This window comes from Lissotriton helveticus, chromosome 4_1, assembly GCF_964261635.1.
Source record: "Lissotriton helveticus chromosome 4_1, aLisHel1.1, whole genome shotgun sequence".
Classification (NCBI taxonomy): domain Eukaryota; kingdom Metazoa; phylum Chordata; class Amphibia; order Caudata; family Salamandridae; genus Lissotriton; species Lissotriton helveticus.
The window spans coordinates 1,206,419,157-1,206,491,245 of record NC_136063.1 but is presented as its reverse complement, the minus strand read 5'-3'; the positions used below and the strand labels follow the sequence as shown (position 1 = coordinate 1,206,491,245).

Here is a 72,089-nt window from a genome sequence, read left to right as displayed (position 1 = left end):
TGATACTGTAGTACAGTTTAAAGGAGATGTAAATAATCAACCTAAACCAAGGAAGGTAAGACTGTTTTTAATGTATAATAACCATGGGTTTTTAGGGCATGTTCCAGCATGAGATAGTCTTTTGTTAGTCTCTGTGTAAGGTTTACTGAAGTTCTTCTCGAGATGGAGTGCCACAACAATATGGGCGCCAGCCTAATTGTGACATTTATGTAAGGTATATCTAACTCGACATGACATAGAAAATTAGAACAGCTAACTGGGAGGCCAATAAGTATCTTCCAGAAGGAATTTTCAATGGTCTGGACGGAATGGGTGTTAGTATATCCGTAGGTTGCCACTGATATTGACTCGGCAAAGTAAACCTTTTTGGTTTCTTTGTAAAGGAATTGAGTGCTATTATACTTTTGTCTAGTACTAGTCCCCTGGTTTTGATCATATTGGACCAGGAATGTTGTCTCTCAAATGTTATCCTGAGACACTAGGAAGAATCTGTGTGGGCTAGTTCACGACTTTCTATGTAAAAATGTGGGACCCTCTTCTCTCTGCGTCCGGTTATTAAGACAAGAGACTTTGTCTCATTTGTTTTTAAGCCTAGACTATTCATATAGTTTATATATGTACCCAATAGTTGTTGTAGGGCTCAGCCAGTACGGGCAATCAGGACAGCATCGTCTTCGTATGGCAGAATTTGGGTGCGCATGTTCTTAATCCATGGGGCGACTGGGGTGGAGCTCAACAGGGGTGTTTCTACCCCATTCGTATATATGGAAAAAAGGAATGGGGCAAGAACACACACCTAGCGCACTCTCCTCAAGATTGGGAATGACCTGGAGCACTCACCCTGATTTCCATAGCGCACAGATGCTGATGCAGAAGAATAAAGCTTTCTAATAAAGGTGGTTATCGCATTGTCAATACCCATTTCTGCCATTATTCCCCAGAGGTGGTGGTGGACTACGCAGTTGAATGCTGCTGAAAGGTCCATGAAAGCCATGTGCAATTTCTCCTGCTTTACCTTGGTATACTTGACCATTAGTAGGGTCAGGTTGAGGCCTTGATCTTGGGTGCCACTCCCCTTTTCGAACCTGCATTGTACTGGGCTCATTATGTTATTGTCAGTGGCCCATTCCTCAAGTCTGTTGAGTAAAACACGATCCATCAATTTGGCAGTGCTATCTAGCAGGAATATTGGCCAATGATTTTTTGGCTGGGGTTTGTCTTCTTTCTTAGAAACTGGCACCATAATAGATGTCTTCCATAATTCAGGTGGACCCACTATGTCAATTGCATTAAAAACATTAGTGAGCACCGGCCCCCACAAGTCTGGGTGCTCCTGGAAAAAATCTACTGCAGTGTCATCTGGAAAAGGGGCTCTGTTGGTAGAGGACTGTGAGAGGACCAATCTAATTTCCTGAAGGTTAAAAGACAAAGGCAAATTTATAGAGTGCTTATTTGGCAATATTTGGCTGGCCGACCCTCCTGTATGAAAATTAAAAATAGAGGTAAAATGTGCGATCCAAGAATTTTCATCCACATGGCACGCAATACCCGGATCTTTGGGAGGTTTAAGAAATGGGGAGTTAATGACTCTCCAAAAATCCCTAGGGTTTTTTGAGAGAGCCGCTTGATGGAGTTTCTCACAAGCATCTTCCTTGAATGTATCACTTCTTTGCTTCCTGGCCTCAGAGTAACAGTGCCATAAGATCTTGATCAGTGCTGTATCCCTTGGGGTAGATCTAAGAACTTGATGTAAATTTGAAAGGGCCTTCGTGCAGGACTGGTCAACCATTTAGGACCTGAAATATTAGGGGTTCTTCTTTCCCTAGTTAGTAGCTTTTTTGCATCTGATACTATCCTCTCAGAGGCTGTAATTGCAAATATTGGGTCAGGGGTAACTGCTAGACAGATAATGATGTCATCAAGACTATTACCGACCGCCTCTCTAATGAGTTTCCCTTTATCTATTATTTCCCATTTTAGGACTATCCTGTTTTTCCTTGCTATCTCTGGGTTAATGTGTCTTAAATGCTCCGGAGAACTTCCTCCCATATTAGATTAGCAATTATAGCATGGTGGTCACTGAATCCATATGGCATGGCTGCAGTGTTAAAGGTAGATTTGTTCCGAAGTTAAGAAATTAATAGTCTAGAGTTGAGCCTTGTCTTGGTGATCCAAAGGTGTGCTGGGACAACCAGAACTAGGGTCAATGGGGTTCATGATTTCCAAATCATTAGTAAAGCGTAATCTATTCAAAGAGTCACCTTAGGCATTGTGTACAAAATGGGGAGTTGAATCACCTAGATCATTTAACATACCGCATGCTGTTTTATATAGTGAGGTACAGTAATGTGCATTAAAGTCACCTATCCACATAATTTTGGGGGGCTTCTTCAGGCTCTTATAGAAAATATTAATGTTTCTTTCCAATATAGCTACAATCTCTTTCATATTCCCATTAAAGTGATTACCCCCTCATTTAAAAGCAAAAGACATGGGGGGAGGGGGCTTAGATTTGTGGTCTAGGCTCCGGAATTTTTGAATTCACACCTTATGGAAGTGAGGTTGGCAACCCCTTATGAGCAGTTTAGGAAATTGCTAAAGTCTTTTCTATTTTCTCAGTCATATCAGTAAGCCTTTCATGTTGTAAATGCCGCTTTCTCCTTGATCTCAGAGCCATGAAACTGCCTGGTGTACGTGCGCTTTACAAGCATTTTTAATGTAACATAACATAACATTACAATAATTAATTAGGAGAGCAGTATCACCACTAAGTTCTTTTAAATAAAGGAAACGGTAATAGGGAGAGACATTCGAATAGGATAGACTGCTAATTTTAATGTGTTTTTAACAAGGTTAAAATACCTCCCTTGGCACATCCAGAAGCAGAAGGGCAGGCTGGAGTATAGAAAGAGCAATAGCCGACTAGATAGATTGGACCTATTTCTAATGTTTCCTGGAGACAAATCAGATCGTATTTATTAATAATTGCTAACCAATCTGAATTAGACATTTTGGATCTTAGTCCGGCAATATTCCAGGAAATTAGTTTGACATATTTGCTTGAAGTGGCCATGTTGTTAGAAGTTGCCACAGAAGATTTAGGGAAATTGGGCCCCAGGTCCCTGGGACGTTGAAGTAGATTATTATTGTTCCCACCCCACTGTCAATCACACTTATCCAGATCTATTAGGGGGCTAAAGCGGGCATTAATGGGGAGGGTAGTAAGTGGTCAGCCTGGGGAAAAATGAGGGGTATAATGATAGTTTTTCCTGTGTAAGAATGGATATGGTTTGGCCGTGTTAGAGAGTCTTTCAGGTCTATAGAAGAAACCAAGTGGTAATGTAAGCATCTGGGTTTGTTGAATAGCTGTATCGGGTAAACACCCAACAGTTGGTAAACCAGATGGTGTGAGTTAAAATTTACAACCACCCAGTCCCTCTGGAAGGTTTTCTTAGCAATTCCTACTCATGCCACCCGCCTTGCCATTAGAACATTGGGTAATAGCTCCCCTCTACCCCTGTGTTTACTGATCCAGTGACATGCTTTGGTAATAAGCTAGTCCATGGTTTCTACCTGAGTGACCGCTAGCTTAGGAACGTCCACAAGGACTATAACATAGGGGCAGGCTACAGGGGTAAGATCCAATCTAGAGTCACAAGTTATGTTTGTTCCATTTACGACTTCAATATCACAGTCCCTGGGGAGTGTCACTGTCTTATAAGTAGATGGTAAAAGTGAGCTAGGTGCCCCTGTGAATGCAGAGGTTGGTGTAGGGAGGTGGGTAACTTCTAGATTTAAAGGTTGAAGATGATTCATAACTTTGCTGGCCCTCATGTCCCGTAATTGAGGACCTCTTATGCTAACAGCCTCACTATCAGGTCTCACACTGTCTCGTATGGTTGAAGAATACTGAGTTATTTTACTAGCGCCAAGGGGGCATTCCATGGGTGGTGCATGGGTGTTGCTATGCAACCACCCAAGGATTTTGATGTCAAACCGTATTTATTTAAAAAAGTAGACAGGGGATTAAGGCAAAAAACGGTGCCCATTCCAGTTAGTGCTATAAAATTTAATGTGTGCTGCACTGTATAGCACACATACAAAGTGGGAAAAGGCTTAAAGTTAGTCTAAGCAAGGTATTTAGTACTGGAAGGGTATCCTCATGGAGACACCCTTGCACTATGGTGCCAAGGTGTGTCCGTGTCGCACAGCATTAGGGAGAGGGGAGGAGAGTGCCATATTTCCATAAATATGGTGCTCTCATGCTCTCTGACACAGAGCAGCACAGTATTTGTGGCCGCTGCACTGTGCTGCGTGACAAACTGGTAAATCTGGCCCCAGAGGTCATAATTACAATATCATCCCCATAAGCCAATGATTTGGTTGAAAAGCGCGTATTGCGTACTGGCTTGATCGCAGCAGAGTTCAAGTGCTTTCATAGAAAGTGTACTAAAACAGTGTGAATCAAAGTGGGTAACAGAGACATCGCTTTCTAGTACCACTTGATATTAATATGTTAATATAATCTTACTGTTTCTCCATGAAAGGATTGTTGCCCTGGACATTTACAAAGAAGCTGCAGTGATTTGACAAAGCCAGATCCAAACCCCATCTTTCTCACAACCTACCAAATATGCTTCCATATTAACCTGTGTAAAGGCTCTTTGAGCACTGCTGGGTGATGGGGTGAGGTCTCTCTGAATACTATCAACAACAACAATTGTAATAACTTTATTAATATGGTCTAAAATTCCTCTTATCGAAAAAAACATTCTGCTACGGTGATAATTCCTCAGCAATGATAATGCTCAGCTACATAGCGTTAATTTTCTAGTACATTTTAAAATCACTAAACAGGAATTCCCAATCCTAGCTCAATGAGCATCTTATTGTTCTTAAGAAAAATATAATGGATGTTAAGGCACTAGATTCCAGAATGAAGCAGTCCTTTTGTAGCCCTAAAACCTGATAATAAAATTTTTATATTTAAGAGAAGTTATTTTGTTTTATAAAACTACATTGTTGTTTCATCTTGCCTAATTGCTTTTTTCACAGGCTGCAATAGCATTTTCTATATCTTCGGATACAATAGGGTAAATCTATAACCTTAGACTAATCTATTGATGTTGACTCAAGATGTATCTATATAGGAGTGACTCATTCTTTCTTGCAGGTCAGATTCTTTTGGGTAGAATTTCTGATAATACTCATTAAAAACCTGCAGAATTGAACTAGGTCCATTGCTTATTTTGGATCACCTTCATTTGGCTCTTTGCCATCCTAGATCTTGTTTTTATTGCAAGGGTTTTACCTTTTGACCTACTATATTTATAGATGCTATATTTATTTGCAGTACATCAATGCATATATTACCATTTTGCAGAAAGGCCAGAATCGGTGTACTTTCTGACTTGCCCTTTCTTTCCCTACTTCTCTGTATCCAAGAGATGAAGGACTTTGTGGGAAAGGAGACAGAAAAGAGACAGCGTATGCATGACACAAGTCCTGTTAAGTATTTTCTGAGACTATTTGATGCCTTCTGCCTCTGGAATACATGTCTGGGGTGGGTGGCTGCTGGCTTCCTACATTCCCTCAAGACATCCAAACACAAAGGAAGGGTAGGTGTGACTGAGTGGCCATCGGCATGTTGAGGTATCATCCTGGGTCATCCTGAGCACGATGGGAAGGAGGAGCTGACACACCTGAAAGGGCTGTGTCCTGTTCCCATACAAAGGGTTGTATACCCCCCTGTAGTGAGTCTAGAGCCAGGGCAAGAAAGGAAGGGACTATGTGCACTTCAAAGCATCTCTTTAAAGTCCACCCCATTTCAAAGACCCATCTGGGTTTAAGTACTAGGCTTCTGACACCACAAAATCAGAACACTTCTGAAACTGAGGACATTGTACCAGGAAGAAGGACTGCTGTGCTGCTGAAGAGACTGCCACTTTGCTGAACTGCTTCGCTGTGCTGGGCTGCTACCTGCTGCATCTTGCCTGGGAGTGTGAAGGACTGAACCTACATCTCTGCATCCCAGAACCAAAGTATCTCCATGGGGATGTTGGCTTGCCTCCTGTTTCTAAAGTCTCAGGGATATGAGACTTCTCTCTTCCACCTGCAAATATAACCTGGACTCTGCTGTGAATCCTGCTCTGTCAAGTGGTGCCAATCCAGACCTGGGTCCTAAGGAGCGAGAATAAAGTGCTACATCTGCCAGAATCTGATGTATCTCTTGCTACAAGGTTGGGATTGATGCATTACTGCTGTTGCAGAGAATAGACCGGTGAATCACACTCAGAACTGCAGCATCGGCTCTGGAACCACTGCTTCAGAAGCAATACATTGACGTCACTGCGCAGAGAAGATCAATGCACCGCCTCTCTAGTGTGGATCAACCTGGTGCATTGCACTCTGAACCACCACACTTCAGAATTGGTGCTTTGCTCATGAAACCGACGCATTACTGCAGTTGCGTGGAGAAATCCAGAACAATGTCCCAACAGCATGGGGATCACCGATGTATTGCTCGGCTGCACCTCACATCTTATTCTTGCAACAAGAATTAAGGTACTTTTGCTGAGTGAAATATTGACTTTGTCCAGGTCCTGCGCAACCATTTAACTCTTTGAGGGCTGTTAGAAATGGGATCTCTGGTTTTCTAAGGCTTGCGCCAAAGCCAAGCAGAGACCACCACTCTAGTCAGGGCAAGGGAGTTACACCTTGCTCACCCCCTTGGTAGCTTGGCACGAGCAGTCAAGCTTATCCCGGTGGCAATATGTAAAGCATTGCGCAACACACACAGCAACAACATACTAGGCACACCCCAACAGGAACATCACATGAGGTTATATATAAAAATAGCCTTTGTATTATCATAAAACACATTAGATGGTAATCACACAATATACACTGTGCCAACTGGCACTGGGCAATATTTCCAGGGGATTATTCACACATGACAGGGCCACTTGGGCAACTGTCAGAATCATAACTTGGTAAAATTAGTATAAGTAAAAACAAATCATAAACGTAGAACACAACCAGTAATTACTGGCAAACACTACACTCAGCATCATCCTGTAACATAAATCATATCATGTACAGTATCATATCAGGCGAGAAATGTATTCTGCGCCAACCTCATAAGCCTAAACATAGTCGATCATAACCTCCTAAACATATTTTGCATTAGGAAATAAACTTACTAACATAAACCGCAGTAGGGAATAACTCATACCTATACCACAGTAGCGGATAAAATAAAACTTAACACAGTAGGTAAAACCTCATAATCATAAAATCACATCTAGAGGCATAAATCAGGGTGCATAAAACATACTATATAAAGTACATTGCCTAGCACCTATATAAATCACATTAGGGTCTGGGGCCCTGCAAACCTAATAGTCCCCCTGGCCAACTGGCCATCTCTAAGGGGCTCAAATGCCCTAGGTCCAAAAGTCAGGGCACGCTGCCAATGCAGCAGGAGTCAGCGGTGCGCACTTTGCGCAGGCCTAAACGTAGCAGCTGTCACTAAGTGCTGCACAGCTGGGAATGGACGGGGGAAAGGAGTGCATCTCACTTCGAATTCAAACATGTCCCCTAAAACAAAGAAAGACCTAAACGGGGCAGCTTCTCACTACTTGCTGGGCAGCTGTGAGGACCAAATGTGGAGCACTGGCACCAACTGTGCACTGCAAACAAATATGCCCCACAACGTTGCAGCTGCCTGCGCTCTTGCAGGACAGTTGGGATCAGCCATCAAACCATGGGCACTATACGTGCTGTAGGAGAGCCCACTGGGGACTCTAAAAATGCCCAATCGGTGCAGCTGTCCGCTATCAGGTGGGGCAGCTGTGTAGGGGAAAACCAATGTGTGCTGGTCAGTTGTGGCTCTCTCAGCCACCAAAAAGAACTTGCCCCCAAAGAACTTTGACCCCCTCTGGGGCTCTTGTAAGACAAATCTCCCCCCTTTGTTGGAGCGGCCCACTGCTAGACGGGGCCACTCAGGCACATCTCGCTCCCACCATCCCTACTCACCGGGCTATGCGGGGAGGCTCTTCACTTTGGATGCGGCACGGGCAGGCATCGGCAATGTGCCTTGCGCCCCTTCTGCGGAAAACATGCTGCGGCACTTGCGGGGCTCTCTCCACTCATGGAAGCCCCACTTCACCATGCAGCAAGCTTCACCCGGTCCCCATTCTCGGGACAGGAACTTTCAATATGGAGACCACGAGGCTCCAGGCTGCTTCCTCTTCCAGCGCTAGGTGGCAGGACCCACCCCTAGTCAAGCGGGTGACTTCCTGGTCACATTACGCAGCGACCCGGCAGCACCTCTCTTCGCTCGGGCCGCGGCGGTGATTTCCATGGCCAGTAGAACGCAGGGTGAGCTCCCGCATATAAAATAAAATAAAAATGCCGCAATCGCGGGGTGGGCACCTGCTCACTAATAAAAATAAATTCGCGACATTAACAGTGGAGTGGGCTCCCGTTCGGTCTTGTATCACGGGGCAATCCCTACCATGGGGATTCCCTCCAACAGGAGCTGCAGCCCGGCGCTGTACAACCCAAACTCTTCCCTTTTGGAGGAGGATAAAAATAAATAGATCCCTGCGCTCACTTCTTGGGGAAAGTAAAAATAGCGCTCCCAGGCGCTAGAGGTAAACACCCAGTCCTTAGGGATACAGAAACTAAAGGGAAAAAAAGGTCCCAAAAGTTCTTGAGGCATAGGGAAATGGAGCAAAAAGCTTCCAGCAAAGAGGTCTCCAGAGATGTAGGGACAGGGCTGGGCACAGGGAGGCAAACCCTCATGGCAGCCCCCCTGGGCCCCAGCAGCAGCATGCCCTGGCAGGATTCTAGATCACAACTGAACTACTTAATGGGGTCACAGACCCTTCTTTTATGCACACATTTCCTTTGTGCAAAGGTGCAGGGTTTGGGGAACCAGATACAGGAGCACTTTGAGTACATGACTCCTTCCTTCTTTTCACAGGACAGGCCAGGGACATCAGACGCACCACAGGAGGTGGATCCAGCGTTGTGTTGGGAGACACAGCCCTATTCAGGTCCCAGGTGCAACTCCTCCCTCCCATCTACATGCAGATCTCCCTATTCACCACTGGGCAGACTCATCCTGGCTCCAGGAATCCCCAGCCCTCTCAGCTTCTGTCAATCACAAGCCAGACATGCAATTCACATCAGGCAGGCAGACACACAGCACATAGAAATGCCAACTTCTAAAAGTGGCACTTCTCCACCAGTCACTATAAATCTGCGCACCCCATTGCACAGCATTTATTCCCACAAGTTCACCCATACTAATCTCGACCCTGCACTCCCCTCATACCAGGAATTACCATGGATACACATATCGCCCATGCATTCCTATGAGAGGGCAGGCCAATCTCACCACACTCTCTCAGAGCGCCCACGCACTTTACACTGGGCCACAGTGCTAAAGTGCGCAGAGGCCTAAAATCACTACCACCATGTCAGAGCTTAAGGCAAAAAGTTCAGGGGTGAACCTGCCAAAAAGGGCCAAGTCCAACAAGGGATATTTGCTTCTGAACACTATTTTTTTATTTTATCTTTGAAAATTCGTATTTCAACTTCTACTTATTGGATTTTTTTTCATTGATCTTGTTTCTATTTATTCAATTATTCTCTATTTTTCTAAACTGGTGTGACGTCTTTTCATGGTGTTTTCACTGTGTCACTGTTTGAAGTGTTGTGCAAATACTTAGTTGAGCCTGACTTATCCGTGCCAAGCTACCAGAGAGCAAGCACAGGTTAATTTAAAGTGTGTTTCTGATTTACCCTGACTAGGATTGTGGTTCCTGTTTGGACAGGGTGCATACTACTGCCAACCAGAAACACAATGTCTAACAGTCGATCATTTAACTATGTTCAGACTTTTATAATTTTGGCAGATAAGATTGTGAAGGGAAAGAAAAAAGAGTGGTTATGATTATATTTTTAATTATTGAATTAAAAAATATAAGAGCATACTAATACTGTGGAGAAATTATCAAGGGACAACATTTCGAAATATAAGTACACATTGGGAAATATAGATGTACTATTCTCAACTCCATATTGTCAAAATGCATAGATTTGAAGTTAGGTATAAAAATCCATCCATACATATCTTTCTATATTCTTCGCTTCAATATTTTGTCCACAATATTACTGTCCCACTATATCGAAAGCACTGGGTTTGCAATCACTTGACATTCTTTTTTAACACATTTGCAAAGTTCTTGATACATCAGACTCTAGGTTCCAATGTCTGCATAAAAAAGCATGCAATTATGTAACATAGGCCCCATTCACTAAAGCAAATCGCACATATGGACTCATATAAGTATAATTCCTTACAAATGTAGTTTTACATGTTTTCCCTATTTGCAAAACTTAGCAATATTATGCCTAGAAAGCTGCAACAGGCACCGGAACTTAAAAGTCTCCTGTTCGAATAGCACTTTGGTTGTGTCTAATATCAATATATACTCCTCTATTATCCATGTTACTATTGCTTTATCACAAATTGCCCTCCTTTGATTCATCTCCAATTTGCTGCCCCAACCCTGACAGTTTTCTTATTATCTTCCAGCCCTTTTAGGACCCTTTCTTGTTCCTCTCTGGTGACTATAGATGGCTCCCTACAATTTCTGTCCTTCCCTTCGGTAACCCCTATTTGATCTACTGTTATCCCTATTTTGTGGAAACCTAGGGGGACATGTACAATAGAAGTGGCGGAGCGTGTCGTTAACCTTCCTGCACATAAACAATTCTAATATTATAATAATAAATGCAACACACATGAAAGTTACAAAATGGAATTTTCTAAAAAAAGGTTTGTGTATGTACTGCATTTTTATATAGTGCACACTTGTGCACTGTGGGCAACCTCTTGTGCAAATGTATTTTGCTATTTTAAAAAAAAAAATGTACTTTCTTCACAGGGAAAACAATTTCCCCTGAAGAGAAAACCCCTCTCCCTCACCAAGTCTGTGGATGAGTCTTTCCTCTTCCCCCTTCCCGTCCCCCACTTCGCTTTAATAGTTTGTGAATGCCCACAAACTCACAAACCATGCCTTGTGCACCACTCCCACTTTGGCACAGGTTTGGTTACTACTGTGTACAGCCACGGCCGGCAGTGGGAGTACCTGCAGGGCGGTGACGTGGGGAGGGGGAGGGACAGGGTGGGGGGGTAGTAATGTATGGATTACTGAGTTTTACAGGTAACTAAACATTTAAATAACTAAAATGAATTTCATTGCGCGCACTGCATCGCATTTGGGGATGCAGTGCAACTCAACAAAATTTGTTTTATTTATTTAAATGTTTACTTACCTGGGAAGCTCCGTAATCCATACATTACTACCCCCCACCCTGCCCCTCCCCACGTTACCGCCCTGCAGGTACTCCCACTGCCGGCCCCGGCTGACTGTGTATTGTACTCACTAGTGACAGAGAATTACACTGTAGTAACACCATTGACATCACTACTGGCAGGTTTCCTTTTGTGCATAGCTGTGATGATACATTAAACCATTTACCGCTAAAGTGCAGATTTACCACCCTAAATAGTGTTGTGAATCGAGTCCAACTTATTCATAACAACTATTCAATGAAAGGGAAAAACAAGCTGTTTATAAAATAATCTGAATAAGAATGCACAATGCATCTCTATTTTCACCCTCTGGACAGAAAACACAGATTCTGCTAGAGAAAAGGCCAACACTAGACGCATGTATCGTGTTTTTATTACATCACTTTTGCGCAACCTTTAATGACGACTGAATTTAATTAAAAATAAAAATTAAGACATAAAAAGGTCCTTTCAGAACCAAAAATGATATTCCTTGTAATACAAAGCAATTGCCTAGCCAAGGAAAAAAAACATTAATAAATGGAAGGCATCGATATAGTTTAATTGTTTATATGCCTGGGAAGAACAGCTATAATTTCCGTAATATTCCGCCTTAGAGTTGCACGCTGCGCCGGAAATTTCATGAACACTTTCGCAGTAAACATCTCAGGATCTGTGCTGCAAAGTCTGACTAAATACACTGACATCTGAAATGCATGTTGCCTAACCAGCAAAACACATATTCTTCAAGTTGTGTTTTTTATTTACATTGCATTTTACTTTCCTTAAAAACTCTATTGAACATATATATTGTCAGCTTGCTGAATATAGTAATTCCTATCAATAGAGTAAATGGTGACTGTTTTTTTTTGGGGGGTGTGGCACATTTTGCAGAACTGTGCTTAGATTTTGTCCTGAATATCTGTCACTCGAAAGGTAGTTTTTAATCGCTACGAGCTCTTCAAGGCAATTTGTATATCGATTTTGCTTGTAAGTTGTCTAGCACTCCATGGTTTAGCCACCTGGCCTATCTGCTGCATAAATTAGGATGTCTTAGGGGAGCTTCTGTAGCTGATTGGTCCATCTTGTTACCGAGGCAACCATTTTCTTTCTGCTGTATGATTTAGACAGTAGTTTATAACTCATCAGAGATTCACCCGGCAAGAACACAAGTTTTTTCCGTCAGCGAACCCGGGGAAATCAGTATACACTATTTGTTTTAGAAGGCTTATTTATTTAAAAGCAGATGCACCTTCTAAAAGTGTGATCATTGCTTTTGAATTCCACCGTATTAAATATCAGTTATAGGTTTACGCGTAAACTGGCCATAAGTGAACACATCACATTTAACACTGAGTATTAAGGACGTTCTTACACTTCCAACCCTAGAATGTGCGAGACATGTTTGGTAAATCTGAATTACTACCCAATCAGTGTTCAGGTCTGGACAGTACATACATATTTGACGCCTAATTCCGTTAATCGCTTCAAAAATAAACACGATTCGTTAAAATGCTGCCTCGCTCTTTCATTTTGTTTTTTGCTACGTATCTTCATTTAGTGCATCCTCTTGAAAACATTTTTAAAACAAATAGATGTGGGAAATGACACTGAGTGTTTCGTGCTCGAATTTCAGATGACACTAGAAGAGTCTAAAGGTGAGAAGTTTCTTTTTTCTGATGTTCAGAGTGGACCTCCGAAGATGAGCTCCATTAAAACTAGTTGTGTGTAATGTGTCTATCTATCTATCTATCTATCTATCTATCTATCTATCTATCTATCTATCTATCTATCTATCTATCTATCTATCTATCTATCTATCTATCTATCTATCTATCTATCTATCTATCTATCTATCTATCTATCTATCTATCTATCTATCTATCTATCTATCGATCTATCTATCTATCTATCTATCTATCTATCTATCTATCTATCTATCTATCTATCTATCTATCTATCTATCTGTTTGTGCCGATGAATATTCAATATGAGCTTAAGCAAAATCATAAGTGTGCAGGGTGTGCATAAGGGACGAAATTCCAGAAAGCAACGGGTAAGCGGCAAGTCACGATGGGCCTGATGCACGAAATTTCCATTCAGAAAAAGTAGTTGCAAATTGAACACCTATTTTTGCAAATGGAAAGGACACTTCACAAAATTCTAAGTCGCAATGGTTTGCAATTGATCCAGCGGGCTATAGAAAATATATCATAAACTACGCTACCCAACTTCATAACCTATAAACAAAATTCTAAACTAAATATGGACCCATTTATAAACCTGATATATTTTGGGCCTACTGAATCAGGTGGTCAGAATAAATCTATATACACATTATCTACAAACTATATACATATTTATACATTTGCAGAAAGAATATTGTCATTAGAATAAAACCTAACCATTTAAATGACCACCATAGGCGACGTGATCTAGCTAATAGTAACCTACACTTCTGAATAACCAAGACCAGCTTGTTTGTCAAAAGTAAGATTTTATTTACTAAATTATGGTATATAAGTTGAAAGTTTTATAAATGAATTTTATTAGCATTAAAGCAAGCATGATTGTAATGAAATATGAAAAAAATACAATTTAAGCAAGTGAATCAAATTTAAAGAAAATATATAAAGTTTAGCATTTCTAAAACCTAATTCCCTAACTAAGCTAAATAGATAGAAATTAAAGTAAAGTTCTTTGAGGATTCTTACGTGCTCCACGCAAAGTCCAGCAGCACATCACCCTCATCGGAAAGTCAGAAAGCAGCAGCCAGCCCAACCCTAAGGGCATGACTTTTTATACCTTTCTACGCTAACTAAACTAGCAAAGGAAAGTTTTCAGAAATCCTCGACGTCCCATTGGCTGAGAGTGACAAGTGACATGTCACCCAGTTATCAAAAAGTTCCACTAAATCATATTTCATAGAGACCATTGTTCCTTCCACGTGAAGCCAGAAGCTTCCTGCGTTTGCAACTATGTATTAAGTCATCCTCGCAGCTTCCATAGACTTTCATTACACTTCCGCGGATGCCAAGTTAAGGACTGACAAAATGTTCACTTTCGACCTTGGCCATGTCCGACAGAATGATGTCAGCTCATCAGTTTTTGCTTTGTGAATGCAGCTTCAATAAACGTTTTAATTCAGAATGGGCGTCTCGTGACTTTCTGCAGAATTATATGTCAGCTCTTTTTCTGCGGTTCAAATGACTAGGCCCAAAAGCAGGCAACTTATGATTTCTAATATAAAACAAACACAAGAAAAGTATTAATGTAAGAAATATAGTAGATTCTGTATCCACCCCATGGTTTACTAATTAATTAACCCACCCGATTAATCAAAATGTTACCTAGCCATTGCAAACAAATAAAGCAGCGTTTATATTTACCAGTCTCCGTTTTTCCATGAGACCCATATGCACCTAGAATAGTAGAAATGACATCACACAGACAAGGAAAAGCAAAACAAGCACATGCTTCTTTTAAGTTTGCAGCAATTAGTAATGACAAAAAACGAAAACAATAAATTATTTTATTATTTTGTACGAACAAAAAGATGCAACATTTATGCACGTTTATGAGCACACATTTTAGTCCCCCCACGTGTAAAGTTTAATCTAAGTTGTATTAGCACGACATATCACAAATCATTAATAATTTTATTCATGTTATGGAAATGTGACTTTGCGAGTTCAAACAAAATTTTGTTTTCTATCTCGCTCCATCACAATTCAACCTAATTTTTGCTAATCATTAGTATTCTCAAGGTAGTTTGCAAATTGTGACTCACTGCGATTTGATGCCATCACAGGTATGCTGACCTTCTAGGATCACTAGACCACCATGACTGTGATCACATTTTAAATAAAGATAAAAAATATTCGAATGCAGACTGTTTCACTTAAAACTCCTTGATAAATATTTTTCAACATTCACAATGGGGAATAGGTCCCAAGAGGAACCCTTCCCATTTACAAATCTGTACCACTTCTTAAGAGCGATCAGTAAAATGTCAATGTTTTGATCCCGGATTTTAGTCGCAAAACATTTATACACATTGAATCGCTTTTTGGAAAGGAATCCTAAACACTGCTCTTCCAAATATCGATTTGTTGTTCCTTAAACCCATTTTGCAATTTGATAACCTGTTAACTAACCACAAAATCGGATTACTACATAACAATAAGCCATTTTGTGGTCGCAAACACGATGATTTTGCCAATAGAATGTTTTGCAACTACAAAATGGCTTTGTACATTAGGCCCTAGGAATCGTTTTTTTGGTACAATGGTGGGATTGGCAGGATGCAAAAATAGTTTTCTTTAGCAACTTTATTTTCAAGTTTTGCAAGTTGCCATGTATATTACACTGTTTACATTACGTCCTCATAGCTGCCATGCTGATAGTGCGTTGTTGCCCACCAGCTTGTGAAGTGGATTTTATTTGTTTCAGCATAGTCTCTTTGCATTGTGATTGTGGCAGGTGTCACAGCACCGTACGACCATGATAGTCAGTGTCATTTCCTCTTCTGATAATGTGTGAGCTCAGCCTTTGAGATTATTGGCTTTCTCTGTTGGAAAATCAGGCAAGTGTTAAAACACCTCTTGACCTTCCGCCCCTAAACAGTGCATTAATAAAGACATTTTCTCTCCTCACTCATAGATGTGCTCCTAACTCTGGCATAATTCCTGAAAACCCTTGTCCACTGTTGTTAAAATAATATAGGCTCACCAGGGGAAGGAAGAGAAAATGGAGGAGAAGTAACATTCTGCATTGCAACATCCAATCAAAATACACTATCTCTAGAGAAAAAAGATTAAAATGACAAGCATTAACTCAATTTAACCAGGATAATAAATGTACCTTTTGGGGTATACACTGCTGCTGCTTTTGTTGCAGGGAGCGCGATACTGCAACACTGCTGCAAACCCAGCTTCCAATAACCAAAACGGCTCCCACCAGTCCAAAACCAGCCCTCGGTCCACCGGGAAAACACCCGGTGTCCGCTAACCGCTATGGCCAGTCTGGCCCTGCCCCTCCACCAGAGGTCCATCATGTTCCAGTCCAGCTAACCGCTCTCTCAAGTTTGAGCCTCAACATTCTCAGGTGGAGTGGTAATACACAGTTATCATTCCATATTGAAAGTTCTACATAACGTGCACATGCCACAGCTTACATACAAGACTTGCAGGCTCTCTTTCTTATGTACTGCCTCAGGGTGAAAATGGACACTCAAATCATTGTTAACACTCTACAACCTATGTATACAAAGACTTTGTGTCACTCTATGTACTTTAAATTGTTCCTGTTTGTTGATATGCGCATTTGCTTTAGGGATTGAAATGAAATGCACTTTAGAATAAATCACTTATTAATCATGTAAGATTACAATAGGTATGTGTTTTTTCCTATTTGGCGGTGTTATATTGCACCCAAACATTATAAAGGTGTGACCACGAATCAATTGAGTACTACTTTGCACATATTTATGTTTTAATTGTCAATAAAGCACTCTTTATTGTAGCCTTAAAACACGTTTTGGTTTACTCTATGCCTTAGGTAACTCACTCTTCTATATATCTGTGTATGACCAGTCAACTCTGATTTGCTGGTCTATGGAGCACCTGGCAGTAGAAACGCGAAAGTGGATACTAGGCTAACAGGGCCAGCTGAATGTGGATATCTGTTTAACAGGACCAGCTGACATATAGAAGTGGCAGTTTGTGTGAGGCGAACTGGCACATAACGTGTGGCCAGTCTGTATTGTCATGACCTCTTATTGTTATTCAACTTCAAAATCCTTAAAATCTGATACTGCATCCTCTGCAATACTATGCCTTCATCTTTTCTCAATATCTCTTCGCTTCTCATTCTGTTTTTTTTGCTACCTTCTATCCAATGACCAAGGAGACTGTCCATTCTAGCACAAAAAGCCAAAATGTGGAACTTACAAGAAGATACATTTGCAAACAACTCATGATTTTCCTCAAGGGAAACAAGAAGTTGTTTACATACATTTCAAGATCTCAGGAGACTATAATAGTTCGGACGCACATCATGCTAGAAAAACCTCAGGCATAAAATGGGATTTACAAGCCCGTTCTGAATAGGATTAGATCCTTCCTCTTCAAGGGCAGACTTCCTGTGGAATACCACAAGGTCCATAACTATTCTGACTGTTTTTCAACATGAATGTCCCAGTTCCAAATTTTGGAGCAGATAACCTTCAGAAGAACCTCAGAGTTTAAACCAATAATACTTCTGTTGTAAATAATGCCAGGTAGTCCATGTACTTTCTTGATGCTCCTTTATTCAGGTAAGATGGTAGGTAAGATATATATAAGGGGAAACCCCGCCAGGAGTGGCCTCCTGCTACTCAGCCCACATTCAACTGCCAGACATCCACACAGAACATTCTAACATGCTCTTGCATCACACATTCTAAGCTGGGCAGCAGGGACAAGTATAACACATCTCCCTTTTTTGATTTGATGAACAAGAGATGAATAGAAATTGCGGAGAGTAAATGAGATAGCAAGTCACATCACGCAATTTTCACATAAATGTAAAACAAGATAAGATTAGCAATTTTAACATCTTCACAAACCAATCACGCAAACTAATAAATAACATTCACACCACCTTCTCTCTTCCTTAAACAAACATTACTGACACAACGAAATAACCAACACACTATCACGCCCACGCATCACATACTCAACCTAGAAACCAAACAAACCGACTGGCCAGGTCAGTAAGAGGCAAAAAGGTCCCAACTCACGGCGCAACAGTACAACACTTAGATAAGAGACAACCTTCACATCACTAATGTCAAATATACAGTCTAGTAAGCAACCAAAAATGGAGCTCCAAGCTCCCACATAGAGGTGAAAACAACCAGAAGTGGAACTCCAAGCTCCCTCAAACTCAATTAATTAGCTCCGGTGAGCGATGTCTCACCCGAGGTCCTCACCCTACAGAGTGCTTTTATCGAGTTCACCGCCGAAGATTTCATTGCTGAGGCATCACCACTGGAGGCATATGTGAGGCTAATCATGCAGTCCGATGAAAAACTTCTTCACCAGGATTACTTCACAAAAGGCACGGTGCACTTGATGATGACGTCCACAAAACTTTCAAGGAAGTGAAAAAACATGGCGCCACGCAGCATACGCAGCACCGGATGGCTCTCGTTACATTAGAGCTCACAACGACCTTAGGCAGGAATGAGAAGATGCCACGTCACAGACGGCTCTCCAGCTGAACCGCGTGAGTAGCGCGTGTACAGTTTTAATTTTGAAAGTCTGCGCAGCCGTTTTCCACAACAGATTTAAAACACGCTTTTCGCGTTTAATTCAAAGGTGACTCAGCCCAATAAAGACAAAAATTCTTCCGGAAATATTCCTGCCCCCAAAGCAGAGGTTTCACCATCAGTCAAAGTCGTGCCAGTTTCCCTCACACAAGTCTTCTCCACAAGTACGAGCGGCTGCAGTGTCAAACTGTGGCTCACACACGCCATCGCCAGCTCACACCGAGTGTTGCTCTGTCTCTCTGCAGCGCAGAACAAAACATTAAATCAGTGTCTGCCTGTCTTGCCGGTACACGCAGCTGCTTTCAATTCAATTCAGGAATTACCACAAGTCATGCCACTTCCCCAGCACGATTCAGCACTGTCCACTACTGTCAGCAGAACGAGTCACAACAGGGCAATGGGAAAACAAGGACCTTCTTTGCTTCCAAAATAGATAAACACGAAATGAATCGCCAGTGCTGTGCTCAAATCTCTCTTTCCACGGGGTCATAAGCAGTAGATCACGACTTGGATAACGTGTGCAACTACTGAAAGAAATGTCATGTTTCAAAGGGTGTCCAAATCAGAGTACTCAATTTATTGGTGTAGATTAAATAAATAAACGTAGTAACTCTTCTCTTCTTGTGAATAGTGTCAAAAACGCTCGATTTTTATATCTTAAAAACGGTAGTTCAAGGGCCAACTCTCATGCCATATAACGCAGTACACAGTCTTTAGATGTTAGGCTTAAACTTGCACTATTAAATCTTTGGGCGACCGATTTTGTGGTCACTGGTGGGGTTTCCTAGTGCCAGTAAGCTTAAACACGCATACATAGAGAGTTTTTTTTTTTTTTTTTACCTTTTTTGTTAAATCTTCCTTTTCAGTTCTTTTCTCTTGAATTTTCTTAAATGTTCGTTTCTCTGTTCTGTTCTCTTAGATTTTCTTTTCTTTTATAAATTCAACACTCTTGTCTCCTTGTAGGTTCTTCAGTTTTTAAATTGTAGATTTCTGCACGCTGTTGTTTCTTCTTTCTGTCCCCAAAAATGTTGTAAATAATGCCAGGTAGTCCATGTACTTTCTTGATGCTCATTTATTCAGGTAAGATGGTAGGTAAGATATATATAAGGGGAAACCCCACCAGGAGTGGCCTCCTGCTACTCAGCCCACATTCAACTGCCAGACATCCACACAGAACATTCTAACATGCTCTTGCATCACACATTCTAAGCTGGGCAGCAGGGACAAGTATAACAACTTCAATCAATTGCCCTCTGAAAAATCGGCGAACAAACCAATTCTGCATCTGCTTCTGCCAGGACCACACACTTTATTGGATAATTGTGAACTTCATTGATCTACAACAGCACATTTGGAGTTCAGAATAAGTAACATTTTAGGAACTGAAGACATACAAATAACATGATTGATGTAAGGGATGTAGGGCAAGTAGATGGGGGTGCCATGTACAAAAAGAGAAGCTCAGTAACTTCCTGAACCAAACTTGTGGTTACTTATCCTGTCTGTAAATAAATATCCATATGCATATTATACGTGAAAGCTACGGGGCTGATAACCTTTGTGATGATATAAAAAGTAATGTAAAGATAGTATTCACCTGGGACGAGAAACAACTTAGGTTGGCAACTTAGCCAAAATATCACTCAGGATATAGGCACACAGGGAATAATAGCACAGGTGTGGAACTTTACACACAGCAATGGTAGACAAGAAGCTAGAGAAGAATAGGGCCCGATTCACAAAGGTAAAGTGAGACGATAGTCTAACTTTACAACTTTTGGTATTCATAAAGGACATTTACAACTCATAAATGCCCTTTGTGAATACCAAAAGTTGAACTTTACGACTTACGTTATTCACAAAGGGCATTTACGAGTAGTAAAAGCTCTTTGTGAATACCGAAAGTCATAAAGTTAGACTTTCGTCTCACTTTACCTTTGTAAATTGGGCCCATAGTATTTAACAGGAAAGATGAGGAAACACAGTAACATTTGGCAGAAAGCAAGCAAGCATATCACTCTATGAAACTGGGAATTAAGGTGGCCGGCAAAGGAAGGCAAGGTCGGTGATAGGATAATAACTCAAAGCAGCATAAGTTTGACATCTAACTTTTCACTGTACATGTGGTAGCTCAGAAAACAGGAAAAGATTGCCGAACAGTGCAAGCACTGGAGATACAGATGGATTACAAAGCACTGCATGTTCATGAACCAAAGATGCATACAAGACAGTGCTAGCGGAAGAACCAACGGTACCTACCTAAAGAGCACCATCTTATGAAACAGGGATGCACTGAAATAGAATGCAAATCAAGAAATGAGGATACACTGCTACAGTGCAAATACAGTACACAAGGACCTGCTACAGTACAGGAATGAAGACTCTAAGGAAATAGAGGGTCAGTCCAACAGAAACAGTGCATCAATGATCACTGCTGGGCTGAATTAAACAAGGGCTTGAAGGAGCTCACTAGTTAGCCACCTAGGCCTCAGATGTGATACAGCTAGCACCTAGTTCCTACAGGTGTGTTGATTCCTCTGTTCAGCATTGGCCTGCAAGTGTAAAAACAGAGCAGTGAGCAAGGGAATCAGGGAAAGACAGTCTTTGGCATAGAAAAACATAAAGGCTGCCATACACCTCTGCTCGTAACTAGAATGCAAGTCCAGAATGTTTAAAAAAAAATGGAAATCAATATTAACATAAACCATAAGGTCAGAGCTCCTGGAGAATGTAACCTGTGAAAGGAAAATCATCTCAGCTGTATCAAAGTTGATCAAGGATCGAAAAAACAAGGAGAGCTGTGAATATTATCCAGTAGGCTGGAGGTCAGTTAAAGGATGAAGCACAACAACAGGAAGTTCAATTTAACATTGGAAAGTCCCAGAGGTTTGGCATTAAATAGAGGTAAAAAGATAGATGGGAGCTCACCCGAACATAACCTGCAACTCTCCCTGTTTCAAATAGTCTACCCAGATCATCATGTGCTGTTGTTGAACAAATTCCAGATGATAACCAGACAAGGACACGGCTCAAAATAGAGACATGATGGCCCTGGCAGAACCTGAAGAAGAGTAGTCCTGCAGTGTAGGCCTTTGAAGTTATACATTTGCTTTCAATAAAAGGAGGAAACCAAACAAATTCTAAAAAGACTAACATACTGTCTCATTCCTAACACAATCCTGTAATCTGCACCTCAATATATAGTTATCCAAAGAGCATTTCAACTACTCAAACATGAAGGAAGGGTCTTGGGAATTCAGAAGCCTAAACTGTGAAATGCAGTGAATTCAAGGTTGGAAGAGTCATTGGCTTGCATTTCAGGAAGGGTAAGAAAACTGAGCTCTTTTTATCACTAGATCTCCTTCCTTTGGGGACCATCGTGAAGAATACTGACTGCACCGCCTATTACCAAATAGACTCGAGCGGACCTAAGTTCAAATGTGTCCCACTTAGCTGTTCCCTGATGTAAGTGAAAGGTGCCACACAGTGCACTACTAAATATATCAACAAATAAATTCATTACATAAAAGCCAATCAATGGCCTGTGTATCTTAATGTAGGAACTTTTCAGTCCTGTGTTCATCAGTCTGGATCCATGATGATGGCAGGCATAATGTCCAATGGTTTTTGGATCAGTCACATGCACTCCCCAGCTAGTCAGTGACTGTTGCTGGATTCAGCCTCATTCCCAGTGGTGAACAAGAGATGAAGGTGTCTGCAATGGTCATGCCCTGGGCCTTGACTCCTCATTCAGGTGGAGTTGGTTTGGGCATATTAGTTACAAGGAAGATCACATGCATATCTTCCTCCTCCTTTGAGGTGGATGTGATTTCAGAAACAGACACACACACCTAGCCTTCATTAACTTGCTAGGAGGAGGAAAATATGAGAATGCAGTGCAGAGGAGAATGCAGTAAAAACGAAACCCTCTGAACTTCCGCTGTCTATATGATGCACCCTAGACCTTTAGGCCATGTACATACAAATGGACCCCAATACTGGTGTACTTCCTCTTGGACCCAAGTACTTCTTTCTGCCGGAGTGAGCAGCCCAGTCACCACACCCTACATGTATTTTACTAGGGAGAGCCAGTAGGCAATCTAAGAGTAATTGTATTTGTTTCAGGTAAAAAGCCATAAAAAGATAAAAATACTTTCTTATACAAAACAGTCACTTTAAATACATAGTTAATTAAAACTAATTTCATAATACAATTAAATGTATACAATAGTCTTCTTGTGTGAATTTCCATGCTGATAGGATGTAGGATGCATCCAGAGGAAATAAACATAGTTAAGTTGCTCGTCTTACAGAAATGCAGAGTCTCCTTAGATCAGAAAGTAACTGGTCCATATCAAGCTCAAAGGCGCTGGGGGATTTGACTTCCAAATACGCGGACAGCAGTAGGCAATCTTCCACACGTAGGGTGCAGGTAAAAAGGCCATAAGCAGTTTTAATGATTACTACCACCAACCCTTAGTGGTGGTTTGGCCTTTACTTTCTGTTGATTATCCCCTATCTTCAAAAGTTTTCCACCTTGGTTGGCTCGCTGAAGTCCAGTAAAGTCTAGAAATCTAGCAGGTACCAAGAACAACAAGCATTTGCAATGTATGTCACCAGATCTCATTTGTCTTTACTAAACTTTTTTAAGTTTTGAAAAGAATTTTATTAATCAGAAATACAGGGTGTCAATATATAATACATGAGTAATACAAATGTAGTTGGAGGGAATGGAAAAATAGAGTAACAACAGTCAAGTAAAATAGTGCAAGAAAATCAAAACAAAAGCTAATCATGGGCTTTGAGGTTAAACAGAAGAAATACATTGGTTACATAATATAATTAGGCAAAAGCGTAAACATGGCAAAAAATTAATAAAGGAAAAGAAAAGAAATGTGAAGGGTAATCAAGGGGGATTGGTAACTTCTTGTTGGGTAGGCTGTAAACAAAATGAACGATTAGCACAATTATCAAGATACAGCATAATAGGAAGCCATAAGTCTGCACGTTTCGGCATTAAATGAATAGGGAAAACAAAAGTGGTGTCTAGTCTATGATTGTGACACACATTGTACCACCATGCTTTGAAGGAGATGTTAGATGAAGTTTTCCAATTGATGGTAATCTGTTGGAAAGCAACAGCCAACAGTAAGTCAACAATGCAAACATTAAGATCAGTACCTTCCCAACATTGAGAAACATTGAGAAAGGCTTCCCAGGAAGATGTGAATGTAAGAAAAAGGGATACAAGTGTGGAAAATTACATTAATTTGAGCCCATACCTGGATCCAGAAACCATGAACAGGTTTACAGAGGAACAACATGTGAAACAAGGAGGTATTCGGAGAAGAACAAGACCAGCATATATCAGGAGTAACGGAAAACTGCTTACTAAGGGTAGAGGGCGTGAGAAGGAGTCTATTATATATGAAGAACAAGGATTGCGTTAGAGTTGCTGCTCTAGACGATTTGCAAAATCGTGCTCCCATTGCTCTTCTCCTTATACTTAGGTCTGATAGATTCTTTGGTGTGAAGGTACTTGTAAATAGTGGAAGCTTTGGAGGTGGTACGTAAGAGGGAGTGGGGCCGTGAAGCAGAGGTGGGAGGGATAGGAGGAGTCTGTGTTTGTGACAGTCGGGTGAAAGTTGCCATCACCGTTTCTTTGAGTAGAAGGTACTTGTGAGCAAAAGATGTAGGTAAATTGAAGGAGGAACATAAGGTTGAGAAGGGCAAGAAGGTAGAGTGTGAAAATAGGTGTGATACCCAAATTAATCCTCTTTGCCTCCAGGACTTCCAGTAAAAGGGTTTGTTGCGAATTAAGAGATGTGTATCATGCCAAATAGGGGAGGCGAGGAAATCATCGATAGTAGAGGGAGGAGGGGGATTAGAGGATAAAAGGAGGTTGGTGGTGAATTTGTGAATGGGAGTGAGAATTGAAGAGGGTTTGCGCGAGAAGGAAAGGCATTCAGCAGAAGAGAAGGGAGAGAGGAAAAGGCGCTCAACCTTGGTCCATAGAGGACAAGGAGAGGTGGGTTCTTGCAACCAAAAAGAGGCCTGGCTCAGCAGAAAGGCTTTTTGATAGGCCAAGAAGTCTGGGAAATTGACCCCGCCTTCTGAAGCAGGACTGATTAATCTGGCAAGGGACATCCTGGGCTTCTTATTACTCCACAAAAAGGAAGATAGAACCAAATTAATTTTCTTTAAAAATTTACATGGGATGTTGGAAATTGTGTAGAGGACTATGGGGGACAACATCATCTTGATGGTATCTAGGCGACCCCACCAGGATAAATAGAGAGGGTGCCATCTAGCCGTTAAGTCTGATATTTTTTGATTGCATTTGTTAAGGCAGAGGGAAATGGTGTCTGAGATAGAGGGGGTAATATGTAGACCCAGACACTTGATGTGTGAGGGGCTCCAAGTAAAATTAGAGGAGCTGAAATCAGGTTTGTAGGGGAACTTCGTTAAGGGCAGGATCTCACACTTGTCATTGTTGAGTTTGTAGCCAGATATGAGGGAATAATTCCGCACTTCCTTCAAGAAAGCGGGAAATGAGTCAGTGGGATTGGAGATGAAGAGTAGAATATCATCCGCATAGACAGCAAGCTTGATATGGGAGTTCACAGCTTGAAAACCATGAATGTTGGGGTTCTGGCGGAGTTTAGATAGAAAAGGTTCCAAAGCAAAGTTGAAAAGGAAAGGGGATTAGGGGCAGCCTTGACGAACACCTCTGCCGAGATCGAAGAAGGAGGAGACGAGGCCATTAGCGCAAACTGCTGCACGTGGGCTGGAATACAGGAGAGAGATTGTAGTGCAGTTCCTATATTCCCAATAGGCTCTGCGCATTGGAATAATATATTCAGCAGTGTAGACGTAGGACTGAAGTCGACTAGGTCTCTACTGACTATATTAGACTTAAGGTTTGCCAGCTAGCTCAGAGGTCACTAGAAACTTTCTCGAATAAACGAGGAGGAGTTTAACCTCCCTGGATAGACAAGAAGGGATTAGCTTCTGACAACCATAAAACATGACAACTTTGCTCCCTCAGAATAAGAGTGTATCTCTAGAGTTGTGTGAAAACAATAGACAGCTATTTAACTCAGTCAAGTGTGCATACTTAGTTTCACCAGAGTGCAGAGAAAAGAGAGATGGGCGTTTTCAATAAAAGGTGTTATTTATTGAGCAGTCTTCTTTCTCATGCAAGAGACTTGAATTGCCACAATTGCAATACTCATAGTAAAGTAAAGTGCGTACAGTAAAAGGAGTATTATGAAATAATACTGTAAAAGCATTGATATGGTTTCTTAGCCATATGTTTCTTTAAAATGGATAAAATATATACATACAAATATACATTGACTAACGTACTCAACTGGTGCTTCTAAATGTGCCTACCCCGGTGTACCTGACCTAAGCCTAATACGTGGGAAGGAGTAAGTAAGTAGCAGTTTAAGTTAAGTTGGTTTAGCCAAGGAATCTGAATCAAGAATTCTCTTAAAGGGTTTAGTCAGCTCCGTACCTGGATATTAGAAAGCAGGAGATCTGGTATCTCTCTCTCAGGACTCGATATCCCAGTAACCCGCGAGGGTATCTGGAAACACCGGAGCTGGATTTCTCGGCAGGAGAAAAGACAGCGTCTCTCTCAGTGCGTCAAAGAGGAGGGGCGGCGTCCGTGCGCTCTCGCATCAGCTGGGCTCTCGGGCAAATAGATAGCCGCTATGCTCCAAAACCACCACCGTGTGTTTGCTTAAGGCAACGTTGGTATATTTATACCTGAAAGGTGCCGGGTTTTGACGTAAGGTTGGACATAAGACGTCAATGAAGATGTCACTAAGAACTGGCCGTTCTTAGAGTGCTCACAGGAGTTCTAGGACGAAATCAAAACAAAAGCAATGGGGAATTCCCAGGTTGCTGGAGGTTTGGTTTGTTTACAGAACTCGGTGTACTTTCTAGGAGCCTGGGGAAGTAGCCTTGCTTAGTTTGGACAGCATGGGCTATGACTAAATATGGATATGATTCTTATGCCTTTATAAGGATATTATTTATTATAACCACATAAGGGCATAAATCAGGACTATCGAATTTAGGGTCCTAGATAGAACTACAACACCCACTCCACGATCTAATGTCCCTCATTACTTAAAACTAAGCAATAGTAAACATATAAACATATAATGATGCATGTGTTTTCCAACCCACCCCAAAATACATAAATTTGCACATTGAAATGGTATATGGTAATACTCGAGAATGAGTAGTGGTACTGTACGCCTATCAAGCAGTGGTATCATTCAGTTAAAAAATGCATATATATATATTAGCTGAATGAATTGCGAAAATTTACACATGAAATGGCTCTTAATACAGAAAAGAAGGTCGAGACCATTCCATCACATAGTAATACAAATTCTGTACATATACTAGAGGCTGAGGTAATATATTGTCTCTAGAGTTCCTAAAATAGAAGCTCTGTTCTGTAAGAATAGTTCTACTTTAAGCAGAGTACTTTGTGCCTAAAAAAAGTAAATATTTTGGAAGTGAGAAAAAATAATTTCGCTTTCACGGGAAAAAACAGTTCCAAACGTTTTCAGTAGCTTTTGTTTATCAAAGCTGAAGGCCGAATTCAGAGTTCAGGGAACGCTGTGTGCTTGTTGCTTAAAAAAGTTATTCTTTCTGTTCAGGGGAGAACATCATTTCAGACAGACTCTCAAAAAATTGGTCTACGGCTTTAGGTTAAAGTTCGACCAAGTTTGAAAATGCCGCAACAGTACAGTCGTGAGAATGATTGCTATCATCGATGTCAGGATCAGCAATGCTCACAGAAGGTCGTACCTGGGTGATGCTGCTCTCACCTCGTACTTCACTACCCCCTAATCGTAGTGGTGAAGTCTCAACGAATGCCGTCATCAGAATGGGTAGCCGCTAGGGACAACACGATGCATGAGCCGTTACAGGACTTAGCAAAGTATCTGTATCCAATGGTACTTCTGATGGTAGTGTAAGACAAACGTCCAACACGCATTCTTCTCCGCATAGCATACATCAAAGCACAGGTAAGATGCAATTCTGCCAGATGGGTCTGAATGAAAGAAACCAGGTCATATTCAGATCTCTTAGCCGGGCTAATCCAAGGACTTTAGTTATGCGGTCCCGATAGCGTATAGCTAGGATCATTTCTTCCATCGTTGCTGGAGTATTGTCTGCGACTTGGCTTGCCATATCGGAGCAGAAGGATCAAAAATAAAATTCCTGCTACGAGTCCCAAAAGAAGTGGTAGGCCGCCAAAGACAGAATGGACAAAATTAGGAAAAATGCCCAGAACTGTTTTGAAGGGTGTTAACAGTCCCGAACAAATTGTCTTAAATACATGTGGGATGCCACTGGTATCTGACATATTTAGGATTTGGCTTACCATTTCTGCGAAATGCACTGGGCAATTTGTTGATAAAAGGCTATGTATCTCTGCCGTTGGCCTTGCAACTTGCAGATCATAAGTTTCTTTTGATGACGTTAAGGGCACAGTTGTCTGTAAAAGAACAGACTTTAATCTGCTTAAAGTATCAATTCGAATAGAAGAGATATTCAAAGAAGGCCAAATTGTTGCCTCCGTATCTGGAGTGCTGTTTGGATACAATACTTGCATACAGCAAGTGACCATGGACACAACAGCTGTGGTCCACTATTAGAATATAGCTCCCGTTAGAAAGCCATCTAAAGAATGGCTCTATTCGTGTTGCAGGTGTGCCGTGTTGGTGACATGAAAGGTTATTTGAGTTCCTCTCACAGGCCCCATGCAGGTTAATACCTTGACACAGAAGTATACCGCTTAGTGATCGTTTACAATTGTTACCACTAAGAAATACATTCTGTTTCTTTTCACTGTAACATGTGTGTGTGTAAGGTAATTTCCATGATGACTTGATGTGCCCTTTACCCAACCTTTGAGTTGAGTTGAGTTGAGTTGAGTTGAGTTGGGATTTTTAAAGCGCATAGCTACCCTTGGGCGTCCCAGCGCTGGCATGACCTAAGTTCCAGAGGGGAGAGCAGAAGAATTAAAGGTTTATGGGAAGAGCCAGGTTTTAAATTGCCTCCGAAAGGCCAGGAGGTTGTGTTCTCTCCGCATGGCAAGAGGGAGGGCGTTCCACAGTTTTGGGGCGTTGTAAGAGAATCAGCGCCCCCCGGATCGAGACTTTTTTTTTCTGGGGACGCTGGCGAGGGAGAGAGAGTCTGATCTGAGGGCCCGATGTAGGTAAAACGCATTTACCGATTTTAAAATACCGATCCGTACCGAATCGGTATTTCAAAATCGGAAAATGATATGTAGGAAATAATCATCGGAAAAATACCGATTCGGTAGCATTCGGTATCGAGAGTCGATACGTACCGATTCGCCAACTACCGAATCGGTATAGGCCGGGTCGGACAAGTCCGAATCGGAAAAAAAAAAATGCGGAACCAACCGAATCGGTAAACGCCGATTCGGAATAATAAATACGCCCCATGGGCCGAAAGGCCAATAGGAAGGCATTATACATTCCGAATCGGTATTTACCGAACACATTCGGAAAATACCGAATCGGAAAATACCGATTCGGAGAATGCCGTTTTGCCGAGCTGGTTGAGTGACACTGAAGACATCAGCCAATGAGCTGTAAGCACCCTCCCCCACAGGGTGTGGCAACCCAGGCAGGTGCAACTCATCAGAACATTCTGGAAAGCTGCATGAGTTGAGCAGACACAGAGAGAGCAGCATTGTGAGCAGGATCCCTGAGAGACATGGACACCAGCACAGAGAGCCAGAAGGCAGGGCGGAAGCGCAATCCTAAATTCAGCACCATGGAGCTACAAACTTTGGTGGAGGAGGTGGTGAGGGTGCACACCCAGCTATATGGCAGGCAGTCCCTGACTGTCCCGGAGAGCACCAAGAGGAGGCTGTGGCTCGACATCGGGGAGAAAGTCAATGCAGTTGGTGTCACCCACAGGAGCCTAGACGACCTCAAGAAGAGGTTTTATGACATCCGTGGCGTGACCAAGCGCAAACTGGCCGACCTGCACAAGCAGGCTGGACTCACTGGAGGAGGAACAAACCGTGCGCCACCCCTCACTCAGCTGGAGGAACTAGTGGCGACGACCATCGAGAGGGCCAGTGTCGTGGGCATTGGGGACCTGGATAGCTCATCCCGAGCTACAGCTACAGGTAAGAAGCATGCGCAACTTGACACACCATACCAGACACCTCCCCTACAGACCCAATGCACAGCCAAACCCCAGGCCAGTACAGCTAGCAACAGACATGAGCAATGCATCGTGCTAAATGTACTCAGCAAAAGTTACCAATAATGCCACAGCAGAAGCATGAGATAAATAACTGTAATACAGCATCAACGTGTTTGTAATGAGATGTGCAATGCTTTAATAGTTGTGACTGGAACACATTAGCACCCACTTGACAAATGCTTCTTTGTACCTAGGGGCACCATCAGGCGGGGGAGCAGCATCAGCTCCAGCACCAACAGCCAGTGCGGCAGTGGCAAGCACCAGTGCAGCAGCACAGGAGGAGGAGGACAACAGCTGTGCCCTGGCAAATGAGGAGGACACAGGACATTCCCTCACAACTCCACACTCCCCCCGACTGTCTCAGTCTCAGTCGCCCTCATTGGTATTCTCCCCGGACAACACACCACCACAGAGCCACCCTGCACCTGCCACTTCCCCGGCCCGGAGGAGAATAGTGGCTCCATTAGTCATCATGGAGGGGGCAGCGGGTCAGGCTCCTGCACAAGACCCCGTGACACCAGCGACACCAGAGCACACACAGCAGGGCAGCAGGATTCCACGTAGGCCACGTGCTACCAGCAGCCCAATACCAGCACCGGGAGGCAGCGTCTTCGCAGGGCTGGAGACCAGCATGGTCACAATTCAGAGGATGCAGGCGAAATCCATCCTGGCCTGCCATCGCCAGTTGCGCCTGCACAACCTGCAGATGGGTGAGATGACACAGGGCTTCAAGACCTTCGTTGACAGCAACAAGGACATAGCAACATCAATTGGCCGAATGACCACTGCCATCACCCAGCTCTGCACCAGGTTGGATGACCATGAGCTGAGTCGTCGCAGGGATGCAAGAGTCACGAACAGGTCACTCACCCGCCTTGCGGCTGCGACTGCCCAGTCATGCCAACGTGGGGCAAACATGGAGGCCAGCCTCACACAGTCCATGTCCGAGGTCACTAGGGGCATGGGCCGTATAACAACAGCCATGGAGACACTACTCATCTCCAACACCGCAGTGAATCCCGTCCTGGGCGAGGCTGGGTACAGCAGCAGCCGCAGCAGCCCGGCCAGCACTGCGTCAGAGCCGCGCCGGAGCACCAGACGCTCAGCTGAGGCTGCAGGGCATTCTGAAGGGGGTGAGGTTCATCCCAGTGGGCCTGCTAAGCGCAGCAAAAAATAGGACTGCCACTGCGGGTGAGGCAACCCGGACATTGGACATTCCTACCCCTTGTTGTTTAACTTTTCTTTTGTTGCACATCAGTGCAGTAACGTTGATGCAACATTATTAAATTTAATTTCTGAACACATACATTGACCTGTTTGTGCATCTGTACTCACTCAGAAATAGTTGTCTGTGATCTCCTGACGCCTGTATCTGCCGTCAGATGGTGCAGAGACTCCAGCAGGTAGTGGTAGTGGGACAGCATTGTCATCATCAGGGTCCTCGTAGTCGGATAACTCTACCTCAGTGCCTTTCCTGACTGCAAGGTTGTGCAACATTGCACACACAGCAATAATCTTGCAGCAGGTGATGGGGGTGTATTGTCTTGCACCTCCGCTCTTGTGCAGACATCTGAACCTGCTCTTCCAGATGCCAAAGGTCCTTTCCACTACGTTCCTCGTGCTTTTGTGTGCACGGTTGTACCTCCTTTGGCTGGGTGTTGAGGGGTTGAGGTAAGGTGTGAGAATGAACGAGCGTAGGGCATATGCACTGTCGCCTGGAAGGAGAAGGGGTAACATTACTCACATGCATACATGTATTACACACTGCAATTTTGGTAATGGGGGTCTGACACTGTGTCTTACCTAGGAGGTATCCTTCGCCAAATTCCCCTGCCATCAGCCGTGCATAAATCCCGCTACTCTGGAAGATATAGGAGTCATGGGTACTCCCCGGAAACTTTGCAACCAGGTCAGTGATCACACACTTGGCATTGCATATCACTTGCACATTTATGGTGTGCCGTGACTTCCGATTGCGGTATACGTATTCGGTGTCAGCAGGGGGGCAAATCGGTATGTGTGTGCCATCTATGCAGCCAATGATGTGGGGGAATCTTGCCATCTGATAGAATTCAGCTTTTGTCTGTGCCAGTTCTGCATGGGTGGAAGGGAAGGAGATGTAGTGGGCCATCCTCTGGATCATGGCATCAAGGAACTTGTGGAAGAACCTTGACAGGCTGCTCTGGGTCACCCCTCCTGCCACAGCAACTACACTTTGATAGCTGCCAGACGCCAGAAGATGTAGGCAGCATAGCACCTGCACCTGCACAGGGATTGCATGTGCCCTTGGGGTGGGGTGCTGCAACAGGGGTTGGAGGTCCCTGATGAGGTCTCTGATGGTGTCTGCCTCCAGCCTGTACCTCTGTAGGATCTCTGGATCTGTCAGCATGCACAGGGTCACCCTCTGCCTGTACACCTGCTCCTGTCTCAGCCATTCCCTCTCACCTTCCTGCTGTAGCCGTAGCCGTCTAGCTATGACATAGAAAGCTGCCATGTTGCAAGTAGAACTGCATTTTGGGTCTTTTTTTATAGGTTGCACCTGGTTACCACCTGATTCAAATCCATGGTAATTTCCGAGTCAGAAATACCGATTTTAGAGCAAAATCGGTATTTCTGTGCTTACCTACATCTCAATCTTAGGGTTTTCGCATGGAATCGGATTTTCACCGATTCGGAATATATACCAATTCGGCGATTTTACCGATTCGGAAAGTCACCGAGTCGGTCGGATTCCGAATCGGGAAAAAGTAGTAATCGGAATAAATCTCCGATTCGGTAGATTACCTAATCGGAGATTTTTTCCGATTCCTACATTTTTCCGATTCGGAATCCGACCGACTCGGTGATTTTCCGATTCGGTAAAATCGCCGATTTCGCAGGATTTCGGCCTCCTACATCCCGTTGTCTGTATTCCGATCGGTAACGGCCGAAAATACCGATTTTCGGCCGTTACCGACCGAGTTTGTTAGAGTGGTGGGGCTTAACAAAGGGTCTCAGAATCGGGGGGCCTCTGCCTTGCATTATTTTATGCGAGATGCATAAGGTCTTAAAGGTAATCCTTTCTTTGACCGGGAGCCAGTGTAGGCTTTTGAGTGCTGGTTTGGCCGAGAGTCTTGATTTGGTTCCGGTTAGGAGTCTGGCAGCAGCGTTCTGGGCGCATTGTAGTCTATAGATGACTGATGCCGGTGCCCCCAGGTACAGGACGTTGCCATAGTCCAGTCTGGAGTTCACCAACCCCTGCATCAGCAGTTTCCTTGATTGAAAGGGGATCAGGTGTAGGATTTTTTGTGCCATACGGATGAGGCCAAGGCAGGAGCCCGAGGTTTTTCTGGCCTGAGTTTTGAAGTTGAGGTCTTGATCCAACCATATGCCAAGACTTTTGACTTCGGGTTTGGGGGTAGGGGGCGTTCCCATGCATGGCGGCCAGGAGAGGGATGGAGGGAGTTTGTGAGGGTTTCCCAGGAGAAGTATCTCAGATTTTTCTCCGTTCAGTTTTAATCAAGATTCACACATCCAATGGTAAACGCTCTCGAGACAGTTTGCCAGAATATCTAGGCTATTGCTCAGCTGGTTAATAGAGACCACCAGCTGGGTGTCATCGGCATACATGACTGTTTTTATGCCGTATGGGGCGATAATGTCCTCTAGAGGGGACATGTAAACGTTAAAAAGTGTGGGGGGCTCAGAGAGGAGCCCTGGGGGACCCCACACTGAAGTGTCAGGGCTTTGGACGCGACGGTGCCATCCGACACTTGGAAGGTTCTTTCTTCCAGAAAGGATTTGATCCAGGACAGGGCGGAGTCAGCGACTCCTATCAGACTTAGCCGGTGGATGAGGATGGCGTGGTCCACCGTGTCGAAGGCGGCACTTAGGTCGAGGAGGATCACTGCCACTGATCCTCCTGCGTCCATGATGGTTCTTGCCTCTTCGACCACGGCTAGAAGAGCGGTGTCAGTTCCCTGTCCCGGTCTAAACCCTGTCTGAGATTGGCGCAGGAGTTGATTAGCTTCAAGGAAATTAGAAAGTTGTTGGTTGACGATTCGTTCGGCCACTTTGCTAATAGCAGAAAGAAGAGAGATGGGTCTGAAGTTGGTTGGGTCCATGGGATCAAGGTGTTTTTTTAGGAGAGCCCTGACAGTGGCTTTCATCCTGTTGGCAGGAACAGAGCCCAGTCATCAGGAGGTATTAATGAGGTGGGTGAGAGGAGGGGCAACCGTGGAGGCGACTAATTTTAATTTGCTCATAGGAGCTGGGTCTGAAGGAGCACCACTTTTTATAGTTTGTAAGGTGGACAGAAATAACTCTGTGGTGATCTCGGGAAAGGTTCGGAGGCGTGGCGCCTCGGGGCAGAGGGGGGAGATGACTGGGATTTGAAAGCAGTTGGGGCCAGGGAGTGAAATGAGAATTTTGTCGATTTTCGAAGAGAAGAACTCAGCAAGCTGGTTGCATCTTTTGCCCGATGGGTCAGGTGTGGGTAAGGGGTCTGGAATTTTGGTAAGTAAGCGCACGATGCGATATGTTTCTTTCGCAGAATTGGCTGCCGCTGATATCTTTTCCTCGAAGAAAGTTGCCTGTGTTTTTTTTATACAGTTTTTATAGTGCTTGATGGCAGCCCTGTACTCGTTTTTGCTTTCTATCGACCAGTTTTTTCTCCAAAGGCGCTCGAGTTTTTGCATGTCTTCCTGAGATTTCGTAGTTCTTGGGTGAACCACGGGGATTTGGCTGTTTTCTTTATACTGGGGAGGGATTTGACTGGCAGGGTAACGTCGAGGGATTGGGTGATCCACTCGTCAATTTGGACATCTGCTTTAGAGGGATCTGGGTCCAGTACTGGTATGGTAGAAGAGAGTGCTTGTGCCCAGGAGTTAATGTCCAGAGTTTTCCACGGGCGAGAGGGTGCTTGGGGGGGGTCTCTCAGGTGCCTCAGCCGAGAGTTTTAGCTTGAAGGGGACTAAGAAGTGGTCTGACCATGGGACAGGGATGGGGGAATTTACTACCAATCTCGTAAGATTGGTAAATATGGGGTCCAGCAGATGGCCTTTGTTGTGGGTGGGTTGGATGCTTTGTTGCTGGAGACTTATAGAGGCTAGGTCTGCTTTGAGGTCAGCAGCTGTTTTGTTGGAGAGGTCATCGAAGTGGAGATTCAAGTCTCCCAAGACAGTGAAGTTCGGGGTTAAGCATGCGAGGGAAGAGATGGAATCCATTAGGGAGTCACAAAAACGTCGTTGTAGACCTGGTGGGCGATACACTAGTATCCCTGAGATGGTGGTAGAGGGAGGCCGATGGATGGAGAAAAGTACGTTTTCACCGTCCAAAATGGGACTTTCTTTGAACTGGCAGGACAGGTAGTCTCGATATATAACCTTTCATACTGGCCCGCTGGTATATACTCTTGGCAGTATTTAAATTGGAAAGTTGTTATCAGAATTGTTATTATTCCGTGTATTATCCATTCAATGACAGGTCTTTCTGACATTGTCAATGGTAATCTCTCAAGTTTTTCAATGCTCAGAATCGTATAGTCTGCTCCTTTTTGTGCCAAACTGATTTGTGTATCAGTAAGGTTAAATATAGAGAATAATGACGTTGTGTTGATTAAACGCCAGGGCACGTAGCCTGAACGCAGATTTTGCAACGTCCAGCCAAGCTGTACATTAGAAAGTAATTGGGACTGACCGTGTTGTAACATTAGTAAGTCCTGCTCTATTATATCAATAGCAGATGATACAATACTGTCCAGTGAATATATTCTGGACGACAGAGTCATTAACCCATTGTCCACAACAGAAAGTGATTTTTCCAAATTAATACGATCAATTTCTCGTATTTTTTCTGCTGTTTCAATTTGCATTACTTTCCAAACTTCGTTGTACGCAGCGTATATACCGGTCGCTATGAAACGTTTTTGACGCTGTTTGCGTGGTCCCATTATGAAATCACGCAAGTCAGCACCGTCTTTAAGTAAAGTCAAGTGTTGCTTAATTTCAGCCAGTGTGGATTTCTGTAGCCATTCGAGGCAGAGTTTCCCTACACTGTATGTTGTCTCTGGGAGTGTCTAGGGTCTGGCCTGGTCATTTTTAACCCCTGTAATTTGTTCAGGAATCTATCTTGACAGTTATTTGTGTCTGTGGGCCAGATCAACCATTTTTTCCAATCAGGATGTGTTCTGTTTTGGTTAAAAATATGGGATACGTCTATCGCAACATCTGTAGTGCTATTACTGTCAGGTGTTGGCTTTGGAATAGATGGTTTGTTAAAATCTTTTATCTTGGCTAGGCCAAGAAAAGTAGTCTGTTGAATGGTATCATTCAAGAATATTATTTGTTCTGGGATCATGCAGGCTCTAAATAACACTTCTAAACCTTGTACCTGCCAATCTTTGGTACCCCAGATGGTTTTTGTTTCAATATTGTTTTTCCAGAATTCATAACCAAATGTAATCATTTTCTCATAAAATGTTTCCGAATAGATCAATTTAGTATTTGTCAGCATTGTTTTTACCCCTGTCTTATTTAACAGTTTGAAATAAAACGTTTCTGCATCACTTGTGTTAAACCCTGAGAAATATGGGAATTTCTCGTAAAATGTTTTCGAACTGCTTTGAGGTGGAGTTGCACAATGTTCCCATTGATTATAATTAAAAACATTTCTATGCTGAGCAGATTTATGCAAATAGTGATGTGCAAAGTGATTATAACAATAAATTTCTTCATAATTTGATGAACCCTGTAAGTAATCATGTTCTGTAAATTTTGCTGACATTACTAAATCTCCCATGGGGCAACAGGGTCAGAGCTGATTTGCATATCGCCATTGTCTAACCCAGGGTGGTGCGGAGTGCAAAAAAACGATGGATTTGGGCCCAGATCTTTTGACTGGGGGAGTGTGTGACATTGATCCACATTCAGTCCATCACTTGTTGTTTTTGCAATTACTAAATCTGACATCATATCATTAATACTTTCAAAGTCCCAATCATCAGAGAATGTACTTGGTTTTACAAAGTCACTTAATGAAACCTTGAACTGATGTGGATATTTCAAGAGCTCAACCGGGCCATAGATTTCATAATCCGTTTTGTCCCATGCTACCCCACCGGGTATTGGATTGGCTGTGACATTCACTGATGATAGTTCTCTTTTCTCGATGTGAGATGACTTGTGAGGCTTTAGGACCAAGTTGATGTTCTGACTTGCTGTGTCCATTGTACTGTATTTTCCTTCAATGAATTTTCCTAAACAAAGAACCATGATGAGCCAAAGCAGGAGGAAAAGTACACCTAACACAATCCAAAATTTAATCCATGGAGAAATCAGATAGGTTTCTTTCAGTTGATGAAAGAGTTCAGTTACTTTGTCTTTGAAAGTTTTTGTTGCTGGCGTTTCTTCAGGTTCGCTTGGATCTTCAGAAAAGTTATCGAAATTGATGAAGTAGCCAGATGCAGTTCTGTCAATTGTTGGAATCGCTTCCGGATTTTTAGTTGCTTTTTCATTTTTTGTTTCATTAGCATAGTCTGAGGCTACATCGTTGTAGACTGGTGTTTCTTGACGAACTGTTGCAATTTGGGTTTCAAGAGGCACAAGTTCAATGGCATTGTTGCATAGTCCTTTTTTATTCACTGCAGGTTTATCAAATGTGATTAGTCTCTCAGTTTGACCCTCTTGTATTGTAGCAAATTTTTGTACTCTGCTATTTCTTGGGAGTCCACTGGGCCTACTACTTATTATTGGCCACATGATTGTGGTTTTACCATGTCGATGGATACAACTCGGTTCTCCTTTTTACCAGCAAGGGGCAGTAGTACAACTGATCTTGTTCCGCTGACAGCTAAGACAGGTACTGCTTTTCTGTAAGAAGGCCCAAATTCCTTCTTTACCGCAATCTTCTCTCTGACCAGATCCCCAATCTTTGGAATCCAGACAGGCCTTGCTGGGACAGGTGGTTTATCTTCAGTGGCTGTTGGCTGCTGTTTTAACTTTACGTTGCTCAGGCCTTTTCTTGTTTCATTTAAGTCCTGTAAAATAGCCAAACGATCTTTGATATCAAAGCATTTTTCTTCTACCACTGAAGTCTGACTATCGAGGTCCTGAATATGCATTCTAGTCCCGAACAATAGTTCGTACGGACTGAAACCTTTCAGATAATTTCTTGGCAGATTGTTAAGACTACGTTAGACACTTGTTAAATGTTGGACCCACCCATCACCCGAACCTAATACCCTTGCCATTATAGATTGCTTTAATGTTCCGTTTTTTCTTTCCACTATCCCATTTCCCTCAGTATGGAAGGGACAAGAGTACCGCAATGCAATGCCCATGCTGGTCATGGCCTCCTTATAAGCTCGAGAGCTAAAAGCAGGACCCTGGTCAGAATGTAGCATGCCAATTGCGTATGTGCCGATAAAGACTCGCAAATCTTTTATAACAGTTCTGGCGTCAGCCGAGCGCTGGGGCCACATCCAAATGAATCTCGTGCAGGAATCCACTGCGACCATGATATATTTATAGTTGCCATCCCTTTGTAAGGGACCACAGTGGTCCAGGTAAACACACGCTAATGGTTTATCTGAGATTAGTAGGGGCGTCTGTGCTGGTCGTTTCACTGTTAATTCTTTCATTCTTTGGCATATCTCGCATTCTAGAACATAGTTCCTAGTCTGTTTTCTCATACGTGGCCACCAATATCTCTGTTTTAATAACGATATTGTGGCAGAAACGCCAGCATGTGCAGAAGCCAGCCCTTCGTGTGCCGCTGTAATTAGTCCTAACCTGTGTTCCATGTTTGGAATTGCCCTATCCCCCACTCCAGGGATTCGAGCAAATGGAACATTATTCGCATCAGTTATTTATGAGTACTTTACTGGAAAGCCTTTGGGAGTGATTTTATATCATCTTTTACCGTAGCACTGACAGCTTGCATTATATTGCTTTCTATTTTTGTTTTTAACCGGGTGATAGCAGCTACGGAAGCCGTTTGCACAGCTGCCTTTGCGGCCTCATCAGCCAATGAATTCCCCGCAACGTGAACGCCATCACGTTGATGACTCAGTGTATGTATCACGTGAGTCTTTTGTAGTTCTTTATGTAAAAGAACTACTTGTTCCCAAAGCATGTTATGCTTGATTGTGCCACCTTTTGAATCTTTGAAACCGTTTTGAACCCAGTTCTGCAAGTATTCATCATAAGACTGAACGCAGTAATATGAATCGCACACTATTAGTGTGGGTAATTCGCGATTGGTATTTTCAAGCGCCATCTTAAATGCTAGTAGTTCAGCTCGCTGAGCTGCACAATCTCCTAGAGATTGGGTTTTAGTGACCAATGGTCTAAATTTTCCTTCGTGCCAACGACCTTTAACAATCGCGCACGCAGCACTGTAAGCTTGTTTACCCCCAACTGCGGGTTGTGCTGAGCCGTCTGTATATATTATACAGCCGTAGTGTTCTAGAGGCAGGATTTTGGTCGGCAGAGGACATTCATATTCATATTGTAGAAATTCTTGTGTTTTCAAATTAGGATCAAATTCGTATACTACGTCTGTTGCAGCAAGAGAATTAACCCATTGTATCCATCTCGGATGTAGTGCTTTAGCATTTGGAATGCTTGCTTTTGTTACCGCTTCTAGGGCTGGTACTGGTGTAATGATTATTATTCGTTTACCTTGTGCTAAGGCTCTTTCTTTTGCTACAGCAGTCTGCACCGCAGTTAGAATTTTTTCAGTAGAACTGAATTTTATTTCAGCTTGTGTGTACAAGTGTGATTTGTACGCTATTGGTATCGTTTCTCCCTCATTAGAGGTCAGGTACGTGAATCCGCATCTTCCTGAGATGACTCGGATTACAAGGTTGCGTATGTTTTCGCGTGTTTGCAATTTTGTTTTAGCTAACATGTCTGTTTGCAACGATCTCAAAATTTCTGTATGTTTCTGAGTCAAATTGATTGGTTTGAAATCAGGTTTTATTAATTCATAGAGAGGTTTAACCCTCTCAGCATAGTTTAGAATGTATGTTCTTCCGAAATTCAGGAAACCTAGTATTGATTGTAAGTTCTTGAGCGTTTTTGGTGCTTGGATTACAGCGCACTTCTCTAAGAAGTTGTCTGCTAGGCTTTTGCCTTCACTTGATAATTCATATCCTAAAAATAGGACAGTTAGATGGGCAATTCGTGACTTTTCAAATGAGTATCCAGGTCATCATCTGTGAGATAGATGTCATTGACATAGGATAATGCCTCATCATCATATATTTGTAGTAACTCTGTTACTCTTGCTGAGAATAATCCTGGGCTATTCTTGAATCCCTGTGGGAGTCGACAGAAATTTTATGTGACCCCATTTTTGAGAAAGCGGTCAAATACCTGCTTTCAGGTGCAATGTTTTGACAAAAGAATCCATTAGAGATGTCTAATGTCGTTTTGTATTTTTTACGCACGATATTATTCATTAGTGCTGCACTGTGTGAATTTTGAACTGCAAATGTTTTGCAGCATGAGTTAAGATGTCTGTAGTCCAACACTAGACGATATGAATCATCTGGCTTGGAGACAGGAAACAAAGGATTGTTCATTTGTGAGGTGCATGTTTCAATCACCCCTTGGTATTCAAGTTGATCTAAGATCTCCCTGACTTGCCTTTTAGCTTCTTGTTTAATTGGGTCTGCCTTTGTGCAGTTGGTTGACATTTTAACTGGATTTTGTGAGGAGGAGAGACCTCATCCCATCCTACATGATTTTTATATAATGCAGGAGCTTGGGCTACTGCCCATTTTTTTGCATATGTATATTTTCTATGAATTGGAACATGATTTGAGAAGGCAGGCATAATCATTTCTTCGCCATGAGGGGCACTCCCTGACAAACTCTGGGCCAGTCTTTCTCAGCTAAAAGGATGTCATAGCCTTTCGAAAGGTTATCCCAAAAGAGACCTCTTACTTTCCTAGTCTTATCTCTCTCTATCCGCAGTGTTATTTCGTATAATTTATGAGGTTTGCTAACTCTGGTATCTGCAGTTTCCTCTTGAATGTATTCCTTCGTGTCCACTGTCTCCAGAAGATTCATCAAGATCTTGCGAGCTATGGTCACTTTTGCTGCGCTGTCTACCATTTTCTGGGCCCACTCTCCGTTTTCCAGTTGTGTCCTCAGTATGAATATATGATAATACAACGCTTACCTGTACCACGCATGGCTTTACCACGCGTATTTTACTACGCATGTGTCTTTACCACGCAGCATTTGAGCACGCAAGACTGTACTCCGACATATTTACGTTACGATAACCAGCGTCAAAACACGTCTTTCAAAATAGAGATAGGACTTCTATTTTGACGTACACGCCACGTCGTTGTTGAGGCGCTTTCCTTTCTCTCAATTTGCACTGAATAGCGTTTTTTTTCCTAAAGTTTTCTTTTTTTTTTTATTCCGCTTTTTTTTTAGGGGGGAGACCTCCCCAACCCCCCCTTTTTATTGTCCCTTTCTCCTAATGATATACACGCAGGACGAAGCGAAGGAAAGAAGACTGGAAGCAATGAAGCTTGCGTTGTAAAAACGTTCGTGGAATGCACCCGCGGTCAAAAGACGTTTGCGTGGTAAGTGACCCGTTGTAAACGTAACGCGTGGTAATGCGTTCGTGGTAAATGATGTTTCCCCCTCAGTATCCTCTGCATGTTTAATTATTTTAATACTGGCTACCTTCTTTCTTGGAAATTGTAATTTTTTACTTTGATGAGCAGGTTCCTTTTCTTTGGACTTGACATGCTCTTCCCTGTGTTCTGACCGTCCTCTTCTTTCCGATTTCTGCAAGGAAGTCTGAAAAGATCGAGAGGGACGTGTATCAATATCTTGATATCTATCAGGTTTTTTCAAATTATCCCTATTTCTAAGGTTGTATCTTTTCTCAGAGGGCTCCCTCTGGGGAGACTTGTTTCCTTGGTCCGGAGATCTTTCTCTCCGTCGAGGAGACCTTTCTCTGGACTGGAATCTTTTTTCTTTTGGAGTGGATTGTTTATTTCCATCCCATCTCTTTTTTGGAGTATTTAGATTATTTTTAATAAAGGTTTTTTCAGGATTTTCAGTTAGTTGGGGTTTTACTGGTTTCCCACCCAAACTATCTCTACCTAGTTCTTCATAGGATTTTTCTATGATTCTGGCAAGTTCAAATGGCTGTTCTGCTATATCTGTTTCTTTCAATTTCTGGCGGATCGCCACAGATGCTGCTTCTCCTTTTATGTTGGCTAATAATATAGCCGAGACCTGCTTGAAGTCTTTCAGTAATTTCATACCCAGAGTTAAAGTAGGTTCTGGACCGTATTCATTTTGAATCTGTCTTAGCACATCTGGTATAACAGCATGGACGGAACACCATGTGTTTTTGTGTAAATTGAAGCAAAGACTGTGCCCCAAGTGTCACAGTCCTCCAAATGTGGTGCGATCCCCATTGGAAGACAGATAGTCAGAATTCTGTGTTTCTCAGTAGGTGTAGTATCAGGAAATACTGCCTCTATTTGAGTGATTTTTTGTGCTAACCAGAATGGAATTTGTTCCCGTTTTGTGGGTACTTTACCAAGACATGATTGTATGTTCTGTGGTGTAATTTTGTTTGTGTACCCCTGATGAAGGGTCAGCTGTGGAATGTTAATTGCTAGTTGGACTGTTGTAGTCCGCATTACATATTGGACTAATTGTCTTTGTATTTTAATCAGTTGTTTTAGCTGTGCTAAAAGTTCTGGTACTGACATTTTTTCGATGACTGGATGTGGTGTGTAGCTGGCTAGAACCGGCCACGTTGCTCCTGGTCTGCCTAGTGGACCAAGCCTGGTGATGTGATTGTTATGTTTTAGGGCGCTTTTAAACCAGAGCAGGTGCTCTTGGTAATTTAGTGGGATTTCAATCTCCTCGAAAGGAGTGTATTCATCCGGAGGTTCCTCTATTTTGTAATAGTGGAAGCCGTGTGTCACAGCATTTGCTGCTGGAAAGTGTATCCATGAATAGAATACCTCTGTCTGCCGATATTCATGGGCCTCTATCACGAATATGACTATACCACCTCGTGATGTCAGTCCATTTTCTATAAGTTTAATAGTTATAGTTCTTCTTACGTTGACCGGAATGAGTATAACATTCGGGTTATTCTGTTGGATAGTTGTGTCATCCAACAACAGTTGAGACGCTGTAGCATCTCTTTCTTCGTCTCCGTCAGGCATTTTACTGACAGAAAAGTTTTTTGGTTTTTTTTGTTGCTGATCAGGTTTCAAGGAAACAAAGATTAGGTGCACAATATTTTGGAACACTGTATCCTTCAACGTTGACTAAACCAAAAACTTTACACAGGAATCTCTACCTACTAAGTTCCGGCGGATTTTAACCTTTTACCCACTCCAGACGTCTTTTGGAGTATTTACGGGAAAAGCGGTCTGTGTGAAAAAGCACGACTGAGTTACTCTAACGTCTTGCGTTAGATTTATCGCCTTACCAAACGTTGGGCGAAATGAAGTGTAGTTCCTATATTCCCAATAGGCTCTGCGCATTGGAATAATATATTCAGCAGTGTATACGTAGGACTGAGGTCGACTAGGTCTCTACTGACTATATTAGACTTAAGGTTTGCCAGCTAGCTCAGAGGTCACTAGAAACTTTCTCGAATAAACGAGGAGGAGTTTAACCTCCCTGGATAGACAAGAAGGGATTAGCTTCTGACAACCATAAAACATGACAACTTTGCTCTCTCAGAATAAGAGTGTATCTCTAGAGTCGTGTGAAAACAATTGACAGCTATTTCACTCAGTCAAGTGTGCATACTTAGTTTCACCAGAGTGCAGAGAAAAGAGAGACGGGCGTTTTTAATAAAAGGTGTTATTTATTGAGCAGTCTTCTTTCTCGTGCAAGAGAAATGAATTGCCAAAATTGCAATACTCATAGTAAAGTAAAGTGCATACAGTAAAAGGAGTATTATGAAATAATACAGTAAAAGCATTGATATGGTTTCTTAGCCATATGTTTCTTTAAAATGGATAAAATATATACATACAAATATACATTGACTAACGTACTCAACTGGTGCTTCTAAATACGCCTACCCCGGTGTACCTGACCTAAGCCTAATACGTGGGAAGGAGTAAGTAAGTAGCAGTTTAAGTTAAGTTGGTTTTGCCAAGGAATCTGAATCAAGAATTCTCTTAAAGGGTTTAGTCAGCTCCGTACCTGGATATTAGAAAGCAGGAGGTCTGGTATCTCTCTCTCAGGACTCAAAATCCCAGTAACCCGCGAGGGTATCTGGAAACACCGGAGCTGGATTTCTCGGCAGGATAAAAGACAGCGTCTCTCTCAGTGCATCAAAGAGGAGGGGCGGCGTCCGTGGGCTCTCGAATCAGCTGGGCTCTCGGGCAAGTAGATAGCCGCTCTGCTCCAAAACCACCACCGTGCGTTTGCTTAAGGCAACATTGGTATATTTATACCTGAAAGGTGCCGGGTTTTGACGTAAGGTTGGACATAAGACGTCAATGAAGATGTCACTAAGAACTGGCCGTTCTTAGAGTGCTCACAGGAGTTCTAGGACGAAATCAAAACAAAAGCAATGGGGAATTCCCAGGTTGCTGGAGGTTTGGTTTGTTTACAGAACTCGTTGTACTTTCTAGGAGCCTGGGGAAGTAGCCTTGCTTACTTTGGACAGCATGGGCTATGACTAAATATGGATATGATTCTTATGCCTTTATAAGGATATTATTTATTATAACCACATAAGGGCATAAATCAGGACTATCGAATTTAGGGTCCTAGATAGAACTACAACAAGATAAGGGAGATAAATCTGGGACCAAAACCAAACCATTCAAGAGTATGGAAAAGGAAGGACCATTCGTTCTATCGAACGCCTTCTCGGCATCCAGGGCAATTGCAGCAAGGGGGTATTGTAGACGTGGAGATTTCGATAATATGTCAAACAATAGTCTGGTATTGTCAGTGATAAATCGGCCCTTTACAAAACCGGATTGCTCCTCACCTAAGAGGTCGGGAAGTAAGAGGTCCAGTCGTGCTGCCAGCGACTTGGCGAATATTTTGTAGTCAATGTTGACCAAAGAAATAGGCCTGTAATTTTTACAGTGTTTGGCATCCTTTCCTTCTTTGGGTATTTACCAAATGTGGGCATCAGAGAAGGAGCCTGAGGAGCTACCGAGGGTAGTAAATGTGTCTACAAGGGATTGAAGTTTTGGAATAAGTAATTTCAAGAAATGGAGGTAGAATTCAACTGTGAAGCCATCTGGGCCAGGGGCTTTGTTCAATTTGAGATGTTGGAGTGCAGTAAGTAGTTTTTTCTGGGAAATATCAGATTCCAAGTGAGAGAGATCGAGAGGGAAATGTGCAGGTTTCTGAATAGTAGAAAAGAAGTGTGCTAGAGATTGAGGGGAAGGTTGAGTTTCAGAGGAGTAGAGAGATTTGTAAAAGAGGGAGAATTCGGTTAGAATGTCAGTGTCCTTATACTTAAGATTAAAAGTAGTATCATATATAGATTCAATGTTCAACTTGCTATGCTTAACTTTCAGATAGTTAGCTAGAATTTTCCCAGCTTTGTTTCTGCCCCCATAAAATTTTGCGCTGGATTTCAACAAATACAGTGAAGCATCCTCTGTAGATTTCTCGTTAAACTTAATTTTGGCAGCAACAAGAGTAGTCAGACTATCATGCGAGTGAGAGGTAAAATAGGCGTGTTTCAATCTCTTAATGTCTCGGAGGAGATCCCCAGTAAATTTACGAGCAGCCTTGCGCTTCTTCGCCACGTAGCCAATAATGAAATCCCTTGCTGCAGCTTTAAAAGCATCCCAGATGATGTGTTTTGGAATAGAGGGGGTATCATTAAACAGAAAAAATGCGTCAAAAAAATTAGTAAAGGAAGAGGTGAATTTGGGATTGGAGAGGAGATTATTATTCAAACGGTACAAAAGGGGGTGGTGATGGACGGAGCATCAGAACCAATCAAATACTCACACCCAGTCAAAAGATCTGGGTTTGATCCATCACCGTTCTTTAGCCCACTCTGCCACCCCAGTTCAGACATGGCTATATGCAAATCAGTCTGACCCTGTGCCTCATGGGAACAGTCCAGCCCGAACTGCCAAGCCATGCCTTCCCTGGACCGGAAACAAGCTTCTGAGGACTGGTTTCTGCATTCCAGCCATCTTTACCCCGGCTTGCTTGAATCCAGTGGCAAAGTGAGCAAGGGACTCACGTCTGAGCATACCCTGCCACAGTTATGGCGGCCAAAAGCGGCACAAAAGGGGGTGGTGATGGACGGAGCATCAGAACTAATCATATACTCACACCCAGTCAAAAGATCTGGGTTTGATCTATCACCGTTCTTTAGCCCACTCTGCCACCCCAGTTCAGACATGGCTATATGCAAATCAGTCTGACCCTGTGCCTCATGGGAACAGTCCAGCCCGAACAGCCAAGCCATGCCTTCCCTGGACCGGAAACAAGCTTCCGAGGACCGGTTTCTGGCATTCTGCTTGTTTCCAGTCTAGGGAGGACCTAGCTAGGCAGTTTGGGCTGCACTGTTCCCATGGGGCACAGGGTCAAGACTGATTTGCATATGGCTGGGTTCAAACTGGAAAGGTATGGTGAGCAAAAAAACGATAGATTTAGGCCCAGATCTCTGTACTGGGGTGAATGTATGAGATTGTTCTGCATTCTGTCCATCACCTGTTGTTTTTGCTTGAGTATTATTGAAACACCATCTTTTGGGTCCAGCAACTTTAGGAAGTATGTCAATATTGATTAGGACAGGGGCGTGATCTGATAATAAGATCGGCCCAATGTCGGCGTTAGTGAGGGTCTAAGCGATAGTATGAGTTACAAAAATGTAATCAATCCTTGATTGGGAGTGATGGGAGGGAGAGTAAAACGTAAACTCTTTTGACGTTGGATTGCAAAGTCGCCAAGCGTCAATGAGCTTGTGTTGGGAAATAGCTTGAGTGAAAGATTTGTGGGTTTTATTGGGAATATAAGAGACATCCAAATTCCTATCAATAAAAGGGTCAATGGGTTGGTTGCAATCACCAGCTAGGATAAAATTATCGTCAACAAAACGCATAATATGGTGTGAAAACTCAGTCCAAAAGAGAGGATTACAACCAGTGGGAGCATAAACATTGAGAAGAGAGATTGGAACACCTCTAAGAGAAAGTCTGACATGCGTCCACCTACCATCAATATCCGATTCCTGGGAAAGAAGAGAATGGGAGAGGGACTTGAGACATAGAATTGCTACTCCATTACGCTTACCATCACCCTGAGAATAATAAACCTCACCCACCCAACCTCTTTTAAGTTTTGCAGATTCCATGTCAGAGAGATGAGTTTCCTGTAGAAATTATAAGTCAACCTTCAATTTAGCCATGTGAGACAGAATCCTCTGTTGTTTGATTGGGGAATGTATACCCTTAACATTCCACGAAATTACCTTCAATGACATACCATAAAAAGTAAACTGTAATAAACATGGTGAGGAAAATTATAAGAGAGGAGATATCGTTTATAGAAAATAAAGAAAAGAAGGAGAGAAGAGAAGATAAAAAAGCTGAAATGAGTGAACTGAAGGAGGGAAAGAGGAAATGGATCATGAGTAAGAGAGAAGAGAGAAAACACGAAAGTGGAAAGTAGAAATTCAAAATAAAGAACAGAATTCGAGCAGAGAAGATCAATGTCTATGAGCAAGTAGAGGAAAGACATCAAAGGACAAGACAAGTGAGCCCATCGAAGGAACGTAAAGGTACAAAAGGAGAGGAAGTAGGAAAAATGAAACGAATAAGTGAGAGGAGACACCTTTAAACGAAGAATAAATAAGAAGAAGAACAATAGGAAGGGGGAGAGGGAGGAGGCAAACATGATAGACAAGGAAGGGGAACGTACTTACGAGGGAGGGAGGTGAGGAGGTAAATTCGGGAAGAAGACCAGACGTGTGGGTAGGGGTGTAGAGCCAACTGGAGAAGGCAAGACGTCCAGGGTCAGCGAACCGTCCAGCCGGGGGAACCAAACGGAAAGTAAAATATAATCTGTGGAGACAGGAGGCAGACATCAGGAAGACGAAGCAATGAAAAGCAACAAGGAAATTGTTCAATCAAATACAAGGAAAAGGCAAGCAGGAGACATTACAAGAAAACAAATCTAGTGTAAAATATGCTAAAGATATGCAAAAACATGAAGTGAAACCACGAAACATGAATGCTAAATAAGCTAAGCTAAACTGGAGAAAAAACCAACAACTCAGGAAAGTCACGGAGGAAAGGAAGAAGAGGAGCCAGAGATATCCATGGCAGCTGCTCGACAGGAATTCAGGAAGCTGCGGAGACGTACAGGATCCTCGTACGTCGTCGTCTTGTTGTTGTAGGTAACTTTGAAAAGGCATGGGTGAAAAAGACCATATCTGGCACCAATGGAGCGGAGGTCCGGTCTCATATCCAGAAAAGCTTTACGGCGACTGCCCGTGGATTTAGCATAGTCTTGCGCAAAGAACAAGGTAGAACCTGACCACGTTAGGCGGGGAGAAGCTCTGGCCGCTGAAAGGACTTTTAGAAGGTCCGTGTAGTCTAGAAAATACATCATGACGCCCCTTGGTCTCGGCGAGGCTGAAGCGAGTGGAGGAGGGCGGCCAAGTCTGTGAGCCCGCTGTATGTTGAGCGTAGTGTCCTCTGGTGGATGCAAAAGTTTAGGAAGGAAAGATTTGAAAAAAGCAATGGGGTTACTCCCCTCGCAACCCTCCACCAGGCCGTAGATCCGTAGATTGTTACGCCTGTTTCGATTCTCAAGGTCCTCCACCTGCTGTTGGAGAAAAGAAATCTGTGAGTGCATATGAGCGACCTTGGTGGATGATTCCTGAAGAGAAGAGACACTTTTTTCTACTGACGTGACTCTAGCGTCCATCTGCGACCAGTTATCAGTCAGAACTTGTAGCTTGGCATTGGTCTCTTCCATGAATGGGCGGAGGGCTCTTATCTCCTCCAGCAACAGTCCCAAAGATATGGCAGAGGAAGAATTAGATGGTGAGGGAGGGTCTTTTTTCCGCCTTTTGGTGGTGGCCTTCCCTGAGGGTTGCACGGAGTGCTCCATATTAAACTGCGACATGTGAGTAGTAGGTGACTGAGAGGCTTCCAATTGAGTCAGTTCTGAGAACACTTTGGAATTCTTAATGAAAGTCCGCTTCGGGGTCTTGTCCGCACAGTCCGTTGTGATCCTACCCATGAGGTACTAACCACCACTGAAGAAACGATGTAGCTGAAGGGCCTCCGTTCACGTTAAAACGGCAAAGGGCCAGAAGATGTAAGGCAAAGTTATTAAATAACAAAAGAAACCAACGAAAACCACATGCGAGAAGCTGTTGCAAGTAGAGTCAAGAGCGCCAGAAAGGCACAAAATGGCCACCAGAAGTAAGGGAGACAAAAATAGTTCCTTCGCACAGGCAGAGGGTTGCGCAGGGTTGTGCAGGTCACTGAAAGAGACTGGAGCAAAGCAATGGACAGCACCGTGCGGATGGAGGGGAGCCAGGCATTATGAGGAACTGCTGAAAATGTAGAGGCGCCACATATGAGGTAAGGTGCAAAGTCACAAAATGGCCGCTCAAACGTAGAGAATAAAAATAGATAGATTATCCAAAGGATCCAGAAATCAGAAATGTCATTTATAAGCGGTAAAACGAAATAATGGCCAACCTTGCATGAGGGAGAAAGAGCCAGGCATCACGGACCGCTGTTGAAGTAAAGGAGGCGCCGTGAGAAAGGCGCGTTGTATAAATCATAAGATGGCGGCTACAGCCGTCATGAAGCTGCGGCCGAAGAGGGCTTCATGTGAAGGAGTGGAAGGCAGTCACAGGGAGCTCCGAAAAGGATGGCAGAGCATGCCTGAGACCTTCCGCACATAAAATCCTCCGTCTCCGGTGAGTGAAGGGCACAGGAACCGCTTGGTCACCGCAGCGCGAACGGAGCGCTCACACAAACGCCGCCATCTCCGTCTGGCGCTAAGCCACGCCCCCTGTCTTTACTAAACTGAGCAGGAAAATGTTGGTGTAGTAATCAAATGCTCAAAGACTGTGCTCTCAAGCAAGAGGATCTCTTTACAGAGCAACTACATCAGTGGCCATCCTAATTTTAACTATTTAGTTAAGTATGATCACAGTCTCTGCAATTGTTTTATATGTGATTGTGATTGGTACATTTTCTTTGTAATTCTTAAGCATTATTGAGAGGGGAATTAGATGAAGTTGTGTTGTGAGAGGTCATTGCTAGCATAGCAAATTTGAAAGACTCCAGATTTAAAAAAAGAATAAACCCTTGATTCTCCACTTTATATTTTAGCTTTTGTGTTAAAGCAGTAAATTACGAATCTCTAATGTTAAGGTTATGAATAGAATGTTCCTCAGAGCAATTAGGCCAGAGTTTAATCATGGAGAAGCAGGGGGGGGGGAAGGGATACACACAGTGCAAACTCTATCTCAGTCATTAGGACCACGGCAGGAGGCCCACTGGCTTGCCACATCAGCAGAGCTGCTGGCCTCCAGCCACCAGGAACAGGACCACTCGCTAAACTGAGTTATCTTCATCAGGCAGGTAACAATCTCTGTTCCACGCCCAGAGCTGCCAGTCCAGTGGTTCCACTAAAGGAACTGCACTTTGATGACCAGGTGCCACATTTGTTGTTGTGCCTGCTTGGTAAAGGTGTTTTCTTTTCACGAAACAAGACCCAAACCAGGAATTTTGGGATTATTTGAATCCTGTCAGATCGCCCATCATCCCCCCAGGTCAGTAGAGGCTGTGGTCTCCACTGTCCTGGCTAAGAACTGCCCAGACAATTAGGAGCTCTCTGTCTGCCTGGTGAAAATCTATGTATCCTCAGTGAAGCCACTGTTGTGCCTTCTGCACTGAAGGCACTAATCCTAGGCCACACGGGCGCCATGTTTGATGCTCTGAAACAAGCGTTTGGTCTTTTATAGCAAAGCAAAATTAAAATGTCTTCAAAGTAGAGGAAACTTTCTCTCCGTGTCTGAGGACAATTATTGTGCTTCCCTAGCTGGGACTTTCCTGTCTCTTAGGGTGGTAGTTGGTAGAAAGAGACACATTAAAATGGAAGGCAGCGACTATTACTGTGGCCTAAGAACCATGTGGTGGACGGCCCATCACTTAAAATAGTTATTCTAACTAGCTGAGGCGTCAGTAGTGTAAACCCAGTACTTTCCTCAACTCTAACTAGAATATTGAGCAGAGTGGGAGTTATGTTGCTGTTCCCACTCGACCAAACTATAAATTACCTCATTCGTTTCATGAACACCAAAGAAAACACACATGGCCCAGACAGGCAGGGAGTTTTCCTCCTTTGTGTCAGACCATTGTTTGAACTTCCTGACCTGGACCCCCACCACGTTCCCACATGTATTGCATGGTGGCCCGTCCTGGCAAGGGAAATCCAGTGATAGTCGCCCTGCCATAAAGAGGGCAGGGCAAGCATTGCCATGACCTGCATGACAATCATACCTACAGGCAAAGATGTCACCCGGTCAGAGACTGATATTGATTTTTACATTTGAACTAGTTTAAATAATTTAATTTAATTTGGCATTACTTCAAATGGGGCTTTATTTTAAGTCCCTACTTCCATTTTTCCCATGAGAGGGTGTTGCAGTACCAGTGGTTGACCATGTGTTTTGCTGTACTTACTCCACCTCTGCTGGAATACATTTACAACTCCTTTGGTCCCATTTTGGCTGCAGTTTCTTTAGAAGTGCAGTTTGCAAATAAGAATGGGGTAACTCGTTTGTGGTGCGTGTACCACCTCCCTATACCTTCCCTTCCTCCTCCCTTAAACCCTCCTCACTCGCCCATTAACACCTCCCATTTTGTAGCAATTATTTACCCATTTTTCAGCCCCTACCCCTCTCACATTTATTACTAAAATGTATACATGCAGTGACACCTATGCCAGGGCGGAGAGCTCCACACAATGGAGAGGGAGGTTGGTGAGTAGCAATTTTTTACCACATTAAAAGTATTATTTTAGTACTGCTAATGTACAACAAAATAAGTTAGTGACTTGGCTACGTTATTTGGGCAGCACAATGGTGGAATTTAAGGTAGTTCTAACTTATCCTCTGAGAGCAATACAACAACTTTATTTACAGATCAACGAGTGCTGCAGAGAGTTTCTATTTTATTTATTTATGAAGAGGCTATTCTCTTATCCTATAAATTGAGCATGTGACATATCAACAATTATGCCTTAAAACATATTTCATCTACTTAAAATGAAAACTTATATTTAACATTGTAAGACAATTCTTTTCATGGCAGTTACCATGGCAATTTGAAGCAGCTCCCGTATTGTGTGTTTTACTTCGATTTCATTGCTTTGTTGCCAAGGCAACACATCCCGCCTTACAAAAACACATGAGGCTGATTAAAAAGCCTCATGATATCAACTCAGGTAATTTGTTTTCGATTGCACCCACGGGTACAAAAACGTCTTGGTTTTTCCACGCGAATAAAACTGCAAACAATTTACACCGTGAGTCAGAAATGGAAATAGTTGTATAAAAAATTACCTTAATGCTGCCAATCAAGAAGCCGCACAGCTATTTAGTAATACGGACACAACCCGACATTCTGTGGGGAAAATAAACGTCTGTTAATTCAACATTTTGGAGGATTTTACTGTTTGCATGTAAACTATTGGCAGTGCCGTCTGCAGCAGTAGTGTGTCTTTTTTTTTAATACTGTCACTTTACAAGATTTACATTGATAAACAATATCATGAATTCATCTTTCCTGTATGGGCTGGCTTTTAAGATGGTGGCGCACAGAGCGACACTCTTTGTTGTAGGTCATCCAATGAGCCCCGTCTCAACGAATTCCCTGATTAGTACCACCCTCCAAGGGAGGCCCAGTTCTCTACCTACCCAATCTCATTTACATTATTTTATAGCGGTACTTATACCAATGTAGGGTGTCAGAGCACTTTATATCACGCACAAATAATACAGATTATGATACAAGGCACACATATTATACAAAGACGATGAATGGTACAAGTGTATACATCAATGTATAAGACATATTACATACAACAATGAGGCTTACAAAGTGTAGGATGCACATAATCCATACTGGTAGGCAATACATTTTAAGAGTGGTTGGTCTGGAGAATCACAAACTCGGTATTTATAACGTAAAACAGTTGCTGAGGTAAGCTTTACTAATGCGATTTTATTTCCGCTCAAACAACTCGTTTTTACCAACCTTGGTATAACGAAAGATTGGGGAAATAACATACGGTGCTATGCCCATGCCTTGCCCTTTGCATGCAGCTCTTCGAGGCCAGTTCATACCTCAATGTGCTATATTAGAATGACAGTAATTTATGAAATGCAGGTAAAAATCACTCTCTATGACAAAAGCAGGAACACACTGAGGTATCTACGTTAAATATATTGCTGCGATCTGCATGTTACAAGTGCTTTGCAGCAGGCACATTAACCCTCTGCACTTCCTTTACGATGAGTCAAAACTAGGACTAGACACCTCAGATATCCCCAGCAGGTACATTAATCATCAGAGTTAGCTGCCATTTCTATTATTGCTTAAAAATGGATGGGCACACAATGAAGACTGCAGCAGGCCTTAAAACCCCAGAGGATATTTCAAAATGCAGCACCACTCGAGCTCAGCTCCCGGTGCGGCGACACCGGTCGCACCACCCTAAAGCCAGCCCTGGCCCAGCTTAAAATCAGCGTTATGCGAAACATGGGCTTGATCAGCAAAAAGAATGCCGCCTGGTTGTGATACTACTTTTCATCTCGTAGGACACCTGCTGGTGGAAGTTGCAGCTTTGTTTGTAATGTTCACCTCTCAATTTATTTGGCCTTTTCTAAATTTAATGATAGTGACTGTCAGTAATGCCATTTAAACTGCAGACAAATAATGCTGTCTTTACTGGGTAAGGTCTGAAGCCTGAACATCACGAATAAAGTGAAGAAACCAAATACATTTGCATGCTTTTTTGGTCACCTTTACCCTCAGTTTGTGTAGACATTGCATGCAATTATCATGCTGTCAGGTGATACTAGCAAGTCCTCGGGGTGCCATTATCACATTGCACGTGCATTTTTACTGCAGTTATTCAAATGTGCTTTAAGTAGAAATAGTGGAAAATGTTTAATTGTATATTTTTCATGGGAAAGCAAATTTCTCTCTAAAAATACCACTAAAAAATCTATCGGCAGTACATAACCCTTGCAGTAAATTCTCAAGAAAGTAGAGTTTCTCTGACAGATGCATTTCTTGCAGTTAAGGACGTTTACAGCAGAGAAAATGTTATGGATGAGATTGAACCTCCTTTGGCCAGGTGCTTGGTCTTGCAGGTACACTACGGGACTCTTCCACTTTGGTCTTTTACAACTAGATGGGCTAAAGTACACAGGGGCATATTACCAAGTAATAGCGATAATTATCGCTATTGCTTGGTTAGAGACAAAATTTTACCGCTGAGCTGCGGCGATTTTTATCGCAGATAAACCTTGGTATTACCAAGGTTTATCGCAAATGCGATAAAAAACGGCCGCAATGCATGAATATCGCTGAAAAGTCAGCGATATTCATGCATTACCGAGCTAATGCTCTTAGCCATGTTATCCACCTCCCCTTGGATAACATGGCTAAGAACTGCTCAGGGCAGGTGTTAGCTTTTGGAGATATTCGCGCTTAGCGCGAATATCTCCAAAAGTTGGTAATAGGAGATAGCGATGTTAGCGACTGTTTCCAGTCGCTAACATATTGGCACGCCCACTTTGCATGTCATTAGTGATAAATATCACTGACATGCAAAGTGGGGCCCAAGATGGTCGCTATCTCCTACTAGCTGTCGCTAACTGGTGTTAGCGACAGCTAGGTAATAGGGAGATAATTTTATCTCCGCTTTCTTGACTTTTAAAGCCAAAAAAGCGGAGATAAACCCCCATGATAATATGCCCCACAGTGCGGATAAGAGGCGGTGCCCGGCATGTGGTGTTCTAAAGGTGACCTTAGATCATGTTTTGTTTTTCTGCCTGGCGTATGAGAGGTGTATATCAAAACAAGGAACCTAGAAGGTATGAGGGACATGGGGTGTACAATTTTATTACTAGAACACAGGTCCCACTTGGAGTAAGCATACGTAGTTTTTTATTGCAAATTCTATATAATTGTAACAGCATATGAGAGCAGCAGGCAATGTTGGCTATTACCGCTGTGCCGTTCTCTAGACACTATAGAATATAAAGTTGGTTTGAGGATACTTAGATCTGATCTCAGTAAGCCTATAATTTTTGCACTAGCGCATTGTTTATTGGTTATGTGGAACATAAGGGCAAAGTACTCTGCACCGCCTGGGAATCAACCTATGATAGATGTAGTGATGTGATTAGCTGTATTACCTACGCCCAGTCCTTGATCTTAATGCTTGACTTTCCTGCTATCTTACCTCACCCCTGCTATATTGACCCTATTAACTAACTCGTTAGTTACTTAAATCTGCTTTATTTACAACTGTATGATTTGGTTTTAATTATATTTATGTTTTTAACTATGTATGCTTCACACTGAACAAGATGTTGTATGTGCTTTTATGACCATTGAGTCAAAATAAAGCAGAATTGAATTAATGTCATCAGTGATGTCACTGACGACATCATGAGAGATATAATATGCGAGGTCATAAGCTGTGAATTAAGAGGGCGTAAGTTATCGTTAGCTCAGGTAATAAAAACTGCTGAATTTCAATGGTTTTGGAGTGATCTGAATCTGACTATAACATCCCTGTAACCTTTGTTTTTTTCAGTGAACTTCTGTGTCTTTTTATTTTATTTCGTATTTGCAACATCACCATAACCTTTGATTTTTTTCATTGAATTTCTACGTTTAATTTTTTTTTTCTTTCTAACTATAACATCCCCACAACTGTACAGAATGTTATGCATACAATACCAACTACCCCAGCCAAGGCTGTTCAAGCTGGGCAGCCACAGTTGGCTGTGCCTGCCATCAATCCAGTTACTATTAATGTAATTATGGGTGAAGTACCCACCAAAAGGGAGGACATTCTATTTTGGTTAGTGCAAAAAAACAAAAATCAGCTTGTCACAGTGTTTCCCTATACGGAACCCCAAGATAAATTTAGAATTCTCATGATGTGTCTTGCACTGAGTATGGTTCCACCAATTGAAGTTTGCAGGACATTCAGTATTGTTTTGTTGCCATAAATACCACTAACACATGACACCCCATCAATTGCTGTTTTGCCTTAAGTGCTAAAGCAAATAGAAAATGAATACGGGCGGCCCCTGTCCTGGACTTGGAAATGAAATTGATAGGCAGCTTTGTCACAGTACCCTCAATGATTTTTAGGTAACATTAAACATTAAAGAGGCGGCAGCAGCATTGGCAATTTGCCAATGGATTGTGACTATTCCAGCTGCGAATCAGGAACGCAATCTAGTGGAAATTATTTCTGAGACCTATGCTTCTATAGGTCATTATAACATGTAAACTAGGCCTGCTAAATCTCAAATTAAAACAAAATCTGATTCAGAGTCTTCTGAAAAATGCTGTGATAAAATCACTTAACAGATAAACAGAAAACATCACTGATTACATCATCCAGAGGCTGGGCGATTTTTAAAAATGTAAGAATGTTATATATAGATATGCAAAGGTGTATTGATGGATTAGTGTGTGTATGAGTGACTGAATGTATGATTCATTGGGTGCGTGACTGACTGTATAAGTGAGTGATTACACATGTCTTAGGGAATGCATGGGTGAGTAACTAATCTGTGTGAATGTCTGTATCAGTCAGTCAGTTGGTATGTAAGTGGCTGCATGTGTTGGTGAGTAGCTACATGAGTGTCTATATGGGTTAATGATTAAATGTCTGAGTACCTCTATGGGTGCCTGAGTATCTGTGTGTGGGTGGGTGGGAGGGAGTATCTCCTTGCATGGCTGTATGACTGGATGATTCAGTGGGTGTATGGTTTCATGAGTGCATCTGCGAGGGGCTGTATGGGTGAGTGAGTGTGCATATGGCTGTTTTGGTGAGTGAATGGCTGTCTCAGTGATACATTTGTGAGTAACTACATATGTGAAAGGCAGTATTTGTGAGTGGTGGAGTATATAACTGACTATATTTGAGAGTGAGTGATTGTGAGAGTGGCTGAAAGGATGAGTGTGTGCTTGTGCCAGTGATTGTATAAGAGAGTAACTATGTGTTAGTGTCGGTATAAATGAGTGAGGTGGTGTGTGTATAACTGTATAGGTGAGTAAATGACAGTGTGATTGAATCTAAGGGTGACTGACTAGGTGTGTGAGTATTTCTGTGGGTGAGTGGTGGTATGTGAGTGTCTGTATTGGTGCATGAGTATATATATCAGAGGCTGTATTGATGAGTAACTGTGTGTATGAGTGACTGTATCGGTGAGTGAGTGGATGTGTGTGAATCTATGAATCAGTGAGTGGGTACGTAGTAACTGATTCCTGTCCCCCCAACAAAGCAGCAACGAGAATGCCGCAATCGCTTCTTGCCGTTATCACCAAGCTTGTTTTCCCTTTTATCCCCAGAATTAGCGCGCCCTCCTGACCCAGCAGCTGCCATCCTCTTCCTGGGCGGCTTCCTGGGTGCCCGCGCTGACTTTCCCCTGACCACGATGAACCGAGTACGTTCGGCGTCCCACAGCCTTCCCCCGCCAGATCTGGTGGCTCGACCCACCTTTCAGCCCTGCTCCTGGAGTAAGTTTCCTTGTTGGCTTTCAAACAGATTTTTGTTTTACCCACTTTCCTGCCATTTTGTTGCAAATTTCCTCCATTTTACGGTCTCTGCAGATTCTCAGATCGACTCCTGCCACCGGTCAGGGCCTTGTACTCTACCCTCTTGGAACTCCTACACCCTCTTTCCTTGCTTGGTCACTGTGAAGCATCCCGACTCGCTTACTCTAACTTTTTGGTGTCCCCTTGAAGTACTATCCTTCATGGCCATTTCAACCAGTTCTGATCTGCATCCCTACCCCCTCACTATTCCTCCACTACTCTCTATGCACCAGCGGACTTGTTTTCTGTTTTTAATGCTCTAATAACGGATGTAATTATGTAACACTTTTTTTACTCTATGCAATGATTTGTTCTTGTAACTGATGTAACGAAGAAGCAGACTGCGCTTTGTTTTTTTTAATTTTCAGCTGGAAACACGCACCCGGCGCGACTCCAGACGAAAATATTTTAAAAATGCTTTTTTGGCCCTGGGGATCCCTGTGGGACTCTGTGACCAGGCCTAGGGGTCAGGGTGTTTTTACCCTGCCCCCTTTACTATTTTGTTTTTCTTTTTCTCACCTTTTTTCTTGTGACTGGGTACCGAGTAACAAGATAGCTGCAAACAATTCATGGTTTGAAGTGTTCGCAGCCAATCAGAAACACACTTGTGGTCTGGAGGCTTCAGCCAATCAGATCTTACAATTCTCAAATATCTCTAACGCACATGTGATGTGATGTGAAGAAACATTTCTATAGCGCATCTATCACTCCAAGGAGCATCTTGGCGCTCAAAGACCACATCAGCCTGTGCTGAGTGCCACACACACACTTTTGCAATTGTGTCTGCTTGAGTCAAGATTAGGTTTTGGGTTCCCTTCTAGTACAAAATACTTTGCTTAGAATAACTTGAAACTTTTCCCACTTTCGAATATGTGCTACACAGTGCAGCAACATGCAAAGTGGGAAAAGTTGGCAGGAATAAAAGCACTCCTCCCTTTTAACACCTCTTTCGCAGTGGTGTTATTTTTGTGATGCCAACCTAGCACAAAAGGTTTGTAAATCTGGCATTACTTGACAATTATCCAACTGATAAATAATGAACTCTATCAGATTTTTTCAGTGTGATAAAAACTGACTCTCGCTCCAGGGAACTGGTAACCAGGCTGTTAGAATGAGTCGGCGATTTACACGCTTTGTTTCAGCAATATTTTCCAGGTTAAAGTGTTCCTAAATATTTGTAAGTGCTTGTACTGAGATCGCTATTCTCAGAAGAATAGGAACAGGGTTCTTTTTGTTGTTGTGTTTTTTTGGGTTGAATTGCATTTGCAGGAGTGGGTGTTATGTGCTATGTTGCCCAGCATAGTGCGCTTCCCCTCGTCCTCGCGTCGTTGGCAACGCCATCATTCTCGTACAGTGTACTAAGCTAATTTCTTTGAGCTCCTCTTCATTATCAATGTTGTTATCTGTTTCATCCCTCTTATAATCAAAATATTGGCAGTTGTGAAATAGCCGGACAGCTCTAATTCCAGTGTCAAGCTGATGCGGGCATATTTAATCCATTTACTGTAATTGAATTTGACATTTGCTGAGTATTAGGAGGCCACTGCCAACCACAGCCCTGATGCAGCATGGGTCTTTCATTGAGTGTCTTTCAAAGCCGATCTTTCTGTTAGGAGAGTGCTGTGAAAGATGAGTCACACAGAGAATTTCACCATAATCAGTGTTGTTTCTCTCTGTTCCTTTTGATTTTGACACCACCATCCGGAACATTCCGTTAGACAACAACGTGAAATCTTTGCACATTTTTCACATTTTCAAAGAGATGCGAATTCGATGGGCTTTTGCTAAACCTGTACAAAATTTGCGTGACACTGGCATAATTTTGCATTAATTGTGTGTATTTTCGGCATTTTCACGTTCTGCTTGATACGTGAAATTCCTGAAATTAAACTATTATTCCACATCACTTAATTACGTGCCGTGCAAGGAAAATAAATTACACAAACGTACAAGAATATCCTAAGCAACCCGAATATGAGCAGCTAATGTTTGTGGCGGATTTGCTTTTTGCTATATATTTTGTAAGCACAAAATACGTCCTATCTCTAAAAAAGAGTAGTTTCACTCCTCAAAATTCCCCTACCAGAGTAATTACAGTCCCCAAAAATAAGGCTGAGAAACATGCTTTTTCATTCATTCTAATGCGAAAAAACAGAATTAAGCTCACAGATAGCAAGGCCTGTGTTCTTTGCAATAACACTAAACATAGAGAAAACCATGCAACATAAGTCACATTGCTTACCAGTCACCCGCTAACAACATTGGCCCTACAGCTGCTATGTCCCCCTCTTCATCATGCTGAGTTCTCCTATTACTTCAACAGAACTGAGGAAGAATGAAAATAGGCACTGAGAGACATTGGGGGAGATTTACAAGCCCCTTTCGCTGCCAGTACGTCACTTTTTGTGACGCACTGGCAGTGCATTTCTCTGCCCCATATTCACAAGGACAGGAAAAGCCACTCTGTGAATACGACCCCTCTACACGCAGCAATTTGCGTGAAAGGAGCGTTCCATGGGTGTTGCTGAGGCTGTTCCCACGCAACACCCATGGAACCAGACACATTTCCAGATTCACGAGGAATCATAAACCTGGAACTGCGTCAGTATGATATGCCACCCTAAGGGTGGCATAGCGTGGCGCAAGAATGAGAAATGTTTTCATTTCTCCTCATTTATTTTGCATTCTACAGCACGCATTGAAAGAGGCAAATGCCTGTAGTGATTGTTTTTTTGCAAGTAGGTGCCCCTTCCTGCACAAAAACGATCTCCCCATGACGCAGGCATCCTTGCACCATGGTGCTAGGGTGCCTGCGCTGGCGCATGCCTGCTGTTTGTGCGCCAGTGTGGGGAATAGCACAGGAATGTAAAATATCATTGTAAATATGTTGCATTCCAGTGCAATGAAAGTGCTGCAGTGTAGTGCAGCTAAAGGGCTTGCAGTGCCACGCTGAGGCACTTTCTTGTAGATCTGCCCCAAAGTGCTTAAGCAGAGTTTTATAAGCTGGGGCAGGAGCAGTTTGCCAAGGATCACCCTTCCATCTGCCGCTGCACTGTGTCCGTGTTTTTAATGAGGACCCTACATGGGTGAGCGGGCTCTGTGCTGGGGCTCTGTCTCTGAGGGGAGCCCTGCATGGGGAATGAGCTCCGCACTGTGGCTCTGCTTCTGATGAGCATACAACGTGGGCGAGATAGTGCTGCACTGTTAGTCTCTCTCTCTCTGGTGGGTGCTTTGCAGAAGAGAGTGGGTGCTGTATGGTGGCTATATCTGATGGTGAGCGGGAACTGTACCATGGCTGTCTCTCATGGGTGCTCGGTAGGGATGACTGAGGACTCGACTGTGGCTTTGTCTTCAAAAGGTGCTCTTCAGTGATCTCCTGGTGCTGTACTGTTGCTCTGACTGTGATTGGCAGTTTGCAGAAGTGAGTGAGCTCTGTGATCTCTGAGGGAACTTCTGCACAGATGACTCAGTGCTTTGCCAAGGGTGTCTCTCATTCTGATGGGTGCCCTGTGTAGGTGAGTGGTCACTATCCTGTAGCTCTGCCTCTGGCCATGAAAGTGAATGAGTATGTGTTGTACTTTGGCTCTGTCTCTGGTAGGCACGCTACATGGGTGACTGTTTGCTATACTATGGCTCTGTCTGCAGGGCACAATGGGTGCTTTGCGTGGGTGAGTGCATGCTATACCGTGATTTTCTATGGGATCTCTGTGAGGGTGATTTAGTGCTCTATTGCGGCTTTGTATTGTGGTTCTATTTCTGATACGCATGGGCACTTGGTGGAGAGTGGTTGCTAGTACACCATTACTGTCTCAGAAGGACCCCCCGCAAGTGGATCCTTGCATTTTAGAGACAGCAGACCAAACAAGCACTTACCAGTATGTATACGCGCACATCAGAGCATGGGGTTCTTCGAGCAGAGTGCAGAGTGGCAAAACTCAGCGAACTCCACCAGCAGAGCGGAGTTTACCAGCCACCCCTAATTTTGACCTATAACATTGTGCTAATGGGCAGCTTTGCATTCCCTGTGATTTCACATTATTTTCCAGAAATTTTCCATACTTGTGCAAAATCAATTATGCGCATTTCGCACAGATCTAGTTTTGACCTGTTCCCAATCTACAGAGGTGACAAAAGTAGTGTTGCTGTGACTCCTCCTTCTGAAAGGGCAATTTGTTTTCCAGAAAGCCTATTAGATATTGCTTTTTCATTTCCATTATATGATCACATTGGACATGCCAGAAATCAAGCCAATGGTAGTGATAAGTAGAGATCAAGGTAGCAGAGCGGACAGTATATACCAAATTTTACTTTTTTTAGGCATTTACCTGGTTGTATCAACATTTGAGATACTTTATTTAGCTGATGATGACTCTTGTTAAATCAGCAGGGCGGCTCCTCCACTAAGGCGGATGATCGTCGCAAAACTGTTCACCTAGTGTGCAATTAATAACAGAGAAATAAATGATAATAACTTGATGCTATTATTTTTGTTAAATGTATTCGCTCTGTTGTTTGGGGCATTTATGGACTGTTTAGAGGCTGGGGCATGAGTGGGGTGACACTTTTTAGTGCCCATGACATTTTGGAAGGCCGTCTTGGGAGAGGCATTGCAGAGTTGTGGTTGGCTCAGGGGAGCTTGGGTGCTTCCTGCTTCCACAGGAGTCAGAAAGAGGACAAGAGGACTGAGGAAAGGCAGGGTGGCTGGCCTCATCCAGGTAAGTGCTTTTTTTAAATGTATTTTTAATTCCCTACCTCCTCCCTCAGCTTCCCCCTTCCCCCACCCAACCATTGGATGGCAGTCGCCACTGTAAATCAGTGGACTAGTTTTCTATCTAAAGCACAGATTATTAGTGCTCATGGGACTGTCAGAACTTACAAAGGGACTAACAAGTTCACAATCAACTCGTATACCTGGGCACAAGTGTGTGCTGTTATCCAGCGAAATATGTTAGTAAGAAAATTAGTTGACGAAAAGTTCTTGTGTGTTCCTTTTTATTGGTAATCCATAGATTATTGCGACATTTTAATGTTGCTTCACATCAATTGTCTGCATCAATATTTTTCTTTACTTTTTGTTCATTTTACCAAAACATGGCCTCCAATGGCCTCCCAATGCATTTCGGCGCAAAGCCAGCGCCTTTATCAAGGGATCTGCAAGTTATAAACAATGATAGTTACCACCAACTCGTGAACTACAAACAAAACTATATGCAGTACAAACATCCTGCCAATATACATTTCCAAAATAACAAGTTATCAAACATCGTTAGTTAAATGGTGACTGACGTAAAGCTGTTTACAAACGTTCTTCATTTGCCTCGAGGGATGGATTGTACGAATCTCCTGTATAAATCAACTAAAACATAGCGAAACATGATGCGCTGATTACCTAATGTGTAGCTTAATCCTGTGTCTCTATGCGCGTTACGCGGTTAAAGGCGGAAATGCCAACATTGTAGCGAGGAACCGCAATATCTACTCGATAGATTTCACTGCGTGTTTCAAAGGCTCAATCCTCTGTCTCTATGCGCGTTACGCGGCTAGAGGCGATAATACAAACATTGTAACAAGGAACCGCAATATCTACTCAACAGATTTTACTGCGTATTTGAGAGGTGACGCCCTATACAGTTGCTCATAGGAACGTTAAATATGGTCGCGCTTACCGGAAAAAAGCAGGACGCCGCTTACAAAGGTCTGCTAGACTCAGGTGCTTGCTTCGCATGGTTGCAGGGACGGTTAAAAAAATGATGATAGGGGAGGAGTTAAGGTAATGGCATAATGCTCTGAATTCTGGTACTTGTAGGCAAATCTGACCACTAAAACCAAATGTTAATGCGTGTAAGTACAAAACGAAGGTTAAACTATCCGCTATACTTTACAAGTTGAAAAAATGTATTCAAACATGAAATCAAAGTACATCATGCAAAGGTACATCACACAATAATGATAACAACAGTCATAATATTTACAGATAGCATTGAAACTCCACCCTTTCATTGAGGCCGAACGGCTTCAGGGTCCTGAGACGATATATCCAATGATTTTCTCTTTTCAACAATTGGACTTTATTGTTGATCCCTTCATGTCTCTCCACATTTTCCAGGATACATGCTTTCAGATCACTGATTTGATGACCTGCTTCCACAAAATGTGCGGCAACCGTTGATTTCAGCTGTTTGGTGCGAATGTTACTTTTATGCTCATTCAAGCGTGTTTTAAGTTTGCGTTCTGTATGGCCAACATAATGCAATTTACAAGGGCAACTTAAGATGTAAATCAAATTAATCGAGTCACATGTACCATTCACTTGTAGATTGATGTTATCTCTATATTCTGGGGGTGATAGCTTATTGCCCTTCTTGATGTTCCCACAGTTGCTACAATTTAAACATGGTAAAGTTCCTCTCCAGATCGTGAATGGGTTGCCTTTAGAACCTGTTCTCAACAATTGACCAATGTTTTTGGAGCGTGTATGAGCAAATAGTGGGTCTAGTTCAAAAGCTCCCTTAAAATCAGGTTCAATCCGCAAAATAGACCAGTGCTTCCTAATAATGTTTTTAAAAGCCTTACTTGCAGTGGAAAATTTGCTTACACATGTTATCCGCTGTTTCTTAGAACTCGGTTTACTGTTCAACAGGGATTCTCTTGTAATTTCCTGAATTCTGTCTGTAGCCTCTTTCAGGACTGCTTGAGGGTAACCTCTTTTCTCAAAACGTGTGGACATTTCTGTCATCTGAATGACTGCTTTTTCTTGGTCCGAGACGACCCTTTTCACCCTCATAAGCTGAGAGAATGGCAAATGTCTTTTGAGTGCTGGAGGATGAAAGCTCTTGAAGCTCAAAAGATTATTACGATCTGTGCTTTTCCTATACAGAGTAGTATCAAAGTTTTGTTCACCACGGGTGACCTTCACATCTAGAAAGTTAATAGATTCATCTTGAATATCCCAGGTAAACTTGATGCGTTCATCAATCTGATTCAATTTGGAAATTTCAGAAGACAAAGTTTCCTTAGCACCTTCCCATACAATAAAAATGTCATCGATAAAGCGTACAAAGAGTTTAGTATGCGTTTTCCAGACCTCTTGATTCAAAATATTCATCTCTTCAAAAATCCTCATAAAAATATTGGCATACGTCGGCGCAGCCGAATTTCCCATGGCTGTACCACTTTTTTGAATAACCATACTTCACCATGCTTAAAGTAACTGTGCATGAGGGTGAACTCAAGAAGCTCCAACAAAAAAATCTTCATGGTGTCTTCATAAGTGCTAGATAATAGGACTTTCTCTACTGCCTCAATGCCTGATAAGTGAGGTATCGACGTGTACAATGCTTGAACGTCTATAGTGGCTAAGTAAATAAGTTGTTCTTTACTGATTTTCACGTCTGCCAATTTTTTCAAAAAATCTGTAGTGTCCTTGATATATGACTGGGCTTCCACTGCAAATGTTTGTAGATATTTATCAAGGAATTTCCCCACTGGCTCATGTATGCTTTTAACAGTTGACACAATGGGTCTGCATGGAGGTTGATATAAATTTTTATGTATTTTGGGCGTCATATAAAATGACGGGCTCCGTGGGTCTGTTTGCATGAGGTATTGTTTGGTCTTCTCTTTAATAGTGCCATTTTCTACTGCTTTCTTCAATATTTGAATCAAAATGTCTTGTATTTCTTTGGTTGGATTGTATGTGATACTCATATATAGGTCTGTATCATTAAGATGTTGGTTGACCATTAAATCATAGTAAGCACGGTTCATAATGACAAGTGCGCCACCCTTGTCGGCTTTCTGACACAGTATGCTTTCATCCTGACTAATGTTTCGAATAATCTTTAATTCTCCTGATGATATGTTGCTGTGTTTTTTACGCTCCGGGTTAATCATATGTAAATCCTGCTTGCAGAGGGTTTCAAAAAGATCAATGGCTTTATGGCTAACTGGGGCCATATATTTACTGGATGTTTTAAGGCCTTTCAATTCATCCGGTTCTATACTGGTGGTTTCTTGTGACTATATTATCAAAAAAGTTTCTGAGGCGTAATTTCCGAGTGAGCTTGAACAGGCTCACTTCAAGTTCAAGAACATCAGTTCCCGTGGTAGGAATAAAGGACATACCTTTTTGTAGCGTTTGCAATTCTTTGATGGTCAAGGATTTATCTGATATATTGATAACAAGATTATTTTCATCCAATTCTCCTGTAGTTATTTCCTCCTCTTGGGTTTGTCTCTCGTTGTCGGTTGATCTTGCTCTTTTTCTATGTTTTTTGCCCCTCCTGGGTCTGCCCTTTTGTCTGGGCCTGACTCTAAAAAAGACGTTTGTGCGGAGGTAGATGGGGTTTCTTTTGGGTCTTGAGACTGTGTCTTCTGTTGTCCACTTCGTGTGGATGCCTCACTCCCTGTGGAGGATGAATCTGTCTGTGAATTTTGTCCTCTATTAATCCTTCTTTTTGCATAGACTTCCGCCCATGAGTAAACTTCCTCAAGTTTGTAATCGAGGGTATCTCGACGGTACTTCCTAATTTTACGCTCATTCACTTCTTGTGTGTGTTTAACCAATTGTTGGTTAATATCTTCCAGTGTCTTAGCGAGTTCTTCAGTACTCATAAATTTCTTGAGCTCTTCCTGAACTCCCGTGATTTCAATAGCCAATTCTTCTAAGATTTTAGATAACTCCTCGATAATTAACAAGATCAAATCCAGGCTACACTTATTCAAGATTGCGTACCATTTGTCGACAAACTGTTTACTATTTTTACATAGTGAAGGTTTCAGAGGGATCCTGAGTCCTCTTGGGATCCGTTGTGATTTATGGTACCTGATGAGGGTACTCGCATGAAGTCTTTGATTAATGGTCTTTCTTGTTAAATATAACAATTGTTTGATATGTTGCTCTTTAGTTTTGTTGGTTGCGAATTCAGTGGTATCTTCTTGTATTAAAGAGTAAATACGTGCACTTGCATCTTCATCAAAGGCGAAAGTATCCGCCCTACTTTCGGTCATATGGGTAATATCGTCATACTGCATCTTTCTTGTATGGCGTGCCTCGAACCTAACTGAGTAGGTACCAATAATAATTAAACAAGTTTAGTGATTCGAGCACTGCAATGAATTCTAAAAAATGTTCAAAGGTTTACTGTGCTCCAGGAACACCCTCTACTCCGGGGTGCGGCGTATAATCAAAGGGACTAACAAGTTCACAATCAACTCGTATACCTGGGCTTCACATCACATCAATGACGAAATGCATTGGGAGGCCATTGGAGGCCATGTTTTGGTAAAATGAACAAAAAGTAAAGAAAAATATTGATGCAGACAATTGATGTGAAGCAACATTAAAATGTCGCAATAATCTATGGATTACCAATAAAAAGGAACACACAAGAACTTTTCGTCAACTAATTTTCTTACTAACATATTTCGCTGGATAACAGCACACACTTGTGCCCAGGTATACGAGTTGATTGTGAACTTGTTAGTCCCTTTGATTATACGCCGCACCCCGGAGTAGAGGGTGTTCCTGGAGCACAGTAAACCTTTGAACATTTTTTAGAATTCATTGCAGTGCTCGAATCACTAAACTTGTTTAATTATTACTGTCAGAACTTACCTCACCTGATAAAATTGGTGTTTGTAATTTATTGCGTACAATTCATTGCATGTATTCTGTCTTTTTGGTGAATAACGTACAGGTTTTATAAGCTCACTTCAGTAAATTCCAGGCATTGTTTCAGCAGGTATGACCTGCTTTACCCATGTAATTCTGTTTCATATTAAAAATTGAATTTGAACTTGCAACTTGTTAAATCATTGTTAAATCATTCCTTTTAACACATCTTCCACAGCCATTGTATTAACACATCTTTTTTGTACAATGCTTACATGCCAGTATACCACACTAACTAGATCTATAGTTATGCAACGGCTCATTGCAAAAGATGCACTGAAGTGACCACGCCACTGCAATGCATGAAGAATTCAAAAGAAATAAGAGAAAGATGCAAACACATTCCCAACATTGTGAAATACATAAAATTTACTTAAAATGAAATGAGGAGAGGCAAGATAAGCTACAACTCTAATTTTAAAAAAAAACTCGTGTCTGCGAGGGTGATCAGTTCTTACCCCGAATTTGAACAGACATACATCGTCTCTACCACCATACTACTAGGATTTCCAGTGCTTCAATTGTAAAGACACTCAGTTAGACTGTAGTTTATAATGAGTCTTCTAAATGACAATCATAAACACCCAATCAACTTTCATACTTATCGAAAAAGAACGCTGCTCTGTGCAGCAAGTCTTCTCGCTGCGCTGTGTTACTGGGAAAAGGCAGGAATACGCTGTATTTGACATCATACGGTGCATTCCAGCATTTTCTTAGTGGAATGGGCTGCCTAGTGCCAATGCCAGCCCCTATAATCCATGGTGAAAGGGTGACTGCATTGCAGGCAGGAATTTTTTGCTTTTAGGGGCACCTTCCTGCACAAAATGAATCCCCAGGCATTTTCCTCTGTGTGCTGCAAGTAATGAGGAGAAATAAAGATATTCCTCCTCGTTACGACTCCCCTGGGAAGGCGCTACATGTGGCGCATTCCCAGGGCTAACAGTAATGGTAAATCTGGGAATGCACCAAAATTAATGGGTGCTGCATGAGTACACTCACAAAACAACCATGGAACACCTCCCTGGGACAGAGTAACGCAACACATCGATTTGCGCTGTGCCGTAGTATTCTGGATTTGTCAAGCTAATTTATTTATTTATTTATTTGCGTGTTTATATAGCGCTATGAATAAACTCCCGGAGGAGTATCTCCGCGCTTATGACACCTGGAATAATAATAAGGGCCACACAAAGTGGCCTCACGTAGCTTTATAAAACACATTATAGAGTTGTGTCACGCATGCACCACATTTTATGGCGCAAAAGCGACACAACCCCTTAATAGATATGGCTCTGGATTTCTTTCAGACACTGCTATTGTCCACAATAATGCTACACACCATGACAGTTAATAGAGTCAATCAAATTCTAGCTCAAGTGGGAGAGTCTAGGGTGGTCTAGTATCTTCCTTAGCTTTGAGCTCAATTATCACAGCATCCCCTAATGTGATTCCCACTTACCTCGCCTTCTGAGACCACTTCAGCAACTCACTTGTCCACACACACAGTCGTAGACTCTGCTCGAACTTCCATGTCATCACCAGTTGGATAGCAACCACAATAGGCTTGCAAATCTTTCTTCTAATTCAGAAGTCTTGGTTCTTTTGAACAACCCTAAAATGTTTGGGCCTCATTTATGAGAAATGACAAATCGCTGCGTGAAAGCAGCGATGCGTCACTTCTCAATGCGCCCTCCTTCCGACGCCAATGATGCATCATATTTACAATATGACGCATCATGTCGCAAGGAAGGACAGATATGTCAGTATAACTGATGTATCTGTCAGCGCAAAAAGTGGGGCATTGCTGGAGTTGTGTCGGAAGCCTGACGCAACTCCAGCAATGTTCCTTTCACATGGGGCAAGCCCCATGTGAAGGGGCCTGCCTCACCCTTACGCCTGCCATGGGGCATGAGTAAGGTTTTGACGCATTGGCGTCCTAGAAGTGGTGCAGCGAAATCTCATAGATTTCACTGCACCACTCCTACGACCCTTTCTTGCGGGGGTACGCCCACCCTGCATACATTAAACCTGGTGCAGGTATAATGTAGCGCAGGGCTTTACGTAGTGCGTCACAAAAAGTGACGCACCGGTGGTGCAAAAGTGACGCATGGGCTCATAAATGAGCCCCTTTGTCTCCAGTAGGTGAGGGTAATGTGCATGCAATGTCCCAAAAATGGGAAAGCTCAGGACTGGGCAGAACATGTGTCACCATTGTATCATGCTGCCAACAGAGGGGGTAACTGCCAGGTATGTTGGGGTACATTTTGTGTAAGTGCAGGGGCGTTTAGTGTGCTCTATGTAATATTTTGAATTAAATTATCCTAAAAAGGCATTGCATTACACTTTGGTCTGATACTCCAGCCCTTTCACGAGAAATCTGTTGTCTGGTGAAATCTTGTTCCCAACTATCCACCAGGGTTCCCTATCATTGAGAAAGTCGAAGTGTTTGATAATTACAACATCTCTCGTTTCTCTGTAGCTCTGATGTGTGCCAAAATTCTTAACTTAAGTGAATCGATTGTTCTGTTTACATATACTTTCGTAAAGGGGGGGCTGATGACATACAGTATTTTGGTTGTCAATCAGATGAAAAATATTTTATGCTTTGTTTTTAATGCTGCTACTTTATCAATTTTACACTATTTCTTGTGCATTTCCACCCGTTATATTGACGGTAGTCCAACAATCCATTTGAAAGAAGACGGAACCAGGTCTCAGTTCTTCTGTTCTGCAATAACTCCCACATTTTGACCACCTTATCGTTTTCACGCTTGGGAAGGTTACATTACTAAGGAAGGCTGTGATCACTGCTCTCGTATTTGAGGGAATTTAAAGTAAATATCAGTATAGAATATAGAGAGCTCCAGTGCCACCTCCTGGTAGTAAACTATTAGAGCTCCGTATTTTTCTTATTCTTGAGACATGCACTTTTTCCCATTTAGGCCACATATAATTAGCTAATATCTTCCCTAATGATCATCATTCATCACTGGCAGCAAAATAACCCTTTAAGTTACTCAGTTTGAAATTATGTTAAAATACTGATATACTCGGTTTTGCAAGAATATTTATAATAATGATTTCTCAGTTTTTGCCAATGCTTACCCTAGACTGATGGGCATCATCTTTGTTTGAGAAAGTGCAGCTTCAAACATAAGTGAGTGGCACTTACAGGAAGTCTAATCTCAAGTTATACTGAAGGGGATATAAATAATAAATACAGGGGCATATTATCAAGCCCCTTATCGCCATGTTATCGGCACTTTTCTGCCGATAGCGCGGCGATATTTGCATCGCCCTATTATCAAGGCAGCGTTAAGTCAATCAACGCTGCCTTGGTAATAGGGCCCCTTTCACGATAAACTCATCGTGGAAGGGGGCGTGCAGTGGGTGTTGCGGTGGGCGTTCCACCGCAACACCCATTCACTTTGACACTGCCACCTATTATCAAGCTTGGCGATAATAGGTGGCAGCGCCAAATTTAACACCTGAAAAATCCTGGTGTTAAGATGGCGAAACGAGGAGAAATGCTTAATTTCTCCTCGTTTTTGCTTTTTTCATGTGTGATGCCTTGTGCAGCACACATGGAAAAAGCAAAACGCCAAGGTTTCTTTATGTACAGGCAGGTGTCCCTTCCTGTACATAAACAAACCTCTTTTTAAAAATGTCAATTAGTAACTTACATGTGTGCCACATAAAGCAGCACACATATGGTGCAGCCTAGTGTTTCCCAAGTGGCGAAGAGAGGCGTTAAACCAAGATGGCTAACTTCACCACTTTGTTGATAATATGCCCGATGATTCTTAATATTAGGAACTGTGGGTGTTACTGGGGGTCCGGAGGTGAAGATTAATTTTGTGTTCCAAGCTGTAAATCCTCTTTGATACAGAAATCCACACCACAAAAACAAATGTATTTAATAACGTACGCTAAAAGGTCCGAAGCAACCCTGTAGTAGTACCGTGATATATTTATGCGTTCACCATACACCTAAGAAAGGCTTGCTATGTGCTCGGATTCCTGCCAAGACAAGGAGGAAACCCCATTCCAGGATCGTAGGTGCACTTCTACGGATTCCTTGAGGAGGCCACTTTTGGGAATATCTAATCGAGTTGTCCTTTAGAAACCTGCCAAAGGTTGGTATATTGAGAATTGCTTCATGGCCATATGCAAATCAGTCTTGACCCTGTGCCTCATGGGACAGTGCAGACCAAACTGCCAAGCCATGTCTTTCCTGGACCAGAATCGAGCATCCTAGGACAGGTTTCTGGCTATCAGCTGTCTCAGCCAGGATAGCCTGACTCCAGTAGCCTAGTACTTGTCTGAACTGGGGTGGCTTGGTGAGCAAAATAACAATAGATTAAAACCAGATCTGTGACTGGGGGTGAATGTTTTGCCATTGTGCAACATTCCATCCATCATCTTGTGTGTTTTGCTGTTCATCCTATGTGGGAAGGGTATGCCCAGACGTGGGTCCCGTGCTCACTAAGCCACTGGAGTCAAGCTATCCTGGCTGAAGACGGCTGATAGCCAGAAACCGGTCCTAGGGTGCTTTGATTCTGGTCCAGGAAAGACATGGCTTGGCAGTTCGGGC

The 72,089-nt window shown here is 42.6% G+C and overlaps 1 protein-coding gene across 1 annotated transcript; it reads left to right on the top strand.

Annotated features, from left to right (window-relative positions):
• The first annotated feature begins 29,274 nt into the window (after positions 1-29,274).
• LOC144828132 (uncharacterized) lies at positions 29,275-47,608 on the top strand. The gene is made up of 3 exons (XM_078686248.1): positions 29,275-29,880; positions 30,155-30,998; positions 47,467-47,608. The coding sequence occupies exons 1-3, from the start codon at positions 29,460-29,462 to the stop codon at positions 47,606-47,608; spliced, it is 1,407 nt and encodes a 468-aa protein (XP_078542374.1). The 5' UTR covers positions 29,275-29,459.
• Positions 47,609-72,089: the final 24,481 nt, after the last annotated feature.

Coding starts and splice junctions, on each gene's coding strand:
- LOC144828132 (XM_078686248.1), top strand. CDS start 29,460: ATGGACACCAGCACAGAGAGCCAGAAGGCAGGGCGGAAGCGCAATCCT. Junction 29,881..30,154: donor ATCCCGAGCTACAGCTACAG/GTAAGAAGCATG, acceptor CTTTGTACCTAG/GGGCACCATCAGGCGGGGGA. Junction 30,999..47,466: donor CCCGTCCTGGGCGAGGCTGG/GTACAGCAGCAG, acceptor GAAAATTATAAG/AGAGGAGATATCGTTTATAG.